General features: G+C 47.9%; 1 protein-coding gene across 3 annotated transcripts; it reads left to right on the top strand.

Moving 5' to 3' along the window:
• The first annotated feature begins 11,626 nt into the window (after window positions 1–11,626).
• LIMK1 (LIM domain kinase 1) lies at window positions 11,627–39,681 on the top strand. 3 transcript variants are annotated; one of them, XM_037054746.1, is made up of 16 exons: window positions 11,627–11,878; window positions 13,587–13,683; window positions 20,207–20,345; window positions 20,693–20,802; window positions 21,988–22,194; window positions 28,464–28,569; window positions 28,669–28,835; window positions 29,874–30,057; window positions 30,887–30,973; window positions 31,306–31,437; window positions 32,636–32,695; window positions 32,961–33,026; window positions 35,839–35,995; window positions 37,787–37,842; window positions 38,076–38,233; window positions 38,332–39,681. In XM_037054746.1, exons 1-16 carry the CDS (start codon window positions 11,824–11,826, stop codon window positions 38,492–38,494), a joined length of 1,944 nt encoding a protein of 647 aa, XP_036910641.1. In that variant the 5' UTR covers window positions 11,627–11,823; the 3' UTR covers window positions 38,495–39,681. The 3 variants fall into 3 exon arrangements, with proteins under 3 accessions (XP_036910641.1, XP_036910643.1, XP_036910642.1); XM_037054748.1 differs by lacking the exon at window positions 11,627–11,878 and adding an exon at window positions 16,421–16,555 and having other exon boundaries at window positions 13,595–13,683; XM_037054747.1 differs by lacking the exons at window positions 11,627–11,878; window positions 13,587–13,683 and adding an exon at window positions 16,957–17,175.
• The last annotated feature ends 17,160 nt before the right edge of the window (window positions 39,682–56,841 follow it).

The following is a 56,841-nucleotide window of genomic DNA, read 5'->3' as shown; positions in this document are numbered from 1 at the left end:
AGATAATGTGCTGATAATAGCCCTAAAGATATCCAGTTTCTAATCCCTGGAGCCTTATAAATATTACTGTGTTCATCTGCTTGAGCTGCCACAACACAGGATCACAGACTGGGTGGTTTTAACAACAGAAATTTATTTTCTCACAGTTCTGGAAGTCCAAGATCAAGATGTTGGCAAAGTTGGTTCCTTCTGAGACCTCTGTCCTGGGCTTGCAGATGGCCGTCTTCTCCCCGTGTCCTCACATGGTCTTCCCTCTGTGCATTTGTGTTCTAAACTCTTCTTATAAGGACATCGGTTTTATTGGACCAGGTTCTACCCTAGTGACTTTATTTTAACCTCGTTGCCTCTTTAAAGACTTTATCAACATTCTGAGGTACTGGGGTTAGGACTTCAACGTATGAATTTGGCGGGGGACACAATTCAGTCCACATGTGATTAAATTAAGAATTCTGAGGCCCTGGCTGGTGTAGCTCAGTGGATTGAGCTCAGGCCTGCGAACCAAAGGATCACAGTTCAATTCCCAGTCAGGGCTCATGGCTGGGTGCTAGGCCAGGTCCTCGGTGGGGGTGCGTGTGAGAGACAGCCACACCTTGATGTTTCTCTCCCTCTCTTTCTCCCTCCCTTCCCCTCTATCTAAAAATAAAAATAAATAAAATATTTTTTAAAAAGAGAAATGCAAATATAAATCAAAACCACAGTGAGATATTATCTCACACCTGTTAGAATAGCTATTATTAAAAAAAAGGTAACAAATGTTGGAGAGGGTGTGGAGAAAAGGGAACCCTTGGACACTGGTAGTGGGAATGTACATTGGAACAGCCACTGTGAAAAATGGTGTGGAGATTCTTCAAAAAATTAAAAATTAACTCCACATAATCCAACAATCCCATTTGCAGGTATGCACTTCCATGTTTATCGCAGCATTACTTACTACAGCTAAGATAGGGAAACAACTTAAGCATCCATCAACAGATGAGTGGATAAAGGAAACATGTTGTATATACACAATTATAACAGAATATTATTTAGCCTTAAAAAAGAAGAAAATCCTGCCATGTGTAATAACATGGATGAACCCAGAGAACATTATGCTAAGTAAAATAAGCCAGACACAGAAAGACAAATTCTGCATGATACCACTTTTACGTGGCATCTAAAAAAAGTCCAAGTCATGGAAACAAAGAGTAAAGTGGCAGCTGTTAGGGGCTGGGGAGCAGCAGAAGTCAGGAGCTGTGGGGCAACCAGCACAGTTTCAGTGATGAAGGACGAATAAATTCTGGAGATCCGATGTACAGCATGATGATTACAGTTAAGGATACTGTACTGTATACTTAAAATTTTCTGAGAGTGGACCTTAAGTGTTCTCATCACACACACACAAAAAAGCAACTATGTTAGGTGATGGAAACGTTAATTAGCTTGATTGTGGAGATCATTTCCCAGTGTATAGGTATATAAAAACATCATATTGTACAACAAATAAAATATACAATCTGCCCTGGCTGGTGTAGCTCGGTGGGTTGAGAGCCAGCCTGCAAACCAAAGGGCTGTCAGTTCAATTCCCAGTCAGGGCACATGCCTGCATTGTGGGCCGGGTCCTCAGTAGGGGGCATGCAAGAAGCAACCACACATTGATGTTTCTCTCCCTCTCATTCTCCTTCCCTTTACCTCTCTCTAAAAATAAATAAACAGGACTTCCGCCAAGATGGAGGCATAGGTGGAAACACTGTGCCTTCTCCCACAACCAAGTTTGAACACAACAAAGGTTTGGAGAACTAGGACACACCCAAAGACCAGAAAACGGAATTATACGGGAGTCCGGGAGTCCGACAACTATGAACCGTTTAACGAGGATGGTAAGAGAGGTGGAGCCAGCAGCAGAGCTGGGTCGGGCAGGACAGATCCCCCGACCTAGGCACGCAGGCAGCCTGGAACCAGTTGGGGTGTGGGGCAGACTGACCGCGGTCGCACATTCGCACACAGTGAGACGGACCATACAGGCCCCAGGGGGCGAACCCAGTGGTGGAGGGCTGACGGCGGTGGCACACTCACGTGCAGTGGAACGAAACGTGTGGGCCTGGTGATGGTGGTGGCTGTGGCACCGGGCTGCGGCAGCAGGCGGCAGACGGGAAGCCATTGTCCCTCTTTGACCCTGCCCCCACATACAACGTCACAACCCAGCGACTTAGTTGCCCTGTTCTAGTGAACACTTTAGGGCTCTGATCCTGCTACGGAACAGGCACAAACAGCCCAAAAGATGGTGCAAGAGGAACTCAAAGTCCCAGAACCAATAACTCTAAGCGACCAAGAAATTGCCAGCCTCTCAGAAGCACAATTCAAGACACTATTTATCAGGATGCTCACAGAACTGGTAGATTATAGTCACAAATTAGAGGAACAGAGTCACAAATTAGAGGAACATATGAAGGCTAAATTAATTGAAATGAAGGGAGATGCACAGGAAACCAATAGTGATGGAAAGGAAACTGGGACTTAAATCAATGGAATGGACCAGAAGGAAGAACAAAACAACCCACCAGAAAGGAATGAAGAAATGAGAATTCAAAAAAATGAGGAGAGGCTTAGGAACCTCCAGGACATCTTTAAACATTCCAACATCCAGATTATAGGGGTACCAGAAGAGGGAAAGAAACAGCCACAAGTGGAAAACTTATTTGAACAAATAATAAAGGAGAACTTCCCCAGTCTGGCAAAGGAAATAGACTTCCAGGAAATCCAGGAAGCTCAGAGAGTCCCAAAGAAGTTGGACCCAAGAAGGAACACACCAAGGCACATCATAATTACATTAGCCAAGACCAAAATGAAGGAGAGAATCCTAGAAGCATCAAGGGATAAGGGGACAGTCACCTACAAAGGAGTACCCATCAGACTGTCAGCGGATTTCTCAAAAGAGACCTTACAGGCAAGAAGGGGCTGGAAAGAAGTATTCCAAGTCATGAAATCCAAAGACCTACAGCCAAGATTGCTTTATCCAGCAAAACTTTCATTTAGAATGGAAGGACAGATAAAGTGCTTCTCAGATAAGGTCAAGTTCAAGGAGTTCATCATCACCAAGCCCTTATTATATGAAATGCTAAAGGGACTTATATAAGAAAAAGAAGATGAAAAATATGAACAGTGAAAGGACAGCAAACTCACAGTTATTAACAACCACACCTAAAACAAAAGCAAACCAAGAGGACAGCTAGATCAGGAGTGGAACCATAGAAATGAAGAACACATGGAGGGTTAGAAACAGGGGGGTGGGAGGGGGAGAAGGGGGAGAAGGCACAGAAAATAGCATAGATGGTAGGTAGAAAATAGATAGGGGGGAGGGTGAGAATAGTGGGGGAAATATAGAATCTAAAGAACTTGAGACATGTGGTTATAAACTAAGGGGGGGAGAATGGTGGGGGAGGGAGTGTGCGGGTGGAGGGGAATGAAGGGGGGAATAGAACAACTGTAATGGTATAATCAATAAAATATATTTTAAAAAAATAAATATAAATAAATAAATAAAAAATAAATATCTTATTTGGCAATTATATCTCAATAAAGCTATTTAATTGATTGATTAATTAATTGATTGATTTTTGAAGGGAAAGAAAACTACAAACCAATATCCCTCCTGATGAATATTGATGCAAAAATCCTCAATAAAATATTAGCAAGCTGAATTTAATAGAACATTAAAAGGATTATATACCATGACCACGTGGTATATAAAAGCAAGAACGGTTCAACATATAAAATTTAACCAATATAACACACCATATTGACAGAATGAAGAACAAAAATCACATGATATCTCATAGATGTGGAAAAAGCATTCAACACTCTTTCATGATAAAAAGAACCCACTCAACTACCTAGTAATAGAGGAAAACTACCTCAACATGATAAAGTCCATATATGACGAGCCCAGAGCTAACGTACTCACTGAAGAGAAACAAAGCTTTCCCTCTGTGATCAGGAATATCATAAGGATGCCCGTTCTTGCCACTTCTACATACAGTATTGGAAGTTCTATCCAAAATAATTAGGCAAGAAAGAGGAAAAATAGGCATCCAGATTGGAAAGAAATAAAATTATCTCTTTTTGCAGATGACACACTCTTTTATGTAGGAAATCCTAAAGATTACACACACATACCTAAACACACCCCCTCAACATGTTAGAACTAATAAATGAATTCAGCAAAGTTACAGGATAGAAACTTAACACACATAGAAAAAAATCCATTTCCAAAAAATTGGAAAAAAATTAAATAAAATGATAAAAATTTAAAATAAATCACTTGTGATTTTATACACTAACAATAAACAATCCAAAAGGATATTAAGAACACAGTCCCATTTATAATAAAGTCAAAAAGAATAAAATTCTTAGGAACTTAACCATGGAAATGAAACTTACACATTAAAAACTACAAAACATTGCTAAAAAATTAAAGAACACACAAATATATAGAAATATTTCACATTCATGGATTGAAAGCCTTAATATTGTTAAGCTGTTCCTACTACCCAAAGCCATCTACAGGGTCAATACAATGTCTAGAAAAATCCCAATGGCACCTTTTGCAGAAATAGAAAAATTCATCCTAAAATTTATATGAGATATCAAGAATCAAACAATTTTGAAAAACAAGAATGAAATTGGAAGACTCACACTTCCTAATTTCAAAACATTACAAAGCTACAATGATCAAAGTAATGTAGTACTGGCATAAAGATAGACAAATAGACCAATGGAATAGAATACAGAGCCTAGAAATACACTTTTACAAATTTGGACAAATGATTTTCTTTAAAAAAACCATTTTTTTCTTTCTTTTCTTTTTTTTTTATTTAACTCTTGTTCAAGTACAGTTTTCTTTCTTGTATTCCCAGCCCTGCCCCCCCCCAGTAAAAAAAAAACTTTTTTATCTATTAATTTTAGAAACGGAGGCAGGGAGAGAAAGACATCTATTTGTGGTTCCATCTATTTCTGCATTCATCAGTGGCTTCTTGTAGGCACACTGACCAAACAAACAATACACCTGCCCTGCAGGTGTTTGACCTGATCAAACCTGCCACCGTGGCATATCAGGACAACACTCTAACCAACTGAACTACCCAGCCAGGGCTGGTCAAAGGATTTTTGGCAAGGATGCCAGAACCCTCAATGGAGAAAGGACGGTCTCTTCAACAAATTGTGTTGGAAAAACTGGCAAACGGAGTTGAAACCTTATCTTACACCATAGACAAAAATTAACTCAAAATGGATTAAAGTTTCAAAACTGAATTTCCTCTAGGTAAATTTTAGGTTTCCTAGAAAAAACATAGGGGAAAAGCTTCACAATATTGGAATTGGCAATGATTTTTTAGGTATGACACCAAGACCACAAGCAACAAAAAAAAAAAAGCACATGTGACCACATCAGACTTAAAACCAGTGTGCACCAGAGGATGTGACCAACAGAGTGGAAAGACAGCCCACGGTGGGAGACAATAGTTGCAAACCATATACAGGGTGGGAAAAAGTAGGTTTACAGTTGTTCATATGGAAAGTATTACGATAATTAATAAACACTAATACAAAAAAACCTCTGCTTTGTGTACCCATAACTGTAAACCTACTTTTGCCCAATTCATGACATGTGATTGCCCAACCCAGTATATGGTAAAGGATTAATATTCAGAATATGCAAAGAACTACAACTTGGCAACAATACAAGAGGGGGACCCACAAAACCCAGAATTTAGTTATAAAAAATTGTGTGTTTATTCTTACATGTTTAAATTTCAGTCACCTTCAAAGTAGTCTCCACTTGATGCAATGCACCTCTGTAGCAGTCTTTTCAGATCGCCGAACAGAAAGCAGAGACTGATGACGATGCTAATACTGGGAGAAGAGTGAAAAAACAGAGCTGGCATTTCCATCCCTCATTGGAGCTCCCTGTCAGCAACATTTCCTGGTGGAACCAGCGACCGGCTCATCAGACCTGATGTATTCAGTTACATCGCTCATGTAACTGAAGGGACAAATAGACCAATGAGGGAGAAGGGAGACAGCAGAAGGGAGCTGTTGTTTAATGTGTGTCGAGATGTTTTGTGCACTGCTCAAAACAGTTTTTGAACTTGTTGATTTTGATGCCTTTCAGTGCTTCTGTTGTTGTTGTTCCAGCTCTTCCACCATGGCCAAACATTTCCCTTTGAGGATTTTTTTCATCTGGGGAAACACAAAAAATGTCACTGGGGCCAAGTTTGGGTGAATAAGGAGGGTGGGGCATGGGGTCATGCCATTTTTGGTCAAAAACTGCTGAACACTCAGTGCAGTGTGGGTAGGTACGCTAGTAAATCACCCATCATGAATTGGGCCAATACGTTGTAAGGGTCTCCAAAAAAATCACTGAAGCTGAACGCAGCCCTTCACAACAACACCAGCAGGTACACTGATACAGATGGGTTCCCAGCACACAAACCTAGCAGGGGAAGCCTGTCCTACAAGGGGCCAGCCCTCCAGAAGATAATTCTGGGGGTTTTGGGGGGGCCCCTTCTGTAAATCAAACAACCCAATTAAAAAATGGGCAAAGGATCCAAATAGAAAGTTCTCCAAAGATGATATACAAATGGCCAACAAACAAGTAAAAAGATGCCCAGCATCACCAATCAGCAGAGGAACGCAAATCAAAAGCACAAAGTACTAATCGACATCTCAAAAACTAGCCTAAGTATTGCAGAAAAAAATTAAAGCTTATCAGCTACCCCTACAGAATTTCTACAGTTCAAGATTAAAAAAAGATGAAAAGAAGTTATCGAAACTGACAACCCATGTCTACCAAATCTTTTCCTCTGTTAAACATCCTTATTTACTTTTCCTCTCATAAGAGACTTATGTATTAATTAACCTATTTGCTATTTTTCCTGATGTAAATATTTAAATTACTTCACATTCCCAAATGTACATTGTGATTATAGGAGAATAAAAACTTTGAATGAGTCTCTAAACACACACACACACATACTGAAATATTATCTCATATTTGTTAGGATGGCTACTGTCAAAAAAAGCAAAAAATAACAAGTGTGGATGAGGATGTGGTTAAATTAGGACCCCTGTACTCTCTTGGTGGGAATGTAAAATGGTGAAGCCACTATAAAAAACAGTGCAGAGATTCCTCAAAAAATTAAAAATAGAACTACCAGCCTTAGCTGGCATGGATCAGTGGATTGAGCACCAGCCTGGGAACCAAAGGGTCGCTGGTTTGATTCCCAGTCAGGGCACATGCCTGAGTTGCAGGCCAGGTCCCCAGTGAGGGGCATGTGAGAGACAGCCACACCTTGATGTTTCTCTCCCTCTCTTTCTCCCTCCCTTCCTCTCTCTAAAAATAAATAAATAAAATCTAAAAAAGATAGACCTATCATATGACACAATGTTCCCATCACTGGGTATATCCCCAAAAGAATTGAAAGCAAAGTCTCTTAAGAAATATCTGCACACCCATGTTCTAAACAGCACTATTCACAATGGCCAAGACGTGTGCGCATCCCAAATGTCTACAATGAATGAATGGGTAAATGAAATGTGATACACACAGATAACGGAATATTACCAGTCTTAAAAGGGAAGTAAACATTTTATGCTACAACATGAATGAACCTAGAGGATATTATGCTAAGTGAAATAAGCCAGTCATGCATGATTCCATTAATATGTGGTGTCTAAAACAGTCAAATTCATAAAAATAGAAAGTAGAATGGTGGTCACCATGGGCTGGGAGTGGAGAAGGGAGATGTTGTTTAATGTGCACTGAGTTTTGGATTTGCATCGTGAGAAAGTTTTCAAGATCTGTTTCTGTGGGGTCATGCTGGACACGGCTCCTCCAGCCCCCATGATGGAAGGCTTGCTGCAGGGCTGTGGCCAGGAGGAATGTGTATTGCTTTGGAAATGGATTGTAATTCCCACCTTATCTCCTTCTTGTCCCGTGTGACTGCTTCTTGACCTTTTCTCTCTGCAAGTACACACTGAGGTAATGTGGTTTACAGTCACGTGCAAGACACATGCCCCCTCTGTGTGGGACCCCTTAAAACAAGTCTTGACTCAGGGAGGTGCGGTCCTGCTTTGCCATCTGCTGCTGTCGGTGCTCCCTGGAATGTGAGCACTAAAGGCCACGTCTGCCCCACCCCGTCCTCCTGTGTTTTCTCGGCTCATCCGAACAAGCTCCCCGGGCACGACTCTCTGCATTAATCTCACAATCGTGTGAATACACTTTAACACTACTGAAATGCATCCTTAAAAATGGTTAAGATAATAAACTTAGATTATGTGTTCTTTACCACAATTTAAAAAGAAAGAAGAAGCTGGAAGAAGAAAGGAAGTGATTTTCCTCTAGCGCCTACACGAGGAGTGTGGCCCTTGACTTTGGCCCAGGAAAACTGATTTGGGACTTCTGGCCTCCAGAACTGTGAGAAAATGAATTTCTGTTGTTTTAAGCTTCCAAGTTTGTGGTTATTTCTTATGACAGCCACAGAAAACTAATACAGCGAAGAGATGGTTAATTCTAATGTCAAGTGGATCCGCACTATGAAGATTAAGAGTCGTGGAAGGAGACAGAGAGTGAAAAAGAACGTTAAGATGCTTGGGATAGTTGGGGACACCAGACCTCGGGCCAAAGACCCTGTGATAAGCACACGGCTAGAGAGCCAGAACAGCAGAGGAATACACCTTGGTTAAAAGTGAGCAAAAAGTGAAAAAAAAGGGCAAAGAAGTAGCCAGGGGCTACATCCCACAAGGCTTAAAATAAGGGTTTTGGATTTGAAAGCGAGGAAATACTAGGTTTCAACCCACGTGTTCAGAGGTGGTACAAGGCACCAGGGGCACAGACTCGGGTCTGTTGCACTGAAAATCCAGCTAGATCAGGGAGAAGTGGCAAAATTCTGGATATATTTTGTACAGGGAGCCAAAAGGATTTGCTGATGGATCAGACGCAAGGAGTAGAGAAAGAGAATGAGTGAAGTTAAGGACACTTGCAAGTTTTGGCATGAAGCACTTAGATGGCAGTGGTAGCATTTATTGACATAAGAAACACCTGGGGAGGAGCAGCTCCAGGCTAATGAAGATCCAGGCCAACTAATTAAGAGCTCTGGCTTGGATGCACTAAGTTTGAGGGGCCTATTTGCCATCCAAAGGAAGATGCCATGTAGACATTTGGGTCCTGGGGTCTGCAGTTCAAAGAGAGGGTGAGGGAGACGCCAAGCCCTGCATCTGGGTGAGGAGTCAGACTGCGTCTGACAGCGGGGACCCCATGCTACAGCTCTCTCTTCCTCCCCAGGCTAGGGCAGCGCAGGCTCTGAGCTCTGTCCTGAGTGACAGTCTTGGGCTCATCCTGTGACAATGTCCTCACAGAGCCTCTCACTTGTCACCAGCTTCTGTTCGGCCAGGCACCAGTGTAGTCAAATCCTAGTCACTGCCCTTGGAGTTACACAGCCTTTCCCACGGGCCTCTTAACCCCTTGTCTAGAAAATTTTATCACTAATCCCATCAGTAAAATAAGATTTTTTAAAAATATTTTATTTATTTATTTTTAGAGAGAGGGGAAGGGAAGGAGAGAGAGTGGGAGAGAAACATCAATGTGTGGCTGCCTCTCATGTGTCCCCCACTGGGGACCTGGCCCACAACCCAGGCATGTGCCCTGACTGGGAATTGAAACGGTGACCCTGTGCTTCACAGGCCCATGCTCAATCCACTGAGCTACACCAGCCAGGGCAAATAACTTTTAACAAATCTATATCTATATCTGTATCTATATTTGCCACTTGAATTGTAAATGGACACTCAAATTAAGATTTGTACCCTATCACACACATGTATAGACACATTCACTTATAAATTATACACATACTTGACTATACAAATAATAAAATATAGTCATCGCATAACAATGCAGAAAGAGTGTAAGAAGAGTGCTCTAAAGATGAGATAAATCTTTCCCTTTCAGTTAAAAAAGACAATACTTGTATGAGCGATGTAACTGAATACGTCAGGTCTGCTGAGCTGGTCCCTGGTTCCACCAGGAAATGTTGCTGACAAGGAGCTCCAACGAGGGATGGAAATGCCAGCTCTGTTTTTTCACTCTTCTCCCAGTATTAGCATTGCCATCAATCTCTGCCTTCTGTTTAGCGATCTTTTGCAGCCACGGTTTATTCTGTGTTAGTTTTGTTAAAACTAGGTAACATCACTCAGCTAACCAGGGACAAGCCCACAGCTCTTCCCCGTGCACTCTGCACACTCCCTTCGCCCTGCACTGTGGTCCTTTCCTCAGCCCCTTCCCCCTGGGGTAGTAACTGCTGCCATCCCCTGAGAGTGTGCCTGTTCTCATTGCTTCCCTTAACCCTGCCCAACCCGTTGTAAAATTCCTTTATTAAACTCTCCTCAGTAATCTCCACTGAGTGCTCCTGTTTCCTGCCAAGACCCTGTTTGAGATATACCCCATAGAAAAGCAACAAACAAGCAAATATACTGCTGTGTGGCCTCCCAGGACCTCTATGTCTCCTGGGGACACTTCCTGTCAGCGCTCTGGGGCCATCTGACATGAAGGCAGTGAGGGCACTAGTAGCAATCCAAATATTAAGTATTTCTAAAGCCCAGCTTCTTTATATTAGAAGTCAAGATCTGAATATTTCCCCCCACCAGGTAATTGTTTTGCACCCAGGGGGTGAGTGCCCCCGCCTTACAGGCCACTCGCCAGGGCCCTGGCAAGAGAAATTTAGCAAATATGGTGGCTGAAGCCAGTGTGGGTACCTCTGCCTTTATTCAATGGGTGCACTTGGGCACGTGGTTCAACCTCTCTGATCATAGCTTCCTGGGCGGTAGGATGAAGTGGGAGGTTGGGTCTAGGGGACAGATAGGGCGCTGCCGCCCCAGGGGGCACTGTAGGATTCTCCACTTCTACGCAGGGTGCTACATCCTTCCAGTACTGGACTGGGGACCTTTGCTTTGGGAACCACCCATTTCCCCAGCCCACTTCATTCAGCCAAAACCCTGTTCAGCTGTGTCCCCTCCTGATCCCCAGGCAGGGCAGACGCCTGGGCACATCTGTCACAGTCTGGCAGATCACTCGTCCCCCAGGTCCTGCTCCTATAGCTGCCTGCCTAGGTGGCGAGGGCTTGAGATTTGGGTTATCGCCTTCCCGCCCTCACAGCAAGCCTCGGAGAGGGAGAGAAACTGGGCTGCGCCTCCCCCAGGGCGGCCACCACGGTCCTCAGGGTCCACACAGCTCACGTCCGGTTCTTGGCCTCCATCTAGATGGCTTGGGTCAGAAGAGGTCCCCGCAGGGAAACTTAGGCCGTTTCTTGGGGCTTCTAAACCTGTCTAGGCTCCCGCGTTGGAACACGCATCTCTCCTAAGCCGCAGTTTTCAGTTTCTGTATCTCCGCCTCCCGGCTCCAGGCAGAGTTGTAGCTCCGGAAAGATGAATGAAGGGGAGGCAGTAGTGAGGGGGGGCAGGAAGAGGGGCCCTCCCCCCGGGTCGCGAGGAGGGGCGGGGCCGCGCAGGGCAATTTCGCCGTTTGCCCGCCCCGCCCCGCCTCCTGCCGCAGCTGCGAGGCCCCGCCCCGGCCCGCCCCTCCGCTCGCTCCCCAGGCCGCCGCGGTGCGGGGCCGGTGCCCGAGCGGGTGTCGGAGAGGCGGCTGCGGTGCCGCAAGCCCCGAGCCCACCCGGCCGGACCCGCTCTCTCCGCCTCCGCCTCCCGGGCCCGCGGCGGCTGCGGGCGAGCTCACCGGGCCCGGGCCGCCCCTAGCCCCAGCCCCAGCCCCGCCGGGCCCCGCCTCCCGCCGAGTGCATGAGGTTGACGCTACTTTGTTGCACCTGGAGGGAAGAACGTATGGGAGAGGAAGGTGCGCGGGGCACGGGCCGGGCGGGGCGCCGACCTGGGGGCCGGGCGGGCGCCTTCTCGGTGGGTCGGGGGCACGAAGGAGGCTGGGCCGGGCCGCTGCGGAGGCCGGGTCTGCAGCGAGGCCGCGCCCCTCCCTCCTAGAGGATGAGCTGGACCTTCCGAAGCCCGCAGGCCCCTCCCTGACACGCTCCCCACCACCCAACCCCCGGCTTCCCCCTCCCCGGTTCCCCCCGCCTTCGGCCCTCGGTGGGCTGCCCTCCCGCGAGCAGAGAGCCCCTCCTGCCTTTCTTCCCCGCCTTCCCGACCGACGACCACCCGACTGGAGTCCCGGGCGCGCTGCCCCCACCCCAGCCTTTATCCGAGTGCTCTGTCCACCCGGAGCTTGCCTTGGGCCACCCCTTATCCAGTCTCTATCGTGGCCTGGGAAGAAAGGCTCTAGGGGAGCCGCAGCCCAGGGTCCGAGTCGCCGTCTCACGACTGCTTGGCTCCGTGACCTTGAGCCAGGCGCTACCTGCGGAGCTTCAGTTTCCCAGTTTGTACACTTGGGGGCCGCATAATTGGACTCCGGTACCGATGGGTAGGGGCTGAATGGGCAGAGCCTAGAGGAGCCTGGAGGGAGCCGTTGGCAGTATGCTGGGGGCCCCCACCCACTCTTTCCCTGTAGCAAACCCGGCGCCTGCCATCAGTATTGGCTGGGAGGATGACTCATCCCAGCCTCCTCTTCAGCCCCTTCCCCCTTACTGGGGCTCAAGTCTTGGGACTACAGGACAGTTACCGTGTGAAAACCAGAACCCCCAAAACTTCCCCAGGTAGAGCAGGGTCAGGTCTCCTTCCCTGGGTTTCCTTAACTGCGCCATCACATAGGCCCACCTGGTCCCGACTAGCCAGACCCACCAGCCCTTCCCTCCACCAGGGCCACTGCCAGCTCCCCACCAGGGGCCCACCTCACTATCACCCCTGCCACAGGTCCTTGGGTCCTCATGGAGGGGCAGGCGGTGGCCTGGGAGGACCCAGCAAACTTTAATCTCCCCAGGTCTCAGTCTTGCCATCTACGCAATGAGGAAGGGTGGGCCTAGGGGATCTTCCAGGGCCCACCCAGTTCCAGTCGTGCCAGGCCCCAAGGATGACTAAGCACGCCTAGTTGGCAGCTTGTGGAGGTGCCAGCCTCCCTGGAGCAGGTGTCTGGAGTCCCCAGCTCTGCAGTCCCACCCCTAGTCGGCCAGGTCATAGCCAAAGCTCATTTGGGGCTGGCACCCCTGGGCTTCCTGCCCTTCCCCTCCAAGGAATTTCAACCCAGAGTGGACCAATTCAATCCTCTCAAGTCCTTACCTGGACTTGAAGTGTCCTCTTAGTACCTGTTCCTGGGCAGGCAGGGGAGGAAAGGAGCTGTGACGAGAATGTCACCACTGCCTTATTTTAAATCCTGCTGCTTTTTTCCCTCCCCGTTTACCTTGAGTTGAAGAATGCTGTTGCTGGAGTGTGGACATCTGATCCTCCTCTTCAGTTTACAGTCAGTTTATAGACAGGGAAATTGAGATCCACAGAGACTTGGTAATTTAGCCAAGGTCTCAGCAAGACTCACAGACCTAGCTCCTTTCTTCTGCCCAGCACAGAGGGTTTCTGCACGTGGGGTCAGCAGGGCAGGCTGGGCCGACACCAAACCGGGACTCTGCTAAGAATGGTTCCTGGCTCCCTTTCCACCCCTGCAGGAAGCGAGTTGCCTGTGTGTGCGAGCTGCGGCCAGAGGATCTATGACGGCCAGTACCTCCAGGCCCTGAACGCTGACTGGCACGCAGACTGCTTCAGGTATGGTGGGCTGGCCAGAGGTGGGGTGCCCTAAGTTAAGGCCTGCCAGAGACGAGAGACTAGGCAAGCAATCTGGAAGAGCTGGCTATTCCCTTGCTGTCTCTTGACTTCCAGCAAGTCCCTGGCCTCAGTTTCCCCATCTGAAAAACAGGCATTTGGACAAGAAGATCCCTAAAGGTCTCTCTGTTTTGACACTCTAGACCTCTGAGAAAAAGAGGGGAGGAAAACCTGCCTTTCCACCAGTGTTACCAAGGCCTGTGGGCACCTAGGCAGAGGGGAGAGCAGTGCACCTTTGCCTTCTGCGTGCTGATGCTCCAGGGGAGGAAGGTAGAGAAACCCAGCCTTGGGGAAAGCTGGGCCTCCTTCGCTGGGCCCCAGGCTACTTGTGAAGATGCATAGTCCAGTATCCATAGCCCAGACACCAACTCCCAAGTGTTGAAGAGAAGGGTCAGGGCTGTGGCTGAGCACTTGGGACCCAGAGGTGATCCAGCAACCCAATGGGACCATAATTAGAAGCAGGGTCAGGGATGGCCTTAGCGTTGGCTCTAGAGCCAGCGTTGGTGTCACAAAGGATGTGAGATTGCCTACATGGGAAGGAACTCCAGGCAGAGGACCCAGCATGTACAAAGAGCCTGGCTCAGTCAATGAACAGGGTTCGGGTGGAAATGCATTGCAAAGGTAGGAAGGTGAGGTTGGGAGGCTCGGCTGGGGTCAGGGCATCGACCCCAGCTGATGGAGTTTATTTTAATCAGTGGGGACTTCCGACAAAGGTTTTTTTCCTTTTCTTTTTTTAAGAATGATATCTAACATTTTCTACAATTTAGTAAGGGCTAGGCACTGGTAAGGACTTTGGGTATTGCGTTATCTCCATTAATTGAGACACAAAGGTTAATTCTTTTGACCAAAGTCACACAGCCAGTGAGTGAAATGAACACACAGCACCCATATCACTGGCTGGGGAGACCACAAGAGGGACAGGCACCATGCCCAGGGGTTCCCAGGCAGGTGTTCAGAAGGAGGTCTTCAGGGAGGCAGGGGATTCTCAGCAGGTAGAGAAAACGGCGAGCGCCCCAGGGAGGTGGGAGGGTGTGGGCAGCTCTGAGCGGGATCAGCTCATTTGGTTGGAGCAGATGGAGTCGAGGGATGTATCGAGGAGGTAGGGTTGGGATTGATTTGAGAAGGTCCCTGAACGCCATGGTAAGGACCCCTTGAGGGTAGTTCGGACCCAGCAAAGTGATTCAAAAAGCAGAAAGCAAGGGAGGGACGTGGGCAAAAGTGCTATTGAAAAGTGCCGTACCAATGGCAGATGGTAACTTGGCAGGGAAGGGACCTCAAGGTAGTTCAGAGTTCTGCACTCAAAGTCTGACCCGCAACAGTGCCCAAGAGTGGAGAGAACTGCAGGTGTAGAACGGACAGTGTTTGACAAGTGTTAGTCATATGAGCCACTACTTATTGAGCATCCTTTTTTAAAAGTTTTTATTTATTTATTTTTAAACAGAGGGGTAGGGAGGGAGAAAGAGAAGGAGAGAAACATCAGTGCATGGTTGCCTCTTGTCTGCTCCCTACTGCGACCTGGCCTGCAACCCAGGCACGTACCCTGACCGGGGATCGAACCAGCGATCCCTTGGTTCACAGGCTGGCACTCAGTCCACTGAGCCACACCAGCTAGAGCCTGAGTGCTCTTTTAATGTCATCTCGTTAACCCTGCGACATAATTGAATGAAGTACCATTACTTGCTCAGCTTGTATAATATATGAGAAATGGGGGCTCAGAGAAATAAAGTGACTTACTGAAAGTTGCAACAGCCAGAGATGGAACTTGAACCTATGTCTGTCTTATTCCAAATCACTGCAGAGTTGAAGAGGTAAGGGGCCTGGGGGCGGGGCTGGGAACAGGTGACTGGCAGGGGCTGGATTTAAAGTGGTCTGATTTTTACCCTGGTGCTGGGGAGGGCAGTGGCCTGTTGGTTCTGATGAAGTCGAGGGCTGGGTTGGTGGCGAGTTGTGCCCTGTCCCTGTTGAATTGGAGGTGCAGTAGACTATCCAGGGTGGCAGTGCCCGGTGAGAAGGCCAGAGAGAACAGCCTACCTCGGGCTGGCACTGAGATGGTGGGGAGATTTGAGGTGGGACCAAGAGGAATCAGAGTAAGAACTTTAGGGCCCCCTGTGCCTTGGGTGGGGAGGGAGAGGGCCAGGAGCACAGTAAAGTAGTGGGACAGGGTGCATCGAATGTAGCTGTGAAGGGTCCCTGCCTGCAGTACCAGGGGAGGGGGGAGGCCCCTGGTGCAGGTGTGGAAGAAGGCATGTTCAGGGTCCCTGGTGTGACGGGGCACAGGAAGGGCTCCCACAGTGAGGAGGGCCTTCCGGCTGGAAGAGCCAGAGGTCCATAGAGTGGCTTATACCAGAGTTATGAAGCATGGTGTGGCTCTCTCAACAGCCCCTGGCGAGGCCAACAGTGTCTGTATCCCATGACAATTAGGAAAAGCAGTTTAGGCGGAGTCACTGTTTGTCTGGTCCCCATGGTTAATAGGCAGCCAGTCTGCTTCTTAGTGGGATGCCCAAGGCCCCGGAGTCTGTTTGGTTTCTCCTTGGAAGCATCTCGGTTCCAGGAAGTAGGGCTGGCACCAGCCCCTGGGCTCTGAGACCTTGTAGTGGGAGAGTTGTGGGCACACAGGATGTGTCTGGCATTAACACTAGGGGTCATTGTCACCCCAGAGGCCCCCCTTTCTCTGTTCTAGGCACACCTCCCGGAAGGTTATGGCCAGGCCCAGAGTGGTCCAAGCTTCCCTTTAGCCCAGCTGCTGCCTTTGGGAGGTCCCTTCCCAGCAGCCTGCTGCGCATGTGCTGCCGCTGCTGCTGCTGCCGTAGCTCTGGTAACACCTCCCTGGAGGCTGGGTGGGCTGGCCCTGGGCAAGGAGGGGTGAGCACACAGCTGACACTGTGGGTCTGAGCCTGGGCCAGAATGCAGCCTCTTCCTCTTTGGGGGACCTTTGAGGCAAGGAGGACAGACTGTGCAGGGAAGTCGGCCTCTATTCTCCTGGGGGCAGCACCGGAAGAAACAGCTACCTTTGAGTTTGTCCCGGTCCCCAAAGAGTCCTGAGCCCCCAGCGCCTTTGTCCAAGAAGACACTGAGGAGCATGGAGGGTGCCTTTCTCAAGGTGTAGGCCTAAGGGCAGAGTGACGGCTACAGCTTCCCCGCCAGCACCAGAGCCCCAGTGGCGGCGTAAGGCCTTCAACTGCTTCCTGTTGCGGGCTCAGACCAAGTCCTCCTGCACCCACATTGCTGCATTCTCCTCCCATGTGGGTGGCCACACTGGCCCCACCCTCCGCAGCCTCCAATCCTGAGGGCCTGGAGTAGGATGGGGAAGCAGCCAGTCTGTCGGCCCACCCCTGCCCCTTCGCTCCCCATTGGCCCCCAGAGCCCCTGCTGTGGGGAACTGCAGAGGATGCTGGCCTCACCTCTGAGAAGACGGTGCTTCCTTAGAGGGGCCAAGTAAGTGGAAAGCCCCTTCCCTACCTGTTCCAGGCCTCAGGAAGGGCCCCCCTGGTGTGAGGGCTGGGGCTAGAGGCAACTGTGGACAGGCCGACCTGGGTCCAGGCCATGGGACAGGAGAACTGAAACTCCTGGTCACTGTTGTCCTGTCAAGGGGAAGCAGGCCACCACTGAAGTTTCAGGCCTTTTTGGTTCAGTCACTCTGTGAACTGGTCCTCCTTCCTTCACCTCTGAGGTCCAGAAATGTGGCCCTGGGTAAAGGGCACGCCTAGGTGGGATGGACCTGTCATTGCAGAGGCTGCCTCTGCCTCTCAGCCCAGGCCTCCCATGCCTTCCCTAGTTCCTGAGCCTGGCCTTGGCTTCTGCTCTCAGAGATGGGGACCCTGTATGGGGCAGACAGGCAACTGCCCTTTAGGACTTCTTCTCCGTTTGGCCCTGGGCTGTCTCTATACACCCTAGTACCTGGCACTTCTCTCTTGACATCCTTGTGGGGGTGGGGGCATGAGTAGGACACCCCTTAGAGCCAGGCCAGTCTACCCTACCTGCCTCCTCTGGCTTCTGGCTGGATGTGGACCTAAGGGATGAAGGGATGGACAGGGTCAGGAGCTCCTGGTGCCTTCCATCAGCAAAGGTCACTGAGGCCACAAGTGCCAGTCACCAAACTGCTGCATGAGCCTGGGCTAGGTCCCCTGTGCCCTCTCTGAGTTAGAGGACCAGCTGGGGTGCCCTGGAGCAGCTCTGAGAATGCTGGGAGGTGGGAATTGCTGCAGATGGAGCGCATACAGCAGGCCTGTCCGGCAGGAACCACTTTGTTCTCTTCAGCGTTCAGTGTTTGTGGATGCCTGGTCTGGGACCCCAGAGTCCCCTGCAGGCTAATGGCAGAGATGGGTGGGCCAACAAAGGCTGGCTATGCAGGCTGGTGGGGGTGGGGGACACCTAGCCAGGCCTCTGAGCAGGCTTCAGGGAAGTAGTGACCAGGTTTCGATTGCATTCACAGAACCCTTGCGTGAGTCAGCTTCGGGTCTTCCAGGGCCGTTACAGTGGTGAATATTTGTAAAGGAGGAGGAGTTTGGCGGTGGGAGATGAGCAGAGGCAGGACCCCTCCCCCCACCCCTGGCCTTCCTGCATCCTTGCAGCTGCAGAGTGAGGGGGAGACTCCTGTGATGACACTCCTGTGATGAGATACGTCTGGTCGGTGGAAGGCTGAAGTGAATCACTGATTAGCACAGTGTGTGGGGGACCTCCCAGTTCACCGCCTCTTTGCAGAGCTGCCCTCCTCATCACCCAGTAGTGAGATGCCCGCCCCCTGGGGCCCAGGGCAGGAAGGGGTGGGGGTGGAGGGGTGCAGATGACATCATGGCTCTGGTCCAGCTGCTGCTTCTGCTGCCTCCTCTCACATCCCAGGGCAGTCTCTGGAGGCCCTCTCCTATAGGGTGACTGCACCAGACTTCCATTCTGGGCACCCCCCTCACCCCTGCCCCTGAACTTAGGTGTTTTGTGCCTTCCCTGCCCTTGCCATGCCCCACACCAACCTGTCCCCTCCCCCACTTCAGGCTCCCAGACAATAGGGAACAGGCTGGATCCTCTTAAAGGGACAGTGTCCCACTAGCACTCTTGCCTGCTTTCCTCTCCCTCCTCATTCCCAGTTCCCTGACTAAGGAGCAGTCAGTGAAAGCAGTCTACATAGAGTGGAGGGTTCTCTGGGGGATGGGACTGTCTCACTCAGATCCCAGTCTTTCCTGTCCCCCTCTCCTCTGGATTGTTTTCCTACTGCACCCAGGTCCTTTTGTCCCTGTGTGACCTTCACACATTACCCACAGGGCCTAAAGAGCAGCAGAGCTGGATGGATTCTCTGTACGGTGTGTACTCCGGCCTTTGGAACCCTGGGTCAGGCTCTTGAAAGCATGCCCCTAAGGGCCCATGGGATCCACATTTCTGCATTTGCTCATCCTGATGTAGCTGGGCTGTTGGTGCTCACCCACTGGGATGGACACTTGGATGGAAAGAAGCCAGGCACATGGGTCTAGCTCCAGGCCTGTGGGGTGACACTAAGAAGCCAGCATGTCTTTCCTCCCCCATTTGCCCTTCAGGGGTCTCACCAGTTGTGCCTCCCTGGTAGCTCCTGGTGGGGGGGCAAGGGGACCTTGCCCTGGTGATCCCACACATGGCAGCTTTCTCCGTGTGGCATGACTACTTTTCTGAAGGAAAGCGTGGAGACTACGCTCTGGTTGAGGTGGAGAGAGGGGTTAAGCTGCGCTACCCTTCAGCCCCTTGTTGTGACTGGCAGCAAGTGGAGGGCTGGCTGGGGACTAGGAAACTAGCAGATCCCCTCTCTTAACTGATACTGACGCGTCTCTGCTGAGCTGAACTCCTGCCTGACCTAGGGCAGTTTAGATGCTCCGAAGCTCATCTGCCTCACCTCTAAAATGAGGATGCTCATGCCTGCCTCATGGTGGCCTGTGAGTATTAAGTAAATTTAACCAAGACAATGAGAAGGCCTCCAACAGGTCACTTTCATGTATATGTCAGATGGCTCAAGCTGCCTCCACATTGCTGGGGGGTTTGGGGGGAAGGCAGAAGAGAGGAAGCTGACTAGACTAGAGAAGTGGGGCCCAGGATTTGGTCAGGCCCACCACCTCAATCCTGGGCTCTCTGGTTCCATTCCCCCTTTCGCCTAACTGGCGACCAAGAGCAAGTCACTTGCCCTCTCTGGGCCATCTTCCTTACATGACAAGGGCAGGGGCTCAGCGGAGAAGCACCACCCATCTGGGGCTGGCAGGTAGCCACGTACTCTTCTGAGTGCAGAGCTGCTGTTGGTGGCTGTGCACTGCACAGAGTCTTCTGGCCCAGGGGCCAGACGGGACTGAACCCATCCCTGACTGCACTCACTAAGCCCGATACTCCAGTGCAGGCTGCCTCTGCCTGGACTTTTTTCCAGCTCTCATAAAAGCACCTGCAGACTGCGGCAGGACCCAGCTGTCAGGGAGGGGTGGGGTGGGCCATGCTAAGCCCCGTCTCCTCTTCCACCCAGGTGTTGTGAATGCAGTGCCTCCCTCTCACACCAGTACTATGAGAAGGATGGGCAGCTCTTCTGCAAGAAGGACTATTGGGCTCGCTATGGCGAGTCTTGCCACGGGTGCTCGGAACACATCACCAAGGGGCTGGTCATGGTGAGCACCCCTGCCCATCTTTCGCACCTCATCTGGTGTGTGTGTGTGTGTGTCCTCACAGGTTTCTCTACTCCAGACTTCTCTTCCATCACCTCTCTCCTTGTTCTTTTCACTGGGTCTTAACACACCCCCTGCGCCGCCCCCCCCCCCCCGCCTTCTTAATGAGTTTGTCTGTCCATATCCCTCAGCCTCCTATCTTTAGAGCCAGCTCTGTCCAGGAGCTCAGCAGCCGGCCAGCCAGGCCCCTGAAATCAGTTGGGGCTGCCCTTCTGAGAGAAGGCCGAGGGGAGGAGGTATGGGAGCTCAAGGGGCTGCTAAATTGGGTTGTGCCCCCACCCCCCTGCCAGGTGGCCGGGGAGCTGAAGTACCACCCCGAGTGCTTCATCTGCCTCACATGTGGGACCTTCATTGGTGACGGGGACACCTACACACTGGTGGAACACTCCAAGTTGTACTGGTGAGTGCCCTGGCCCCTCTCTGCATCTGCTGTGTCCCCCTGTATCACAGGTCTCCCACGCTGGGGCCTTTCCCTGCCCGAGTGGGGCACTCATTCATCCAAGTGCTTTGTAGAAGGGACTGAGAAATATGGTGTAAGAGTGACACTGTGGAAGCCTCAGCTGTCAGCTTTCTCGTAGATGTATTACTGCATGCAGTGCAATTCTGGCACCAACCACTGACCCTACAAGTCTCGAGCCCAGTGCCCAGCAAGACCACCCTCACTTCAGGCAAGTTCAGGGGTCTTCAGCGCGCTCCTTCCTCAGACCAGCTGGTTACAAATCAAGGGTTCCCACAAACCCCTCAGGTTTGCTAATTCACAAAATGACTCACAGAACTCTGGGAAGTACTATAATTAGGATTCCTTTTTTTTGAGGGGTGCACATCAGGGTGAGGCAGATGAAGAGATGCAAGGGGCGAGGTCTGAGAGGATCCTGAAATCAGAGAGTCTCTGCATTCTTCTCGTGGAATCAGGGCATGTGACCCTTCTCCACCCCCCCGGACCCCGTATCATCAGAGTTTTTTATTGAGGTTTCATTATGTAGGCAGAATTGATTGAATGAGTGGGCATGTGATTGGACTCCATCTCCAAATCCCCTCCGCTCCTTGGAGGTTGGACTGGGTCAAAGCCCTAGGCTCCTAATCACCTGGGTCTGTCTTTCTGGTGCCTCACCCCCACCCTAAATCATCAGGTTAGTGTAAACTCAGGTGTGGTCTGAGGGCTCAGGAAAAACAAAGGCACTCTTATTCCAAGGATTTAGGGCCTCTTTCCCAGACACCAGGGATAAAGACCAGGGAAATTCTTATCATATAACACTGATAAAACTGGATTCCAGGGCAGCATGGCTTGATCCCAAATAGACTTTCAATGACTTACTGCCAAACTGGATTTAACCCCTGGCCTTTTTCTGGTCAGCTCACAACACAAGTGAGCAGACAAACCCAGAATGACTGAGCACCAGCGAGGGCGGACGGCAGGGCCCTGCAGGTGCAGATTCTGCTCCCACCAGGCAGCTAAGACTCTCCTCCTCCCATGGGGAGCCATTGAGGGGAGCCTGAGACTTGGGGGTGGGAGTGATGATGCTGGTGACCATTGATGCTCTTTTCTTCCCACTCTTTGGGTCTCTGCTGCCTGTGGCTCTTGCAGTGGGCACTGCTACTACCAGACCGTGGTGACCCCCGTCATCGAGCAGATCCTGCCTGACTCCCCCGGCTCTCACCTGCCCCACACAGTCACCCTAGTGTCCATCCCAGCCTCAGCTCATGGCAAACGTGGCCTCTCAGTCTCCATCGACCCCCCTCACGGCCCGCCAGGTTGTGGCACGGAGCACTCCCACACCGTCCGCGTCCAAGGGTGAGTGGCTGGCGCGCCAGGGCTGCAGCTGGTGTGGCTGTAGCCATAGATGCTTTAAACGTGTAGCCAACTCTGGCTGGGGACTCTGAACACAGGGAGCACTTAGGTCCAGATGGAGCCCAGTTCTCACAGCCCACCAAACCAGATGCCTGGTTCCTCTAAAAACCATTACAAATGCCAGATAAAATACAGCGTCCAGCAGAAGGAACGCCTGCTTGAGTGTGGTTGGTAGGGTAATAATATGGGTGTAATATTTTGTAGTTTTAATTTGAACATTTCACTTAAATGTCATATGGTGTGCTTGAGTGTGATATAGTTATGTCACAGAATTACATGCTTATGATTCTGTAATAAAAAAGGGGGTGTTATTTGTGCTGGACCCTGTATTTTAAAATATTTTCTTGAATCCATGCATGATCCAGTGAGAAAGAGAAGTAACCAGGTCAGGAATAAGTGAAGGAGGCAGCCCCGGGCCGTCATCTGAACACTAAAGGTAGCCACGCTTTAGGGCAAATCTAAATTGGGTGAAATTAAGCTTTAATTTTCAAGTCCTTTCATGACTGTGTCTCTCAAAGCCTCAACCTGCTAAGGAAGTTAATCTAGTAAGATAACTGCTCCCTCCCCCATTAAGCTTGGGCCCCCAAAGGGTTCTCAAGGTGAGGATGAATGAGAAATAAACCACACCTCCCATCAGCACCCCACTCTGACAACTGTAAAATAAACTGGTTTGAACCTTAATGGAAGGAAAAAGGGAGTCTAACAGTCCATAAATCCGGAATTGCAAGCCAAATTCATGTGTCCGGGCAGTTCAAAAAACCTTAAGGCAAAATTGTAAAAATTGAAAGTGCTCCCCAGCTGGTAGTTCTCGTAAGCCCTGACAGAATCAGATGCAGATTCTTTCTGAGGAAACCCACTGCCAGGCTTCACTGAATTGACTCAAATGAGTCAGCACCCCATGGATGTCCCAGTCCCAAGGATGATGAGCGATTCAGTCAGAAATCCCTGCACACACTGGTGAGGCAGCAAGTCATGGTGACCAAGTGTTGGCAGAAACAACAGGAAGCAGAACCAGGCCTGTCAAACCTTCCAGTGTCAGAGTCACCCAAAACAATATAAAATAGACTTCCGGCCAAGATGGAGGCATAGGTGGAAACACTGTGCCTCCTCGTACAACCAAGTTTTAAGAACAACAAAGATTTAGAAACAAAAACACAACCAAAACGAAGAGAAAACTGAACTGTACAGAAGTCCAACCACAACGAACCCTTCATCCAGACCGGTAAGGGGCACAGTGAGTGGGTGGCGGAGCCACGTGACCTGGGGTCACGGCAGGAAAAGCAGCCAGACCGACTCAGGTGCGCAGGCAGTGGTTGGCAGATCCCAGGTGTGGGGTGGCAATGGGTGGACGCAGTGAGGGCGCAAGGCGGCTGGCTGACTAGGGTCACACATTTACACAGATAAACCAGGTGAAAAAATGAACAGTGAGACAGACCGCATAACACAAGGCCCCAGCGCCAGGAAATAAAGCCCAAAAACACTGATTGAAAAAACTTTCGAGGGTTGAGGTACCGGGAGAGGCTCCCAGCCTCACAGGAGAGTTTGTTGGAGAGACCCACGGGGTCCTAGAACATGCACAAACCACCCACCTGGGAACAAGCACCGGAAGGGTCCAATTTGCTTGTGGGAAGCTGCAGAGGGGACCAAAATCTGGGAGAGAGTGGGACAAATGCCATAGCTCCTTCTCTGACCCCACCCCCAGTCACAACCCAGCAACTGGGTTGACCCACCCCAGTGAACATCTAAGGCTCCACCCCTCATACGTAACAGGCGAAAACAGACCAAAACATTATGGCTCAAGCAGAAGAACAGATCAAAGCCCCAGAGCCAATACTTCTAAGCAACAAAGAGATAGCCAGTCTATCGGATGCACAGTTCAAAATACTGGTGATCAGGATGCTCACAGAACTAGTTGATTTTAGTTGCAAATTAGATGAAAAAATGAAGGCTACGCTAAGTGAAATGAAACAAAATGCAAAAGGAACCAATAGTGATGGAAAGGAAACTGTGACTCAAATCAATGGAGTGGACCAGAAGGAAGAAAGAAACATCCAACCAGAAAAGAATGAAGAAATAAGAATTCAAAAACATGAAGAGAGCCTTAGGAACCTCCAGGACATCTTTAAACGTTTCAACATCCGAATTATAGGGGTACCAGAAGGGGGAGAGGAATGGCAACAAGTGGAAAACTTCCCCAATCTGACAAAGGTAATAGACTTTCAGAGAGTCCCAAAGAAGTTGGACCCAAGGAGGAACACACCAAGGCGCATCATGATTACATTAGACAAGATTAAAATGAAGGAGAAAATTCTAGAAACAGCAAGAAATAAAGGGACAATCACCTACAAAGGAGTTCCCATCAGACTGTCAGTGAATTTCTCAAAAGAGACCTTACAGGCAAGAAGGGGCTGGAAAGGAGTATTCCAAGTCATGAAATCCAAAGACCTACATCCAAGATTGCTTTATCCAGCAAAGCTTTCATTTAGAATGGAAGGACAGATAAAGTGCTTCTCAGATAAGGTCAAGTTCAAGGAGTGCATCACTAAGCCCTTATATGAAATGTTAAAGGGACTTATCTGAGAAAAAGAAGATAAAAAATATGAACAGTGAAAGGACAGCAAACTCACACTTATTAATAACCACACCTAAAACGAAAGCAAACTAAGCAGACAGCTAGATCAGGAGCGGAACCACAGAAATGGATATTACAAGGAGGGTTAGCAACAGGGAAGTGGGAGGGGGAGAAGGTACAGAAAATAAGTAGTGTAGACGGTAGGTGGAAAATAGACGGGGAGGGCAAGAATACTATGGGAAATGTAGAAGCTAAAGAACTTGTGACACATGGACATGAACTAAAGGGGGGGAATGTGGGGGGAGGGGTGTGCAGGGTGGAGGGGAATGAAGTGGGGGGATGGGACAACTGTAATGGCATAATCAAAGTATATTTTAAAAATACATAAAGTAATTATGCTCGATATGTTTTCATGTAAAAGATACTTGAAAAATGAATAAAGAGCAATAAATTTGTAAAGGAACTAAATATAAACCCTAGAAATGAAGTATGTGATTACTAAAATGAAAACATTAATGTAAGCATTTAACAGTAGAGTAGGATTTAAAACAGAAGAGAGAAGCAGAGACACAAAAAGATGAAAACTGTGAGAGAGACATTAAGGCATGTGGAGGACAGTGAGGGGATCCAATCACCTATTTGGAATCCCAGGATCAGAGAGAACTAATGGGGGAGAGTCACTCTTTGGAGAGATAATGGCTGTGAACTTCCCAGAACTGATAAAAGACCAATCCACAGACTCAAGCCCAGTAAATCCCAAACAGCAAAATAAAAAGAAATCCACCCATGGATCACCTATCTAGTGAAACCAGCACTCCAAAGGCAAAAGAAAAGACCTTCAAAGGCCATAGAAAATAGACGAATTACCTTCAGAAAAGGACAATTGGACTGACAGCTGATTTCTCAACAGAAACCGTCTAAGCAAGAAATCAGTGAAGTGATGTATTTAATGCATTGAACAAAAAATAACCATCCACCTAGAATTCTATATTTGAAAATATCCTTCAAGAATGAGGGTCAAATAAACATGTTAAGGCATACAAAACAGAGAAAACCAAGATTTAGTACTCGCAGATCGTGCCCAAAGAAAATTGTGAAGGACGTAGAAAAGGTCTGAGACGCCAGAAGGAATGAAGATTAGGGAGCCAGCCCAGTGATGGCGAGCCGCTCCCTCGTCCACTCTGGGCTTTGGGGTCTTTGAACATGAGGAAGTTGGTCACTTTGGACCCTTCCAAGATCTGTCCAGGGCCTTTACTGACTCCTTGAAAAGTATTTTCAAATGTCTCCCATGTCTGGACATTTAAATGCCTGGACATGAGAACCAAGAGCTGGCTTCCATTGGATTCAGTGAACTTTCTCACATACCTGCTGGGTACCAGGCACCATGCCTTGGAGCTGATAAGAAGTGAAGATGGTACTGGGAAGGAGGATGCTGTCAGGCTTGACTCTTCATCCCCACCCCCATCTTGAGCATCAGCCAGGCCAGCAGCTGCCTCACATGCACAAGTAAGCAGACAGACTGGTGAGAGAGATGGGGAGACTCCCAGAGCAGCTGGTGCCTGACAACCAGGCAGCATTTTAGAAATGAAGAGCCAGTAGTGCTTCCCCCCCTCCTTTCTGCCTGAGCGTTCTTTCTAGCTAACATCTGCTTTCCAGTTTCTGCAAAGAGCCACCCCCTTCTCAGCAGCTCCCAGGTTGCCCGAAGGCTGCTGACCAGATTTACTTGTTTTAAGCCAGTCTTAGTTAACCACTTTTCATTTTGTTGGTAGTAGAATTTTAAGGAAAGTTTAATTTATCTGTGACCCGGCCCCCTGTGTTGTGCGGCCCTCTGTTGCCCTAACAGGAGACTGAGGGAGAAAAGATGGGGAGTCTAAGTAATATATATTTTTTAGGGAAAAAAAAGCAATGAAAGTGTGTTCATTGTTTTTTCAACTTTTTATAATGAAATTTACAAATTTACAGAAAACTTTCTAAAAATAATAAGTACATTGAATGCCTATAAACCCTTCCCCTAGGTTCACCGATTTTACTTTTTTGCCACATTTGGTGTATGTGTGTGTGTGTGTCTCCCTCTGCATTTATGTGTGTATGCACATGTACTGATTTATATTTGTATACACACATGTACATATTGTTATTACTTAATCATTTGGGAATAAGTTGCAGGCATCATTGACCCTTCCTCCCCATCCCACCCCCCAAAAAAAACTAAAAAAAATTTGACATTCTCCTAAAAACAAAGGCATTCTCTTACATAATTATCACTTGTATCTTACATGTGATGGTGACATTTAGGAAATTTAACATTGATACAGTACTTTTATGCAGCTCACAATCCATTCTCAGATGTTGCCAGTTTTTTCAGCACTGTTATTAGTTTCCTCGATCCAGGATCCAGTTCATGACCCTTCATTTCACTGGGTCCTCAAGTCCCTTTGGTCTCTTTTAATTTGTGACAGTTCCTCCGTTTTTCATGGTCCTTCATGACATTTACGAGGAGTGCAGGTCCGTTGTTAAGTGGAGCGGCCCTCCATCGGATGTTTCCTCTCTGTTAGATGTAGGTTATTGCATGTCTTGGCCTGTCACTGCTCACGCGATGCTGTGTCCACTTCTGTGCGTTGTGCACATGATGTCAGCAAAGCCCGCCCTTCCCTGGGGCTGTCGGCTTTCATTCCTTGACAAAGAGCGAATACTCCTCTCCGCTGTGAAGGACGTTTTTTCCCTTTGCAATGTAATCAACAAGTCATTTACTCGATTTGCCTTTGTAAATGTCCTGTTCCCCAAGGACCTGCCCCCAAATGGTGCTAGCACCCACAGATGATTCTTATCTGTATCAGGTATTACCACAACGGCTATAATATGGTGATTTCCTAACTCTGTGCTTCCTTCTGCATTTACTACCTGGCTGTCCGGTGTAGGGAAGAGCTCCCCCATGTGAGGATATACTCTGTATAATGACATTTTTTTATGAATCTGTTTTCCATAAAGTGGTCAGTCTCCCCTCTGCTGTCCCCAAGCCCTTCCCCATATCAGGGCAGAGACAAAGTGACCATTCTTTAAAAAGCTTTTATGAAGACAAAGGGAAACCAGATAATTAACACCAAAGATTTAAAAGAAGCAATTAAACTTGGCAAACTGGCCACTCCGTGAGTTAGCTTATGGCCCACTAATCCAGGGCGCCATCCTGTCACCGCTCTGCAACTGTGGCTCAGGGCAGGCTGCGAGCTTCTTCCTGCTGATTCTGGGGGAACGGGGGCCTTCGCCACACCTCTCAGGGCAAGTCTGGGAGTCAGGAAGGAATCAGTGGATCCGGACCCTTTCAGGACTCATGGCATCCATCTGCCCCGAGCATCCCCAGAAGTCCCTCCAGGACGGAGATGGCGTTCTTGGACGGGAGCCCCTGAGCATGCAGGGCAGCGCCACCTTTCCCCAGCGTCACAGGACAGACGTCAGTGATTGACTGCAGAATTCTTCCCACCAAACCAGAACTCCGCGTTCTAGACCATTGCCACCTACTGATCACACAGGACAGAATCATCTGCCCCCTCACTCCAACGTGATCCCTTTGCTTTGGTTTCCTCTCAGGGCTCTAGGGGGCAGACAGGGGGCCAAGGGTCTGACCACTGCTCTGTGCCCACAGAGTGGACCCCGGCTGCATGAGTCCAGATGTGAAGAATTCCATTCACGTTGGAGACCGGATCCTGGAAATCAATGGCACACCCATTCGGAACGTGCCCCTGGATGAGGTATGGGTCCTGAGTCTGGTAAGCAGGACGGGAGGTGGTACCTTCAATACTGCCCCCCACCACCTGGGGCTCACCTGTCCACACACCTGTTCTCCCCAGATTGATCTACTGATCCAGGAAACCAGCCGCCTTCTCCAGCTGACTCTTGAGCATGACCCCCACGACACGCTGGGCCATGTGGTGGGGCCCGAGCCCAGCCCCCTGGTCTCCCCAGCTCACACTCCCAGCGGAGAAGCAGGCAGCTCTGCCCGGCAGAAACCTGTCCTGTAAGTCCACCCTCACCTTGGTGTATCTAGGTACTTTCACTGACACTGGGCCTCAGGATGGGACCTGATCCCCACCCTTCAGGTGCTCAGTCCATGAGATAGCCCTGCAAAAAGGCAGACCAGCAGAAGGTGCTGGGGATGATGCAAGAGGAAGGAAGGGTGATGAGAAATGGGAAGACAGGTGTAAGCAACTCTTGGAGCTGGGGATTATTTACTCAGCATCCTGGGAGCCTTGGGTGTGTTTGGGATGAATGGCTTCCAGGTAGAAGCTAACTGCAGGGCTTGAGATGCGGCAGGGGTCTTTGATGCCGTCTGCCCTCAGGGTATCACAGCAAAGTGATGTTTTTCACAGAGACCATCTGGTCCCCTGTGTGGAAGGGCACCCAAGACCGGAGACAGCTAGAGGGCTGTCATGGTGGTCCAGGTGTGGGGGGTGCCCCACACCCTCTTGCAGGGGGTTGGGAGACATGAAAAAGAAACCTAGAAGCATTCTGGTCCTCAATCTACTCGCCATGGGCCTGCTCAGGACTTCTGGTAAAGACTTGGGGAGTGGGGAGAAGACAACAACTGTTTACTCTAAGAAACAGTGATGTTGAAGTTACGTATTTCTTCCTATCTGTGTTTATCTGGAGCTCCTGCCCCACCCTATAGGGCCACCTATATGGCAGGGCTTCCTAGGCAAGTCATCTGCTTCTGTACCCAGTACTCAAATGCTGGGAGACAGAAGTGTCAGACCCAGGGCCACCAAGCAGGGAAGCCCAAGGATAAACATTCCTACCAAGGGCACCTGAACAGTAGTGGGCCTCAAACAAAACGGCCAAGCAGGGAGGGCCATCAGGATGAGGTGAAAGCCTGTGACCGCCCCAGGAGAGAGCCGCCCTGTGCTACCCCCTTGGGCCAGGTGACTATGCATACACTGACATAGAGGGGAGCGTGACAGGCAAAAGGAAGGGTCAGGCTGAGGCCTGGCCACCCCCGGGGACTTAGCCAGGTGTCCATCTGCCCCCAGTGGCACTAGGCTTGTGTGTGTGCCCCCAGGAGGAGCTGCAGCATCGACAGGTCTCCAGGTGCCGGCTCACTGGGCTCCCCTGCCTCCCAGCGCAAGGATCTGGGGCGCTCTGAGTCCCTCCGCGTGGTCTGTCGGCCACACCGCATCTTCCGGCCATCGGACCTCATCCACGGGGAGGTGTTGGGCAAGGGCTGCTTCGGCCAGGCCATCAAGGTATAAGGCATGCCTTGTAGGGTTGGGCCAGGAGTGGGAACGGGGGTTTTGGTTCTGCCTCCTCCCACCACTGCGTCTAGGAATCCATATAGATGGGGCTCCAGACTTCCGGCCGGTACTCACCTCCACTGAGGCCTCCCTGAGCTAGTGACAGGGAGGGGTCCAACTCCAGATAGACCCAGAATCTCATATGGAAGAGGTCGTTGGAAGATGGGGGAGGGGGGGCAGCCCAGCCAGACGCTGAAGGCCTTGTACTGAGCTTGATGCCAACCCACTTGGGGCTTGAGGCTCAGGACTGCTTTCCCCTTCACACTCTCCCTACCTGAGACATGAGCCCTTCCCTGGTTCTCACCTCACCAGCTATGACGAGGCTAGAAGATCCAGGATTATACAAAAGACACTGGCAAGGCCACCCATGCACCCTTATTGAGATTGGCCCTGGCCCCCAGCCCTTGTCCCTGTCCTCTTGCCAGGGGAGGAGTCCCTCGTAGAGCCATGTTCTGCCTGCTGGAGACAGCCCAGCAGAGCAGAGGAGGGAGCTGGCCTCTGGTCGGGCAGTCCTGGGCCCAAGCTCCAGCCCCCGCCCCCCCCCCCCCTTACCCTGCCAGCTGGCTGACCTTGGGCCCTGCCAGAAACCTCAGCCTCAGTTTCCTCACCTGTAAAGGTATTAAGGCCTTCTGCCCTTGAGGTTCAGGAAATGTCTGTGAAGATCTGGAGGCCGACTGTTGATCTCCCTGGCAGTCCTCGGGTATGGACAGGGCCTCCAACAAGTCAGACTTAGAACAGAGCCTCTGTTTGTCTGTCTCCATACCTCGGTGTCCCCACACAGGTGACACACCGGGAGACAGGTGAGGTGATGGTGATGAAGGAGCTGATCCGGTTCGACGAGGAGACACAGAGGACATTTCTCAAGGAGGTCAGTGAATGGAACTGCCACCTCCTCTTCACCAGACTTCTGGAACGTGCTGTGGTCCCCACCCTCTCCCCCACTGAGAGGGGGTGGCAGAGGACGTGACACTCAATTTATGTATTGAAGAAGAGACAGTACCTGCCAGGAGGGTGAGAAGGACAGGGCCACCCCTGGGGGTCTGAGCAACTTGAATAAAGAGCACTATGGCCAGTGGGTGTGACGGGAGCCCCGGGGGGTGGGGAGGCCCCTCTGTCTGTGGCACTGTCTGTGGCCTCTGGGACAGTGGAGGAAGAAGATGTGGGCACAGCCCCGGGCACAGCCTGTTTGCTCTCCACCAGGTCAAGGTCATGCGATGCCTGGAGCATCCCAACGTGCTCAAGTTCATTGGGGTGCTCTACAAGGACAAGAGGCTTAACTTCATCACCGAGTACATCAAGGGGGGCACCCTCCGGGGCATCATCAAGAACATGGTGAGTGCTGAGTTGCCCCATGCCAGGCACCTCCCCTCTGGGCCCAGTCTCTCTTCAGTGGGGTCAGCCTCTGGTCTCAGAGACCCTCCAAAGCCTGATGCGGAGGAATCCAGTAGGGCCGCACTGGCTTCATCTGAAGCCAGGGAAAAGCTGGGGCCCAGAGAAGGGTGGTGGCTTTGCTGAGGAGACACAGAGGCTGTCATGAATTAGCCGTCCTTCAGGGTCACAGGCCTGACGCAGCCATACCTGCCACAGGTCAAACACCTGAGGAGAGGCCCCTCCCATTATCTCTACATAGTGGGCCTTTGTTTTGCTTCTGGTGAAACCAAACAATTGTACTGTTCACAATATTCCATAAAATTCAGAAATTCCTTTTAAAAAATGACAAAGCCATCTTTAGAAACAGGCTTGGAGGGGCATGTCTAGTACTCTTTTGCTGCAGGCAGAGACCCTGGAGCCCCGTACTAGGGTCCTCTCAGCGTCCCCCGACACCTCGAGATCCCATCCACCTCCCAAACCCGCCATGGGTTCCTCACCTCTCGTTAGAATTACCTAGCATTGCTGAAGTGTTGCTCCTGTGGGCTCCTAACATAGATGACTTCTCAGAGGGGACTCTGAGGCGGGTACTACTCAGAAACACTGGGCTCACCGGCTTCGGCTCCCTAACTGCACCCTGAGTCTTTAATTCGCCCTCGTGGCCTCTCCTCCTCCTGGAGGTCTCCTGGGGAACGTGGCAAGAGAGAGAGAGACAGACAGACAGAGAGACAGAGACGGTATTTCCCCACATGATTGGATCCAAACCCCTTCTCTCCTGAGCGGTGTGGCTGGCGTTCTACAGGTCACCCACCAGGCCCACCTGTCTCTGATGGTCCACAAAATTTTTCAGATTTCTTAAAAATTTGAAAGGATGGGATATTGTTTGTATAAGATAAAAAAGCGTTTTTTCTTAAAGGTGATGATCAGGAACTAGAGAGGAATATTCCCCACACCTCCCCTTTTACTGTTTGAAGTCAGTCTGTTAGAAAATCGTTTGGAATTATTTACCCACCCCCCTTAGAAGGAACAGGTGGGGGTGCAGAAGAGAGCAGGGTTTTCGGACCCTCTAGGTCACTCGCCCCCCCTGCCTCTCTCTCACCCGCTTGTCCTGCCACCGCCGCCCCATTGGCCCCTCCTGGCCGTCCTGTCCCCACCCACCCAGGAGAGCCAGTACCCGTGGAACCAGAGGGTGAGCTTTGCCAAGGACATCGCTTCTGGGATGGTGAGTAGGCTCTGGTTCTGACCTACGGAGTCTGGGCTGGGGGACCCAACCCCACTTACAAAAAACTTTCTCTCTGCTAGCCTAAAATTCCCCAGGGGTTTAGAGATAGAAACCACAAGGAAGCTCTGAGAATGGGCAGAGGGGCTTGAATGGAGAGTGGGAAGAGCACCCATAGCTGGCCTGAGTGGGGAGGGAGGTGGGAGGCTCTGGGGCAGGGCTGGGGTCCTTCAGCGCACTGCCTCCTGACCTCTGTGCCCCCCCCCAGGCCTACCTCCATTCCATGAACATCATCCACCGAGACCTCAACTCCCACAACTGCCTGGTCCGTGAGGTGAGCAGCCTGGGCCGGGGGAGGGGCAGCAGGAGCCCTGCATGCCACACTCCTAGCCTGGGGGCCTTCTCTGAACAGGGGTTTCTGGGTAGACGCCTCCACTCCAATTAAGCCCATGGGGAAGCAGCTCAAGGCCAGAAGGCAAACAGACCTCGCCTGCAGTGTGGCTGCAGCTCTCTGAGCCACTGACCTTGCAGGTTGTAGGAGACCAAGGAGAAATTGATGTATAAGGACCAGGAGTATGGCATTCACCGAGAACGGCTGTGGCAGAGTGGCTCAGCCTGCACTGGGCAGCACCCACAGCTGTGGGCCTGTAGTCGGGCCTGGGCGCGTGGGCTGGGGTGGTCAGGGCAGGCTTCCTGAAAGAGGCTTGGGGGAACGTACTTAAGCTGGGAAGGCAGTGGGGGCAGGGAGTGTGGAGTGAAACAACCACAGGCGGTTTCAGAAAGAAGAGGAGGGAGCCACTGACTGTGCCCAGCTGGAGAGGTTTCTGGGGCTGCCAGAACCCGGTACCACAGGCTGGGTGGTATAAGTGACAGAAATGTGTTTTCAGGGTTCAGGAAGCCAAACATCCAAAATCAAGGTGTTGGCAGGGCTGGTCCCCTAGGGGCTCTGAGGGAGAGTTTGGCCCCGGCCTCTCTCCTAGTGTCTGGCGGCTGCTGGCACTGCTTGGTGTCCCTTGGCTGTAGCTGCATCACTGCAGTCTACCCCCCTCTTCACCTGGCCTTCTTCCCTCCGCATGCCTGTGTGTCCTCCTTTCATAAGGACATTGGATATAGGGCCCACCCTGGTCCCGTGTCACCTCATCCTACCTACTTGTATCTGCAAAGACCCTATTTCCAAATAAGTTGACATTGAGGTTCTGGGAAGACGTGAATTTGCTGGGGGATGTGATCCACCTTACTCCGACCCAGCCCAGGAGGAGGAGTTTCTCCTGGAAGGTGTTTGCCCAGTGAATTCAGTGCGAGAAGAATGTTTATGGTGGTGGGAGTGCAACGTGCAAAGGCCCAGCGTTATAACAGTCAGGAAGCCTGGAGTTGCTCCCTGTCAAGTGGGGGCCTCAGCCCTCTGGGATCGGTGGGCTGTAGGAAGCAGTGGCCAGTGAGCACAGAGAGGTGCGTGAAGCTGGATCCTCTCCGTGGGCCTCCCAGGGAGCCTGCTTAGACTGCCCCTGCTAGCAGTGGGCATCACTGCAAGGCCCCACCAGTGCTCTGGGCAGGGCAAGGACAGGGAGACCTGTCACAGCCTCAGTCCCGCAGCACGGCCCATCCTTTAAGAATCTGATGAGAGCTGTGAGCCCTCCTGTCCCCAGAGTGCATCTGTGCGCAATTTCAAAACCCTGACCTCCAGTGTGGGGCCTCGGAGAATGCAGTGGTCATCCTGGCTGCTTTCCCTGGAGCTGCTTCCCACAGCAGAGTCTGCAGACCCTGCACCATTGCCCTGCCCAGAGCACTGGTGGGGGCCTCAGCCCTCTGGGATCGGTGGGCTGTAGGAAGCAGTGGCCAGTGAGCACAGAGAGGTGCGTGAAGCTGGATCCTCTCCGTGGGCCTCCCAGGGAGCCTGCTTAGACTGCCCCTGCTAGCAATGGGCATCACTGCAAGGCCCCACCAGTGCTCTGGGCAGGGCAAGGACAGGGAGACCTGTCACAGCCTCAGTCCCGCAGCACGGCCTATCCTTTAAGAATCTGATGAGAGCTGTGAGCCCTCCTGTCCCCAGAGTGCATCTGTGCGCAATTTCAAAACCCTGACCTCCAGTGTGGGGCCTCGGAGAATGCAGTGGTCATCCTGGCTGCTTTCCCTGGAGCTGCTTCCCACAGCAGAGTCTGCAGACCCTGCACCATTAAGTCCCGGGAGACTCATTGAAAGTACACAGTCTGGAGACTGCCCCCCTGCCCCCACGGTCAAGATCCCTCAGCTACCCCTCACCTGGTATTACCCCTGAGGAAGGAGATGAAGCCCTGAGAGGGACTGTTTCACCTGAGGCTTCTTCAAGGTGGGCAAGGGCTGCAAATGCCTCCCCTCAGCCACTTGCCATCCCTGTAGAGTCTTTTCTATGTGACTGTCCACATCTGTGTCATTCTCAAAGGCAGCACAGGGTTCCTCTGTAAGGTTCCTTCACAGTAAGCCTGGCCCTAGCTGCCACCTGCCTGAGGCCCTGCCACCTCAGCCTCTCTATGCCCATTCCTCAGTGTCACCCAGCAGCAGCCCACCCTGGAGCTGGCAAATGGGGTCCAGAATTCCAAGGCCCTGGGCACTAAGCGTGAGAGGCTGGGCTATTGGGCACTCAGAGGACCTCCCTAGCTCCCTGACTTGGCACTGTGTCCTGGGCCTCACTGCCTGCCCCTCATCTCTCAGAAGGCTCTGTCCCTGAATTTCCTGCCTTGTGGGGTAGACATAGCAGTTAGCACCCCAACTCTGCCAGGGTTCTGGCCCGGGCCCTGGGAGGGGCTCTGCCACACCTGAAGCAGCAGAGCCAGGGGCTCCAGAGTCACCTCACCTGTAAGACAGCATGTACCAGGTTGTTGGAGAATTAAGAGATAAATAATAAGTAGGGGAGTGGGGCCACACTGGTGTTTTCGGAAGGTTTGGACAACTCCATTGGCAAAGAGCAGAGGGGTTTGGGGAAGGAAGGGGGTCCTCATCCTGCACCTGAGCCCCTCTGAGTGGTGGGGTTGCCACCCCCTTGGCAAGCCCCCAGGTGCCAGAGGTGTGTTCTCTGGCTGGCTGTGGGTTGGGGTGGGTCCGGGCTAGGAGCACGTAGCTGGATGTGGCAGGAGCATGCTCAGTGTGCCCCTGCTTCCTCGTCACCCCAGAACAAAACTGTGGTGGTGGCTGACTTTGGGTTGGCACGGCTCATGGTGGATGAGAAGACTCAGCCCCAGGACCTGCGAAGCCTCAAGAAGCCAGACCGAAAAAAGCGTTACACTGTGGTAGGCAACCCATACTGGATGGCACCTGAGATGATCAACGGTGAGTGGGCGGCCCACCTGCCTTATGTCCCAGGGACCCAGGGGTCCCAGGCAGAGCTGCAGCCACCCAACCCCTGGCCTCCCCAGCCCCCCTCCACTTCTACTTTGAGTCCTATATGAGCCTCCTATTGCTGGTGTAACAAATTACCGTACACTTGACCTAAAAGAAAAAACCCCAATTGTGTGGTTCTGGAGGTCAGGAGTCCAACAGCAGTCTCACTGGGCTGAAGTTAGGTGTCGGCAAGGCTAGCTCCTTCGGAAGGCTCCGGGGGAGAACCTGTTTTCTTCTTCCAGCTTCTAGAGGCCGCCTCATTCCTTGTACGGTGGCTCTTTCTTCTGTCAAGGCTAGCCACCTGGCATCCTCTCTCTGACATCTGTGTCCAGTGTCACATCTCTCTCCTTGACTCTGACCCTCCTCCCTCTTTCATCAGGACCTTTGTGATTACACAGGGCTCACCCCGATAATCCAAGGTAACCTCTCCATCTCAAGATCCTTTACTTAGTCACACCTGCGAAGTCCCATATAAGGCAGCATATTCACAATCCCAGGGCTCAGGACATCATGGGGGGCCATTATTCATTTTCTCTTTCTCTCACCCCCACTCCAGTCCCTTTCTCTTTTTAATCAGTCCTGCCACACAGCGGTCCTATGTATACCTAGACCATGGGTTATAAAGCCCCTCCACGGGCAGGTGGCATGCCAACACAGGGTCATCTCAGTGCCAGCTTTGACCAGAGCTAACATAGCCCCCCAAATAACTTCATCTGTAAAATGAGGCTAACGGTCCTTATCTTTAAGGGGTGATATGAGGATTAAAGTTATAAGCTAGACAGCATTCAATAAACAACTGGCTCTATTGATTGTTTTTAACATGTGAATTAGATGGTATTCTTCCTATTTTACAGATGAGGAAACTGAGGCTTAAAGAGTCTGTATCAGTTCCTGAGAATGCTATAACAAATCACCACAAAGTGGGTAGCTTAAAACAAAAGAAATTTATTCTTTTATATGGGTTCTGGGAGACAGAAGCAGAGCTGTACCCACTGCAGACAGTAGGGGAGGGTGCGTTCCATGCTGCTTTCAGCCCCTGCTGGCTGTCTTGGCGCTCCCAGGCCACATCATACCAATCTCAGCTTCCATCTTCCCGTGGCCACTGGCTCCTCTGCTGCGCTTTCTCTTCTGTCTCTATCTCTCCCTCTTTTAAAAAAGATTTTATTTATTTATTCTTACAGAGAAGGGAAGGGAGGGAGAGAAACATTGATGTGAGAGAGAAATATCGATCGGCAGCCTCTCATACGTGCCCTGCCTGAAACCCAAGCGTGTGCCCTGACTGGGAATTGAACTGGCAAACTTTCACTTTGTGGGATGATGCCCAACCCACTGAGCCACACCAGTCAGGACTCTTCGGTCTCTCTTATAAGGACACTTGTGATGGCATTTAGGGCTTGCCTGGGTAACCCAGGATTATGTCATCTCAAGATCCTTCATCATATCTGCAAAGGCCGTATTTCCAATGAAGTAACCTTCACAGGTTCCAGGGATCTGATGTGGTCATCTTTCAGGGCCACCGTGAAGTTCATGACTTGTCTGGAGTCATACAGTTGTCAGTGACTGAGCTGGGCCTGGAACCCCTTGCCCAGGGCTCTCGTTCTCACTCCACAACAGTTTGCTCAGACCTGGTGGGGTTAGGGGCAGAGCATCTGACCTGCTGGTCTGGGCATCCAGGAGGCTGGTCAGTTGCTGGCCTTCCTGTACCCGCTTCACCCAGTAACAGTCCGTCTCTCTGTCTAGGCCGAAGCTATGATGAGAAGGTGGATGTGTTTTCCTTTGGAATCGTCCTGTGTGAGGTAGGTCCTGGGCTGGGCAGCAGCTGGCATTAGGCCCAGTGGCTCCTGTCCACTCCTCACCCTCCCAGGCTGCAGGCTGGGAGTCTGCAGGCCTCTCAAGCCAGGGAGGCTCCTGGGAACTGGGCTGCCCACAGCAATTTGCATCTAGGCCCAGTGTGACCTGCTTGCAAACCCACCTGGGTGGCGCTCAGCCCCAAGGGCACCTGGGTAACTGCCTGCCCTGTGCTGGACAGATCATCGGGCGGGTGAATGCTGACCCTGACTATCTTCCCCGCACCATGGACTTTGGCCTCAATGTGCGAGGCTTCCTGGACCGATACTGCCCCCCAAACTGTCCCCCGAGCTTCTTCCCCATTACCGTGCGCTGCTGTGATCTGGATCCAGAGAAGAGGTGAGTAGGGTGGGGCTTAACCTGGCCAACCTTGGGGGGTGGGCCAGTCCCCTGCAAAGCCAGAACCCACCATCCCTCTCCCCCACCCATCACCCCAGGCCCTCCTTCGTGAAGCTGGAGCAATGGCTGGAGACCCTCCGAATGCACTTGGCTGGCCACCTCCCACTGGGCTCACAGCTGGAGCAGCTGGACAGGGGTTTCTGGGAGACCTACCGGCGTGGTGAAAGTGGACTGCCTGCCCACCCCGAGGTCCCTGACTGAGCCCAGCCCACCCAGAAGCCCCATCCCCACTGCAGAGAATCCACCCTGCACCAGATTCCCGTGTAGGAGGTAGCTGGGTGTGAAGCCCTCAGCGGGCAGTGGGTACCCAGACCCCTCCCCAGCACCAGGCCCTGACTTGCCTCCTCCTCCCCTGTGGGCTGTGGCCCCTACCCCATCTGCCCCTGGCCCCAGAGCCGGCCTGGCTGCACATACACCATCACCTCACCCCGCCTTACCTCTGTCTCGGTGGGGCTGCCCCATCTTGCTTCTCCTTGCATGAGCTGGAGGGCCCATGTGAGTTGTGCCCCACCCAACACCCCAACATCCCAGCTGTCCTGCACACCCTCCACCTGTCTGCAGCTCTTTGAGGCCTGAGTGGAGGACAGCTTCAGACCGGGCCCTGTCACAGCTGGGTGCACAGTGGGGTGTGTGTCAAGGGAGAGGCCATGTTCCCAGGAGCCATAAGGGAGTCTGGGGCCTGCACCCCCAGGGGTGTCTAGGTAGTAGCAGGTATTGATAGCTGTCCAAACTCCCAAAGCAGAGAGAGGTCTGCTCCTACAGGGGGACATCCCTGTTGTCTGGGCAGCAGCCCTTCCTGCTTTGGGTCCTTTTTTTCTTTATTGAAGCCACTTTAGTGAGAAGCAGGTACCAGGCCTCAGGATGAAGGGCAGTACCCTGGGCTTGAGCTGCTGGGAGGAGCCTCAGAGGGAGGCTGGGCAGAGCAGAAGAGGCAGGCATCCACCAGCATCGCAGCCCCCCGAGGTTCATTTCAGCGCCCCCTCCTGGGCCTCTCCCCGAGGCTCCCTACCAGTGGCTGGAGCAGCCCCTGCCTCTCCCCATGTCCCTCTGTCCTCTGGGTTCTTTCTGTGTAATCTATTTTTTAAGAAGAGTTTGTATTATTTTTTCATACGGCTGCAGCAGCAGCTGCTGGGAGCTTGGGGTTTTATTTTTTTGGCGGGTGGGGCGGGGGGGCCATTTGTCACTTTGCCTCAGTTGAGCATCTAGGAAGTATTAAAACTGTGAAGCCTTCTCAGTGCACTTGAACCTGGAAAACAATCCAAACAAGCCCACAGGACTATGACTCAGGGAGGTGCGACAGTCACCTCCATCCAGGAATCCTGATGTCTAAGGAACAAAAAACCCAGACTCAGAACAATAAACTCAATTCCGTGCTCCCCCCACCCAGATCTTGCGTAGCACTGTGTGTCTGGGGGCCCAGAGGAGGCAGGACAGGAGAAGAGCTGTGTGACTAGAGGCTGGTGGGAGACATAAATGGCGGAGGGCAAGAGCAGAGGTGGTGGCCCATCGGGACAAGTGAAGACTTCCCCAGAGCTGGGTTTGGGAGGAGGAAGAGTAGGGGGAAATATCAGGGAATATATTGCTCTCATTTCATGTTTTCTTCTTTCTAAAACTTAAAGGGTTCAATCAGGAAAATAGAAACCACACTAGTTATTTCAAATTTAGGGCATTTAATCTAGGGAATTTGCACACAGTTGTTGAAACAGTGGTGCTGAGGCAACTGGAGATGATGAACTGCGGCGACCCTTTGGCTGCATTTAAGGAAAGAGGAGGTGACAGTAGTTATCTGATGTAATACAATTAGTCACCTTTTAAACCTGGTGGCTTAATATAACAGTGATTGCTCATGGTTCTCAATGTCTCTGTCTAGAATTTGGGAGCAGCGTGGGTGGGTGGGTGGGTGGTTTTGGCCTTGGATCTCTCTTGAGGTTGGGTGCATGGTTCTGGTTTGAAGTTTGTCCTGAGATTGGTGGGTGGTTCTTGTTTGAGGTTTCTCTTGAGGTTGGTTGGGTGGCTCTGGTCTGGGGTCTCTCCCGAGGTTGTGGTCAGGTATTGCCTGGGGCTTCAATCCTTTGAGGGAGTGGCAAGGGCCCTTTGATGTGGCTCATTGCCACTTGGCTGCAAGCTGACATTGGCTGTTGAGGATTCGGGATCCCCTCCACAGAGCTCCGTGGGTATCCTCACAGCACGCTGTAGTGTGAGCATCCCATGAGAGCACCCTGGAAGTTCCACTGCCTTTTATGACCTAGTCTGGGGTCCACAGCATCACTTTCACCACATTCCATTGGCCACACTGGCCAACCGGTTCAGTGGAAGAGCAGACACAGGGCCACTAATACCAGGATTGGAATGGATCGCTGGGGGTCACCTTGGAAGCTGGCCAGAAACCTACAGGGAAGAGCCCCATGAGACCAGCACTTGGATTTTTGATGTGCACTGAGGGGAAAGGTTGGACTCATAGCAGTTGGTGCTGGAATGTCTAAGAAGGTAGGTGCAAAAATGGCCCGTGCCCGCCGGAGCTAAATCTCCGCTTCTGATAACTGGTTTTGAGAGAAGAAGAAAGTCCCTTTTACTTTCCAGTCCCCTTCAGCCAGCCCCTACCAGCAGGTCAACCTTAACAAGAAGCCCATTGGCCCATTGGCAGGAGAGTCTTGGAAATGCAGTTTTCAGCGGTCCAGCAATAGCCTCCCACAACAGGAAGTGGAGTGGGTTTGGGGCTGAGATACAGTGAGTAACCAGCACAGTCCCCGCTCCGGCCATTCATCACTCATACATACCTTTGTGTCGTATCCGATTTCCATACAACTCCAAAACTTTCTGCTTTCTCCCAGCGCTGTGTGAGTGCCCTTCTCACACAGACCTGTCGTTCCCTGAAAGGGCGGGACAGCAAAGGTCGTAGTCATCACATCTGGCACTGTTGGTTCCAGTCAAAATGCCACTTGAATGTTCCATAACTGGAAGAAATAGTAAGGTGCATCAGCATTGTCAATACTTTCACATAAAATACTAGAGGGAAGGAACAGTTAGTTGATGGACACATAACAAGCAAAGAAGAAAACACAGAGCTGCTATAGTCCTCATTGTCATGACTGATTATGATGTCATTGTGGATTTTGTAACATACAATTCGCATACAAGCCACCTACTTAAAATGTAAAAATCAGTCATTTCTAGTGTGTTTAGAGAAGCACAAGCCACCACAACCTAATTTCAAAACATTGTCATCACCTTAAAAAGGAGCCCTGTGCCCGTTAGCTGCCACTCCCCGGCTCGCCCCTCCCCCAGCCCTCAGCAACCACTGGTCCTTCTGTCTCTATAGATTTAGGTAAGTTTTGTCCACACAGTATGTAGTCTTCTGTGATCGGTGTCTTTTACTGAACATTTTAAGGCTCATCCATGTCAGCATTTATCAGCATTCCATCCCTTTTTCTTATGTGGGAGAACATTCCACTGTGAGGATATGCTGCTCTCCTTCATAGACAGGTGATCTGCTTCCACTTTTTGGCTCCTGTGAATGGTGCTGCTGCGAACAGTGGCTACAAGGTTTTGCGCAAATGTATGTTTTCACTTCACTTGGTAATATACCTGAGGGTAGTAACTATGCTTAACACTGAAGAACTTTCAAAATTTTCCACACCAGCTGGCTATACCATTTTACATTCTGACCAGCAATACATGAGAGTTTCAATTTCTTTAAGTTTCACTAACACTTATTATGGTTTTTATTCTCATTCCCTAATTACTAATGATGTTTAACACCTTTTTGTGTGTTTATCAGCCATTTGTATATCTTCTCTCGAGTCATGTCTACTTAAGTCTTTTGTATATTTTTAATTGGGTTATTTATCTTATTATTGGGTTATAAGAGTTCTTTAAATATTCTGGATGCAAATCTTTTGTATGATTTGCAAACATTTTCTCCCACTTTGTGGATTATCTTCTCACTTCTTTGATGGTGCCTTTTGATGCACAAAAGTTTACATTTTGATGAAATGGACTGTTTGTTTAAAAGACACAAACAACCAAAACTCACCAAAAATAGAAAATAGAAAAATAGAAAATGTGACTAATAATTTATTTGCTGAATGAGTGCATTTGTAGTTTAAAATCCTCAGAAAAAGAATTTGACAAATTCAAAGAAGGAAAAACAATTCTATACAACCTCTTCCAGAAAATAGGAGAGAAGGGGACACTTTGTAACTCATTTTGAAGGAGGAATTCCCCTGCTACCGAAATCAGACACAGACTGGAAGAAAGAACTTGCAAATCACATATACAACAGAGGGCTTTATGCAGAACATAAATCACTACCAAAACTCAACAAAGCCAAGCGACCTAATTTTTTAAAAATAGGCAAAAGATTTTAACAACCACTCCGCCTTGAAAGGTACACAGCTGCCCAATAAGCACATGAAAAGCTGCTTTACGTGATAGGTATTAGGGTGCAAATTGCAACCATTGTGACATTCGCCTCACCACACCTATTAGAACAACAAACATTTTAAAGTGGCAACACCAGTGTCAGCAAGCACTGGAGCCCCTTCATATGTCGGTATTGGGGATGCCAAGTGCCACAGTCACTCTGTGAGTCCTGTGAGGTTAAGTGCACTTTTCATGTAATTTACCGTGTAACCCTGCAGTCCCACTCCCAGGTATTTTACCTGGGGAAATTAAAACCCATGTTTACACACACGCTCACACAACCAAAACACGTTAAACCCTGTAAGCACATGGATGCTCTATTCATAATTGCCAACACTGGAAACAACTCAAATGTCCTTCAACAAGTGAATAAACAGAAATCCACACAATGGAAACTACAAAATAATAAAAAGGAGTGAATCATTTATACATGCAATAATGTGGAAAAATCTCAAAAGCACTAAGCTGAAAGAAGTCAGTGTCAAAATGTTACATGCATTATGATTCTCTTTATATGACGTTCTAGAAAAGGCAGGACCTGAGGGGTGGAGAGCGGGTCGCTCGTGGTCAGGAATTTGGGGTGGAGGAAGGAGTTGGTGGCAGTGGGGCAGCATGAGGGAGTTTTTTGAGGCTGATAGAACTGCTCTGTATCCTAATCATGGTGATGATTGGGTGAATCTATTAACATGCTAAAATGCAAAGCAGAAAAGTCCATTTTACTCTATGTACATGTTTTAAATAGTAATTTTTTTAAATCTAATCAAAGTAGATAACAAGCCAAGAGAAAAATTGGCAAACAACAGAGAATTCTGTAATACATAAAATGTTTCTATCAAAAAGAAAAAGTGATCATATTAGATTTAAATATATATATATATTTTATATAGATACACCAGTCAGGATATATGCTACCCTGGCTGGTGTGGTCAGTGAGTTAAGCGCCAACCTGTGAACCAGGGGGTTGTCAGTTCAATTCTCAGTCAGGGCACATGCCTGGACTGTGGGCCAGGTCCCCAGTAGGGGGCACATGAGAGGCAACCGCACATTGATGTTTCTCTCCCTCTCTCCCTCCCTTCCTCTCTCTCTAAAAATAAATAAAATCTTCTTAAAAATAAATTTAAATATATATATATATGCACTGTATACAAGAAACCAACTTGAAATATAATGATATATGAGTAAATAAGTTAAAAGTAATGGGAAAATATATATCACACAAACACTATTTAAAAGAAAAAAGAAAAAAAATCTGGACTGGCCTGGCTGGGTAGCTCAGTTAGAGTGTCATCCCAATATATCAAGGTTGTGGGTTCAGTCCCCAGTCAGGGCACATACAAGATGCAACCAATGAATGCATAAACAAAGTGGAACAGCAAATTGATTTCTTGCACTCTCGAAACAATAAATTTTTAAAAATTAGCCCTGGCTGGTGTAGCTCAGTGGATTGAGCGTGGGCTGTGAGCCAAAGGGTTGTGGTTCGATTCCCAGTCAGGGCATATGCCTGGGTTGTGGGTCAGGTCTCCAGTGGGGGCCACGTAGGAGGCAACCACACATTGATGTTTCTCTCCCTCTCTTTCTCCTACCCTTCCTCTCTCTCTAAAAATAAAAAAAAAATACAATATTTTTAAAAATTAAATTAAATTAAAAATTTAAAAAGTTTAAAGCTGGACTGGCTATATATATTTAGATTAGATTAGACTGATATCAAACAAAGTAGATTTCAGAGCTGGGAAATTATTAGGAATAAAGAGGAATTATATAATGATAAGAGAGTCAACTAACCAAGCAGACATGTGTATGCACCTAAAAGTATTATTTTGAGACCTGACCAGTGTAGCTCAGTTGGTTGGGCTTTGTCTCAGAAACCGAGAGGTCAAGGACTTCCGGCCAAGATGGAGGTGTAGGTGGAAACACTATGCCTCCTCACACAACCAAGTTTAAAGACAACAAAGTTTTAGTAACAAAAACACAACCAAAACAGAAAATTGGACTATACAGAGATCCGACAACAACAAACCATTCAGCCAGATCAGTAAGAGGGGCAGAGCCAGTGGCTGCCAGAGCAGGGTTGTGCAGAAAAAATCGGCCAGACCGACCCAGGTGCATGGGCAGCATCTGGCAGATCCCAGTTGTGGGGTTGCAACAGGCAGAGTCAGTGAGGGCGCAAGGCAGCAGGCTGATAATCGGTCACACATTTGCATGCATATAAACCAGGCCAAGGAGCGAGCAGTGAGACAGACCATGCAGGCCCCAGTGGCTTGTGGGAAGCAGCAGAGGAGACCACCATTGCCCCTCTCTGACCCCACCCCCACATACAGTGTCACAACCCAGCAACCTGGGTTGCCCCACCTGGTGAACACCTAGGTCTCCACTCCTCATACGTAACAGGTGTGAACAGACCAAAATATGGCTCAAGAAGAACTCAAAGCCCCAGAGCCAATAACTCTAAGCGACCAGGAAATAGTGAACCTCTCAGATGCACAATTCAAGACACTGGTGATCAGGATGCTCACAGAACTGGTTGATTTTCGTCACAAATTAGAGAAACATATGAAGGCTAAACTAATTGAAATGAAGGGAAATGCACAGGAAACCAATAGTGATGGAAAGGAAACTGAGACTCATATCAAGGGAGTGGACCAGAAGGAAGAACGAAACATCCAATCAGAAAAGAATAAAGAAACAAGAATTCAAAAAAATGAGGAGAGGCTTAGTAACCTCCAGGACATCTTTAAATGTTCCAACATCTGAATTATAGGGGTACCAGAAGGGGAAGAGGAACAGCCACGAGTGGAAAACATTTGAACAAATAATAAAGGAGAACTTCCCCAGTCTGGCAAAGGAAATAGACTTCCAGGAAATCCAGGAAGCTCAAAGAGTCCCAAAGAAGTTGGACCCAAGAAGGAACACACCAAGGCACATCATAATTACATTAGCCAAGACCAAAATGAAGGAGAGAATCCTAGAAGCATCAAGGGATAAGGGGACAGTCACCTACAAAGGAGTACCCATCAGACTGTCAGCGGATTTCTCAAAAGAGACCTTACAGGCAAGAAGGGGCTGGAAAGAAGTATTCCAAGTCATGAAATCCAAAGACCTACATCCAAAATTGCTCTACCCAGCAAAGCTTTCATTTAGAATGGAAGGGCAGATAAAGTGCTTCTCAGATAAGATCAAATTCAAGGAGTTCATCATCACCAAGCCTTTATTATATAATATGTTAAAGGAACTTATCTAAGAAAATGAAGATAAAAAATATGAACAGTGAAAGGACAGCAAACTCACAGTTATTAACAACCACATTTAAAACAAAAGCAAACTAAGAGGACAGCTAGATTAGGAGCAGAACCATAGAAATGGAGATCACATGGAGGGTTAGCAACAGGGGAGTGGGAGTAGGAGAAGAGGGGAGAAGGTACAGAGAATAAGTAGCATAGATGGTGAGGAGAAAATAAACGGGGGAGGGCAAGAATAGTATGGGAAATATAGAATCTAAAGAGCTTGTGACACGTGGACATAAACTAAAGGAGGGGAATGGTGGGGGAGGGGTGTGCAGGGTGGAGGGGAATGAAGGGGAAATAGGACTGTAATGGTATAATCAATAAAATATATATATATATATTTTTTAAATATTTTATTCATTTATTTACTTTTAGAGGGGAAGGGAAGGAGAGAGGGAGAGAGAAACATCAATGTATGGTTGCCTCTCATGGGTCCCCTGCTGGGAACTGGCCTGCAACCTAGGCATGTGCCCTGACTGGGAATTTTAAATATATATTTTTTAAAATACCAAGAACTACAACAACAGAAAAAAAAGAAACCAAGAGGTCAGTAATTCAATTCTTGGACAAGACACGCCTGGGTTGCAGGCCAGGACCCCGATTGAGGGCATGCAAGAGGCAATGAAGTGATGTTTCTCTGGCACATTGATATTTCTCTCCCCCTTTCCCTCTCCCTACCTCTCTCTCTAAAAATAAATAAAATCTTTTTAAAAATACAAAAATAAAGTCTTTAAAGGCATTGTTTTTGAAATACATGAAGCAAAAACAGCTAGAACTGAAAGAAAACAATAGACATCATACAAGCACCAACTTTATGGCCATGTGAAGTAGTACCTTTGAAGTGAGTCCTTNGCCTGGGTTGCAGGCCAGGACCCCGGTTGAGGGCACGCAAGAGGCAACGAAGTGATGTTTCTCTGGCACATTGATTTTTCTCTCCCCCTTTCCCTCTCCCTACCTCTCTCTCTAAAAATAAATAAAATCTTTTTAAAAATACAAAAATAAAGTCTTTAAAGGCATTGTTTTTGAAATACATGAAGCAAAAACAGCTAGAACTGAAAGAAAACAATAGACATCATACAAGCACCAACTTTATGGCCATGTGAAGTAGTACCTTTGAAGTGAGTCCTTCAGCTTTCCGCTGACAGCTGTCCCAGCCAATGTGAGAGACCCTGAGCCAGAACTAGCCAGGGTAAGTCACTCCCGAATTCCAGACTTTCAGAAACTGTGAGACAGGGTGCACTGTTCTCTTAAGCCACTAAATGCTAGTATAAGTTGTTGCACAGTAATAGTTGATACAGCCACCGTAAAACCTCTTTGGTTCTTTGACCATGACCTGAGCTGAGAATCTAACACCCCAATCTAACTCTTTCCTTTCTGGAGCTCTGCAGTGCTGTCAGAAACAGCCCAACTCCCCACCCTTCTCGTCTTCCTTATTCACTTGTTTTCACATGGCATTGGATACAATAGGCACTTCATCTCCACCAGGCATGAGTGGTGACCAGATTATTTGAAATGTCTCTTTATGCCAAAGGATACCAGAATCCCATCTACACTGGTAAGATGCTTAGTCCTGAATTCAAAGTAAAAAACATAACCAATTAAACTTCACAATCCCCTCTAGGAAGTTCTGTTTATCTTGCCAGCTGTCTTCCTTCCATTTTTCTAGGTATTGTCTGTATTTCTCAAGCAGCAGCAAAAATTTGGCCTCTGCCCCCAGCTACTTGCAGCACACACAGCCCAGGCTCCTGCAGCTCTCTTTTCAGAAGTCTGAGCAGCCATCACAGCACCCCTCCCCTTGCTTCCTTGGGTATCTGGGCACCACTCAAGGGCACCCTGTCTTTAGGGTTCTGAACAGCAGCTGCATGGAGATACAACTTAGAGCTCCTAGGTCCTGGCAAATTATAAATTGTTGTTTCTGCTATCCCGTTTCTTAATTGACTGGTCCCTGATTAATAATAGTACTTGGTACCAGGAATGAGGTTGAAGTATTTTCTGGGTAAATTGATGAATGAAATAATTTATAATTGAACTTACAAGATCTAGGACACCCAGCTGCCATCCTACTGTACAAATTATTCATTCAGTAATTTAATCATTCAGCGTTTGGTTTTCTGCTTCTGCTTCTTAGCCCTGTAAATTTATTTTTTAGCCCTGCAACTTTAAATGAGACTGAGTCTCTACAACCCCCTGTTTGAACAAGAAATCCAATAAATTTTGAGTTTTATTAGGAAAAGGAAAAAGTGCCAGTGATCCTTTTCTTGGCTTAAAAAAACTGAACTTTAATTATTTGTATCTTTCAGAGAGTATATACATCAGATTAAACATCATTACAAGGGCAACACATTATTAAATAAGACAACTGGATGCAGACCTCTAGGGATTATTGGTTACAGTTCACAGAATATAGTAAAAACTCTGAAATTTGGATGCCTCAGAAGACTCATCTGAGCAAACACCGCTTCTTGAGGAGGGTTGTATATTTGTGCACTCTCATATCAGACGGGATATTTTTGTGAATCCTCTTGATTTACTACTTTGTCAGAAATAGCTTTCTATAGCAGCACAATTTACAATAGCCAAGTGCTGGCAGCAACCTAGGTGCCCATCAGTAAACGAATGGATCCAAAAACTATGGTACATTTACACAATGGAATTCTATGCAGCAGAAAGAAAGAGGGAGCTCCTACCTTTTGCAACAGCATGGATGGAACTGGAGAGCGTTATGCTGAGTGAAATAAGCCAGGCAGTGAAAGACAAATTTCATATGATCTTACCTTTAACAGGAACCTAAACAACAAAACAAACAAGCAAGCAAAATATAACCAAAGACACTGAAACAGAGAACAGGTTGACAGGGACCAGAGGGGAGAGGGGAGGGAATTTCAGGGGAAAAGGGGAAAAAGGGTTTACAGGAACAAGTATAAAGGACACATAGAGAAAAACTAAGGGGGGAAGAAATGGGAGGGAGGTGGGGAGCACTGGGGGGATGAGTTGGGATGGGAGTAAAAGACAGAAAAATATTTGAGCAACAATTAAAATAAATAAATTAAAAAAATTTTTTTAAATAAAAAATAGCTTTCTGATACTCAATGACATCTGCATTCCTGCCGCTGTTGGACAAGCATATGTATTTTATACTTTCTTTCTAAGCCTTTTATTAGAATTTTTAAGGCTACTCCCTAGAATTCCATCAGTTATCACTGANGGGGAGCACTGGGGGGATGAGTTGGGATGGGAGTAAAGACAGAAAAATACTTGAGCAACAATTAAAATAAATAAATTTAAAAAAAATTTTTAAATAAAAAATAGCTTTCTGATACTCAATGACATCTGCATTCCTGCCGCTGTTGGACAAGCATATGTATTTTATACTTTCTTTCTAAGCCTTTTATTAGAATTTTTAAGGCTAATCCCTAGAATTCCATCAGTTATCACTGAAAAACAGGAGAGATCTAATGAGGCTAAAACAAAGTATGGACAATGAACCACCAAAATAATTTTTAGAAAAAATGTACACACAATGGAGTGCATACATCTTTAGTGCACAGTTTGAAGAGTTGTCATAATTGTAAACACCTGCATAACCACCGTACCAATAGGGGTGTCCAGCCTTATGGCATCTCTGGGCCACACTGGAAGATTTGTCTTGGGCCACATATTAAATACACAAATACCACAGAAACTGATGAGCAAAAAGAAAAAAAATGTTTTAAGTAAATTAACGATTTTGTGTTGGGCTGCACTCATAGCCACCCTGAGCCACGTGCAGCCCCTGAGCCATGGGTTGAGATGTGATGCATGAGCAGACATGTTGTTGTGATGAAGCTGCCAATCATGAGTTGCCCATGGCTGAGGCCTTCTGAATCACTCAAATAGTTTCTGCAGAGGAATATTCAAGCTTAATGCAAACTTTGAGGCAGATCCCTTGCTCTACTTGCTCAGTCACTTTGAATGCGATGGCCACATAGTACACATGCTCACTTGACAGCGTCTGCCACCCCCACTGACCAGTACAGTGAAGTTGTCATTGTTCATGCATGCATATTCCAGTCCACTCTCCTTGGCTGCCAGGTTACATCAATGTTGTGCAAACTGTTCTCCTCATATTAAAAATTGCTGGATCTTTTCCAGACAGACCTTGTATACTGTGAAATAATTAGTACCATAAGTATAAGTGACACCTAATTTTTTTAAAGATTCTATTTATTTTTAGAAAGAGAGGAAGAGGGGGGAAAAGAGAGTAAGAGAAACATTGATGTGCAAGAGAAACATCGATCAGTTACCTTTCACACACCCCCCAACTGGGGACCTAATGCAACCCAGGCATGTGCCTGAACCCGGAATTGAACCAGTGACCTCCCGGTTTGTGGGATGATGTGCAACCCACTGAGCCACACTCCAGACCGGTCAGGGCTCCTGAAGCTTTTGAATGTATGGGTTAATGTTTCCCATCAAAGTTGAAAATTTGGTTTCACCTCTAGTACGGCCAAGTAAGCACCTAACAAACCTGATTGTCCTAGAGATAACAACTGTAAATTCTAGACAGTATCTTTAAGTGGCATGAAGGCACTGGAGGGTGAACAGAGCAGGCAGATTCTGAAAGGAGGTTGAAAATTGGAAGACGGAACTGGCGCAGTGTGAGTGTCCCACTTTTACAGCTTTTACCCTGAAGTCAAGACAAAGACAGTGTCGTTAAGTAAGCGTTCTGTCCAAACTAAAATTAATATGTCTGGTTTGGAGAACCAGATGACACTATTTGGGACAAGCACAGCCAGTGGAAAGCAAAGGGGCATTGTGGAAAGAAGAGAGCCAGGGGAGTCCGCCCAAGGCTCTGGCTGACCCCTACACCATGTCTGCAAGGACAGATTCAAAGCAGTTTAAAGGGACTGAACTGAGATTTGGGCTGCTGCCCAAAAGACAGCATTTGAATTTGAGTCCACCAAATTAATTTTCTGTTTCAAAAAAAATCACTGCAGAATTATATAAAAGAATCTAAAATCTCTCCAATGTGATATTTACAGGGTCCAGAATAAAATCCAAAAACCTAAACATATGACCAAAAAAATATGACCAATTTCAAGAGAAAAGAAAATCATCCAAGGTCAATCCTAAAATGACCCCAATGTGGACATTAACACTGTAATATTTTATTTTAAAGTAGCTATTATAATTATGCCAATGGGGCAAAGGAAACATTTTCACAATGAATTAAAAGATAGGAAATCTTAGCAGAGAATTAGAAACTGAAAAACAAATGCAAATCCAGAATTCTGTGCTAAAAATTTTGGGTTTTTCTCATTAGTATAGCTCACATTTACCTGCTTCTTTAAGTGCGTTTCTCATAGTTTTTTGTTTTGGAAATTATGTATAAAAGAAGAGCAGAGACTCATATAATATTTTTGTTTTGTTCATATTTTTCTCAGAGGATGCAATCCTTTTCCTCCATCAGGAGGTTAGGGTAGAAGAATGAGCATTGCAATTCCCTCCCAAATACAATTGATCCGGGATGGTCTGCAGCTTTAATTTGATGGGGTTCATCTCTGATTTCAGGTGGGATTAAGGAACTCTCTCTGCCCTAAGCCCAAACTCTAACTTTCAACTCTGTCACAAAGTGGCTGATCTTTTATCTTGTCAGGATTTGAACTCAGGAGTTGCAGTTGGCCTTGATTAGCTTTGCTTCCCTTTTGTATTTAATTCTTGTACTGTCATAGGATCTAAGCACCATGAGACTGTCAAATCTCTCTGCTTCGTAGACTCAACTCCTTGCCACATACTCAGCAACAGCCCCAGAGGCAGTGGGGACTGTAGGGTTGTCAGGTTGCTTAAACCATTTGTTTTTAAGGAAATAAAATCATTAGAACATAACACCTTTCTTAAGAACAAATCTACCCTACACATATTGTACAAGCCAACTTTTTTTCAAGTATAAATATTTACACGTCTTTTGTTTAGTTGAAATGTTACTTGGGTTGTAAAACCAGTCTCCCATTTTTAAGAAATCAATTTAAAAAATCAAATACTTAATGTATTTGAGCTTCATTTACACATGAACTAACAAGTCTTAAGTTAAACAGTATTTTACACATGTGTTTTGTGCAAATATAATTCACATGCCATAAAACTCATCTTTTTACAGATAATCCAGTGGTTTTTATGACATCTACAAGGTTATGCAACCATCACCTCCATCTAGTGAGAGAACGTTTTCATCACCCCTAAAAGAACCCCATACACACTAGGAGACACTTTTCATTCACCCCTCGCCACAGCCTCTGAAAATCACTACATCTGGTTTCTGTCTCTAAGGAGCCTATTCTGGACATTCCATATAAATGGAATCATACAGTACATAGTGGCCTTTCATGTCTGGCTTCTTTCACTGAGCATAATGTTTTCAAGGTTCATTCATGTTGAATCGTGTATCAGTACTTCACTACTTTTGATCTTTGAGTAATATTTCACTGTACATAGATAGATATATAGATATCTATGTGTGCATCATATTTCCTTTATCCATTCATGAATTAATGGGAATTTGGACTGTTCCCGCCTTTTGGATATTATGAATAATGATGCTATAGACACTTGTTACCAGTTTTTGTTTGAACATGTTTTCAATTGTCTTGGGTAGATACCTTTAGAGTGGAATTACCAGGTCACATGAGAACTCTGTTTAACTTTTTAAAAAAGATTTTATTTATTCATTTCTAGAGAAAGGGGAAGGGAAGGGGGAAGAAAGGGAGAGAATCATTGATGTGCAAAAGAAATATCTCGATCAGTTACCTCTCACACACCCCCAGCCAGGGACCTGGCCTGCAACCCAGGCATGTGTCCTCACTGGGAATCGGACCGCGATCGTGTGGCCCACAGGCCCGCACTCAATCCACTGAGCTACACCAGCCAGGGCAGTATTTTACTCTTTTAATGAAATTGTTTTCGCCCTGGCTGGTGTGGCTTAGTGGGTTGAGTGTCAGCCTGTGAACCAAAAGGTGGCTCGTTTGATTCCCAGTCAGGTCGCTCTCTTTCTCCCTCCCACCTTTCTTTATAAAAATAAGTAAATAAAACCTTTTTTAAAAAAGAAGAAATAGTTTTTTCTTAATTTCTTTTCAAATTGTTTGTTGTTAATACAAATAGAATTGATTTTTACATATTAATTTTGTTTCTTGGCTGAACTCTTATTAGGTCTAGTAATCTTTTTGTGGATTTCTTAGGATTTTCTATATACAAGATTATGTCATCTGCAAATAGAGTTTTACTTTTTCTGTTTCAGTCTGGATACCTTATTTGCTCTTCTTCCCTAACTGAACCTCCAGCACAGTGTTGAATACAAGTGGCAATTGGGGTGGTGAACACACAACACAGTGTACAGGTGGTGTGGTGTAGAGTTGTGCACCTGAAACCTGTATAAATCTGTCAATCGGTGTCACCCAATAAATTCAGTAAAAAGGAGAAAAGGTAATGAGAGCAGACATCCTTGTTTTATTGCTGGTCTCAGGTAGCTTTTAGGTTGCTTTCGGGATTTTTGGACACCCTTTGTCAAATGGAGGAAGGTCCTTTTATCCCTCATTTGTTGGGTGTTCTCATCATGAAACGTCGTTGAATTTAGTGAAATGTTCTTTCTGCATCTATTGAAATAATCATGGGTTTTGTAGGCAATCTTTTAATTAGGAAAAAACACTAATTTTCAAGTAGTTTAGTAGACTATTTTTGTGGTTTAGGTGCATGTATTAACTTTCCCTTTTATAGGACACTTGACAAGTTGGTCATTTACATACATTAAGCATTATAAAATAAAGGCAAAAGCTAATTGCCTTTTGGCAAACTACTCCGGATGCAACAACTGCCAGCATCAGAAAAACTGTTCAGTGGTAGTGATTACGTGCCCTGAAATAGGCACTGACTGCACTGTTTTTCAGGTGGCACCTGGCCTCCACAATCGGAAATAAGGTTTCCCCTTGAATAAAAAGCACTGCACTGCACTTAGTGTTTAATGTGGGTCAATTGCTTTAGTAAGAGGAGTATTATTAAAAGTATTAAGTCCCTGAGATTTATGCTGGAGTTGATTTCTAAGTCAAATAAGGAAATTTCCTTTTAGAAAAAGTTTTGTGGTCGCAATTACTTCAAAATGTAACTACATTCCAATAAACTGACATATCATGCTTTAGCAATGATAGAAGTGTGATTTCTGACACATGGCAATTTTATACAAGTTAGGCAAGTGTAAAATGCTAAAAGATGTGAACAACTGTTCCTCTGTTTAAGTTTAAAAGTGTTGCAAAATATAGGTAATAACTTTCATTTAATACACTCAGACTATCCTACAGCATTCTAAATTATAAGGACTTGAAATACAAATTTAAAGAAGGTTATTCCTTTGCCAAATGACAAAATTTTGGCAAATCAGTGCAGTACCGTATAAGAAAATAAAACCATGTTGGATTTGCTGGAATCATACATCACTTTAACGAAAATTTCCACTGCAGAAATATCATTTAAGGACAAATCCAAATGACTAGGTCTTTTTGCCAGAGTTTATAGCAGAGCCAGCTGTTTTGTACAAATTAATATGGCTTTCAAAATTATATAATTTCCGTCTTTCAGAGAGTGTTCCTTCTCGAAAGCTGAGGGCTTAGCACAGCAGGGCAACTGTGTATACAGAGTGTGCTGTTTGCTTCCACCGTCCGTCCCAAACCACGCGTGAAAAGCTTGAAAAGTCTGCTTTAAGAAGCTCAAACATGTCAATAACAAATTAATTTTTCAAATATTGGTGAGCTCCATAAATAGGGAAACCTTCAATAATAGGCACCAAAATGACACATTCCAATTCAAATAAATACCTTCAGTTTCTTGTTTGGCTGTACTGGCTAATACCCCATATACAATGTCAACAGATATAGAGATAGTGGACAAACTTTTTCCTAATTTTAAAAGTGTGCTTTCAATATTTCTCTTTTGAAAATTTTATTTATTATAGGTTTTTGGTAAATACTCTATCAGATTTTAAAAGACTCCTTCTATTCATTATTTGCCAGGAGTTCATAGCATGAATAGAATTTGAAAAGAATGGAATATTTCCTTTTCATCTATTAGGATGCTTATATAGTTTTTCTATTTAAAACTAATAATGTGATGAATTACATTAATTTTTCTAATGTTAATAATATTACATTTTTGCCTGGCTGGTATAGCTCAGTGGATTGAGCGCAGGCCTGCGAACCAGATGATCGCGGTTCGATTCCCACTCAGGGTACATGCCTGGGTTGTGGGCCAGTTTCCAGCAGGGGACACACGAGAAGCAACCATACATTGATATTTCTCTCCTCTCCTTCCCCTCTAAAGATAAATAGATTAATTAATTAAAAAACGAATCTTACATTCTTGGAACAAACCCAATTTTGCTACAGTGTATTCACTTTTGTATGCATTGTTGGATTCTATTGGCTAAGATTTTTTTTAATTTAAATATATTTATTGATTTTAGAGAGCGAGAGAAACATTGATTGGATCCCTCCCATTGATTGGTGCCCACCCAGAGATCAAACCCGCAACCTAGGTATGTATCCTGACCCAAAATGGAACCCGCAACCTTTTCATGTAGGGAATGATGCTCCAACCAACTGGGCCACATGAGCTGGGGCTTGACTAAAATTTTTTTTCTGATATTTACACCCATAATTCAGAGGAAGTTTGTCCTCTAATTTTCCATTCTCCTATTGTCCTTGGTTGTATGGCATTAAGCCTATACTAACCTCATAGAATTTGTGGGTCTTGTTCCTTTTTTTTCTTATTCTCAGAGAGTAGGTATTACACTTGTATATGTCATTTCTTTTTTTAAAGATTTTATTTATTTATTTTTAGAGACAGGAAGGGAGGGAGAGAATCATCAATGTGTAAGATAAAAATCAACCAGTTGCCTCTCACACACCCGCAACTAGGGACCTGGCCTGAAACCAGGCATGTGCCCTGACCAGGAGGGATTGAACCAGTGATCTTTTGATTCTTCGGCTGGCATTCAATCCACTGAGTCACACCAGCCAATTTCTTGAATGTTTAGCATAAGTCGACTGTAAAGTTGTGAATGTTGTCCTTATAGAGAGATTTAAAATATCATTCATCTTCTTTGATGATTTCCTATGTCATCTTAAGTCAGTTTTGATCATTTGCATTTTTCTAGGAAATTCGCTGTTTGGTCTAATATTTATTTTTAAGCCTGCTTCCTAGGCCTCACCCCTGAGTCAGCATAGCTTAATGGCCAGCCAAAGCTTGATAAGAAGTTTCCCTTAGCCCTGGCTGGTGTAGCTCCGTGGAGTGAGCGCGGACCTGCAAACCAGAAGATCACGGTTCAATTCCCAATCAGGGCACATGCCTGGGTTGCAGGCAGGTTCCCTGCAGGCCAACTCCCAGCAGGGGATGCACGAAAGGCAACCATACATTGATGTTTCTCTCCCTCTCTCCTTCCCCTCTAAAAGATAAATATAAAAATAAATAAATAAAATCTTAAAAAAAAAAAAGAAGTTTCCCTTAAACATTTTGAGCCAATGGCTTCTACCTGTGCCAGGGGGATCTCTGTGCTGGGGCACACGAAGCTCAGGCAGGTTACAAGTCTGCCTTTTACTTTCTGCTTCACAAGGCCTCATGATCAGCCAGGGACCTGGAGTTGGCAGCCTCTCCTGCATGTATAAGCCGCCCTTAGTGTGTGCACTCTTTGAGACCCCCAAGAATATGTTGGAACTTTCTCGAAGCCCCCCACAGCTATCTTGTGCCCTATGTCTCTTTTTTAATAACTGAACTGGCCTCTCATTTGCCCCAGGCAGCACTGTAGTCTTAGGTGACTGCAACATCGGC

This window comes from Sturnira hondurensis, unplaced genomic scaffold, assembly GCF_014824575.4.
Source record: "Sturnira hondurensis isolate 20B ecotype Veracruz unplaced genomic scaffold, ASM1482457v3 Scaffold0008380, whole genome shotgun sequence".
NCBI lineage: Eukaryota > Metazoa > Chordata > Mammalia > Chiroptera > Phyllostomidae > Sturnira > Sturnira hondurensis.
Note: the sequence above shows the minus strand (reverse complement) of the source record. Positions and strands in the feature narration are given on the sequence as shown.

Bases quoted from the DNA above. Each gene is read 5' to 3' on its own strand.
- LIMK1 (XM_037054746.1), top strand. From the start codon at position 11,824: ATGAGGTTGACGCTACTTTGTTGCACCTGGAGGGAAGAACGTATGGGA. The intron at 35,996-37,786 runs GTGAGTGGGCGG...CTCTCTGTCTAG, and splicing joins GGCACCTGAGATGATCAACG to GCCGAAGCTATGATGAGAAG. The intron at 38,234-38,331 runs GTGAGTAGGGTG...CCATCACCCCAG, and splicing joins GATCTGGATCCAGAGAAGAG to GCCCTCCTTCGTGAAGCTGG.